Raw genomic sequence first — 72,089 nt, forward strand, 5'->3', positions numbered from 1 at the left:
AATTAATTCAAATAATCAAATATTATCAAATAAGGAATTTATTATTTAAACAATTGGTAATTATCTTTTGATTTGGTAAGGATAATCATAAAACAGTAAAAAAATTCGGATTTTATTAGTCAAAAACGATTTAGGTAATTATCCATAAGCAAAACAGCAAGAAATCCCGAAAATCCCTCTGACAGATGCTCCGACTCGCCGAGTCCCCTTATGGACTCATCGAGTTCATCCTACTCGTCGAGCCCACTATGGGACTCGCCGAGTCTGTCAGTCAGGGGGCAAAAAATTCAATTTTAAAGATTGAATGAAGGTATGAGATCATTGCCTCCATGATCACGACCAAAATGAAGGATGGAGAGTCCATCGCGGCCCACTTGCAAAGGATGCAAAGGTAGGTGGACCGTTTGCTAAAGCTAAATGTCAATTTCGATGAAGAATTGGCAGTTGACATTATCCTTCACTCCTTACCTCCTTGTTGATGGGTTTGAGCCAAAAGAACATCCTATGTGCTCATGCAAACCCTAATGCTTGGATCTAGGTTTCTCTAATTGTACATGCATTCATCCAAGTATTTCAAACCCCAGATCTAATGAGAGTAATTTGAAATTATAAGAAACAAGTCAGATCTAGATCATTACCTCTTGTTATTTGCTTGAATCTTCTTGTCGTTGAAGCTTAGAGTCACAAGTGTCACTCCTCTAATGGCTTACAAACACCAATAACAAAAGAATGATCTTGGAGAGAGGTTGGAGGCTTCTTCAAATCGGCTCTATCACTCTTAAGGTTAGGGTAGCCGATTTCTATAGCCTAGGGGTCCTATTTCTACTGGAGTTGCTAGGGTTTCAGTCAAAAACCCTAATGGACTGCTTAGGCCTTAAGCTATCCAAGGAAGCTTCTGGAATAGGGCCTTAGGGACGAAATTAGAGATGGACACCTCCTAATTTCGTCCATGCCTAGTCCCATAGGCTCCTCAGCCCAATACTCAACTATCACACATTTGACAGTTTAAGTCTCTGATATTAAATTAATATCTTTCAGCCACAGAATTAATTTCTTAATTAATTCTTGTCTAATATTAATTTTATTATATGATTTATCCATTAATATATTATTCATATAACATATTAATAAATCATGATAACCTCTTTATTCACAAATCATCCTATCATGTTGCTTTGGTGAAGGCAACCCAAAAGGACCATGCACAACCGGGTCAAGTACTTACCAAATATAGTTATGGGCTTAGACACTAATCCAACACTTGTTAAGATCAGTTTCGTATGACTTATCATATGAACAAGGAGGAGGTGACTCTGAGAATGCTTCAAGGTCTCTTGAGAACTGCTGAAAGCAGTTTGAAAGGAAAATCTGTTGTACCTACTCCTACTACAACCGCCCCTGTCTTGGCAATTGGAAATGGAAAGGGAAAGAAGAGGAAGACTCCTTCCAAGATTCATACTGCACCCTCTTCCAGTGGAGCCGAATTTGGTTCTGTCACACCCTCTTCCAACCCAAAGGAAGCTGAGTGCTTCCAATTTCATGATAAAGGGAACTGGAAGCGAACCTGCCCCAAGTACTTTCAGGACATAAATGATGGGAAGATCAAGCCCTCCTTTGCAGGTATTTATACTATTCTATCTAATAACTCATCACATGCTAATTCTTGGGTCCTTGATACAAGATGTGGCTTACACATTTGTTCTGATTTGCAGGGACTAAAAGGAAGTAGGGATGTGGAGCACGGGAAGATAAACTTAATCATGGGGAATAAGGGAAAGTCGCTTGTCACCAAGATTGGATTTTATTCTTTATTGTTTGGTAATGGTTTAAAATTAGATTTGAATAATTGTTGCTACTCGTCTGATATGGCGAGGAATATTATTTCTTTTCACAGTTTGTATGAACAAGGTTTTACCTTTTCTTTTAATAATGAAATTGGTAGTATTAATGCTTATTACAATGTTGTATTTTATTTTGAAGCATTACCTTGCAATGACATATATGAAATTGTGATGGTTGTAGATAACTTAGGAAATAATGTGTTGCATATCGATTCATCCAATGATTTGGATAAATAATGCTTATGGCATTGTCGCCTTGGACATGTTAACAAGAAGCGTATAGCCCAACTCCAAAAGGATGGAGTGTTGGAGTCAGATGACACTTGTGAATCTTGTTTACTTGGAAAGATGACAAACTCACCCTTCACTGGCACTTGTGCAGGGGTGAGGGTCTGTTGGATCTCATACACACAGATGTGTGTGGACCCTTCAGAACCACCACAAGGGATGCTAACCGCTTCTATGTGACTTTTACTGATGATTATAGTAGATATGGATATGTCTACTTAATCAAGCATAAGTTAGAAACCTTTGAAAAATTCAAAGTTTAAACAAGAAGTGGAGAATCAGCTGGGCAGGAAGATAAAGATACTTCGATCCGATCGAGGAGGAGAGTATCTTAGTATCGAGTTCCATGACTATCTTAGGAAATGTGGAATTGTTTCACAATTGACGCCGCCTAGGACACCACAGCTTAATGGTGTAGATGAGAGGCACAATCGAACCTTACTGGACATGGTTTGTTCTATGATGAGTCGAGCTTCGTTACATATCTCATTTTGGGGGTATGCCTTAGAGACTGCCGCCCATATCCTTAATCTAGTCCCAACTAAAAAGGTTTCCAAAACACCTCACGAGATGCGGACAGGGAAAGTTCCCTTGTTAGCACACATCAAGGTTTGGGGTTGCGAGGCTTTTGTGAGAAAAGAAACTCACGACAAGCTCGAACCTTGAAGTGAGCGATGTATTTTCATCGGCTACCCACAGAAATCCTTTGGATATCTCTTCTATAGACCGAGTGACAATGTTGTCTTTGTTGCAAGGAGAGGAGTCTTTCGCGAGAGAGAACTCATATTCCAAGGAGACAGTGGGAGGCGAATTGACCTTGAAGAGCTTCAAGAGTTAAGTGATAAAGGAACCTCAAACACTAGCACTCAACCTGAGGAGGAAACTCCAGTTGAACCGATTGACGAGTCCTTACCTCTGAGGCGTTCCAGTAGAGTTAGACAGACACCTGAGTTTTATGGTCTCCATATTACTTCTGAGGGTGATACATTTATCAGTGATAGTAAACTAGTAAATTTGGATGAACCTAACAGCTACAAGGAAGCCATGGCAGGCCCTGAGTCTGCGAAATGGAAAGAGGCAATGGACAGCGAGATTCAGTCCATGTATGACGATCAAGTTTGGAACTTGGTTGACAATGTACAAGGCCGTAAGACAGTCGGGTGCAAATGGATCTTCAAGAAAAAGACCGACATGGATGGGAAAGTATACACATATAAGGCACGATTGGTTGCGAAGGGCATTACTCAAACTCCCGGAGTTGACTATGATGAGACATTCTCACCAGTGACTAAGATTAAATCTATAAGGGTTATGCTAGCCATAGCTGCATTTCATGATTATGAAATATGGAAAATGGATGTCAAAACCGCTTTCCCTAATAGGAAGTTGGCTGAGGATGTTTACATGAATCAGCCAGAGGGTTTTGTCAATGCAAAGTACCCTAATAGAGTGTGTAAGCTTGAAAAATCCATTTATGGATTAAAACAAGCATCTCGCAGGTGGAATCTTTGTTTCGATGAGAAAGTCAAAGAGTTTGGCTTTTTGAGAAGTGAGGATGAGCCCTGTGTGTATGTCAAAGCTAGTGGGAGTATAGTTAGCTTTCTCGTGTTGTATGTGGAAGACATACTGCTCATAGGAAATGACATCCCAACCTTGCAGGAGGTTAAGTACTGGCTTGGGAAGTGTTTCGCCATGAAGGACCTCGGAGAAGCTGCATACATTCTAGGGATAAGGATATTGAGAAACAGGAGTAAAAGACTAATAGGACTTAGTCAAAGTACCTGTAACGCCCGCACATTCGGGCTAGTCAATTTAGAGACAAGAAGCATCAAAAATGATTTGTTGATGGAATATTATTTATAAGGATTAATCTTAACCAAGTGGTAGTATATGTTACAAGGGTTCCGTACATATAAAAAACGCCAAAATCCGAGTTATAACGAAGAAGCTATGGCCCGTCGAAGTTTTTCGGCAAAACCGACACGGCACCAGGAGACGTAAATAGTGAATTTACGATGGAGGACTTTTTAGCCTTAGAAATCTAAACAAAAGTTGTATTATACATTAAACCGAGAACATACAGAAAAAGAACGCCCAAATCTGACTTCGTATGAGGAAGTTATAAATTTTCTACGATTTGGCATAGCAGCGCACGGCCCGAAACTCGAATTTTAGATCGAGCGGTTTTTGGCTAATGTGACCTAAATGAGAATTTAATATCTCATTAATAGGAACTCAACGACAAAAAGACAGACAAAAACGGAGTCCGTATGAAGAAGTTACGAATTTTACGCGGACATTTAACAGTGTAATCTCCTCATACTGTTAAATTTAAGATCGGTCGAAAATTAGCCGACGGAGTCAAATGTAAAGTTGTAGATCTTATTTTTACCTACGCGTGGATATAGACAACGTCAAAAACGGAGCTCGTATGCGAAAGTTACGGGGTTTAGAAGTCGGCAGGATGCTGCTGCAAAAGGGGTGACGTGGCAAAATCTTGGTCATTGCTTTCTCCCCAAGGCTTGCCACTAGATGGTGACATGTGGCACCAACTTCAGCCATACTTCACCCTATAAATACAACCCCTTCCACCCTCATTTCTTCACACCTCCACCCTTTTCTCTCTCTCTCTCTCTCTCTCTCTCTCTCTCTCTCTCTCTAAACCTCTCAAAACTCCCCTAGCACTAGAAGAAAGCCCCTGAGCGCTCGACGGCTCCGAGAAGAAGAGCTTTCGGCTCGGAAGTTCTGCCCCTGCAGAGCACGGCTTCTAGCCAAACCCCCTCGTAGGTAAGATACGCCTACCTAATTTTTAATATAGCTTTTATTTAAATATAGTAACGTTATTAGGACCTTATAATAATTATTTGAGCTATTATTATGGGTTATATAAGTGTCGTTATAATATCTTTTTAAGCACTCGCGGTACGGGGAATCCGGTTTGAAGGGCCGCCTGGGTTGTTGGATTTCAGAATTGCTATATGCCAAAATGATCCTGCCCTCCGGTGTTTCATGTCTGGCCCCTGTCTGTACATAGTGGGTGAAGAGTATTGTTTTAACGCTTATATAATAATAGTAATAATAGCAAGACTATTAATTAGTCTCGTTGAACATTAGACTAAACTCTAGTGGTAATGATACTAGGTTTTGTCAAAGGAAAATTGTTTTAAGAGTAACGAAGCGCTGTCCGAGTACCGGGTCACCACCTTATCAAGTGAGTGCATAGTTACTTTCATCTTACACATAGATATGAAGTATTTTTTTTATAAATTACGTGCTATGTGTGCATATTATTTGAATACATGCTTTCTATGCTGGATGAACGATTTTATACATGTTTTAAATAATTTAAATTGTATATGTATTTTATATCTACGAATATGTTGGGTAAAACATGGGTAGATGAATGATGAGAGATGAAAGATGATATGAGTGAACATTGGCAGCTATAGACTTAGTGCCTAACAAATAACATCAGCAGCTATGGACTTAGTGCCTATCGAATAAACATTGGTAGCTATGGACTTAGTACCTGTTAGATAAACGTTGGTAGCTATGGACTTATTACCTGTTAAATAAACGTTGGTAGTTATGGATTTAGTACCTATTAGATGAACACTGGTAGCTATGGATTTAGTACCCGATGAATGAACTTTAGCAGCTATGGAATTAGTGCTTTACGAACGAGCATTGGCAGCTATGGACTTAGTGCATGTCATATGAACCCTCGAAGCGATGGACTTCGGAATGAATGAATCCAGGATAGATGATTCTTAGGGTAGACCCTTAAGAATAACGAAGATAATGGGGATGGGTAATTGGGTTAATTGTTTGATGTTTAAACATAATAATTAAATTATTGTGGGTTGAAAACCCTATGTACTCACCAGGTTTCCCAACCTGACCCACTCAAGCTTATTTGTATCACAGGTGTCGATATGAAGCTACTTTACACTGAGGGATTTAAAAGAGATGTAGATCACTAGTGTAAATGAATGTAAGTTCTGTTTATGCTTCTGTTTCTGTATTGACGATGACATCCCAAATGTTTTAAAATGGATAAAAATACATTTCTTCAGAAATGCTTTGATAACGTATTTATCATGTTTTTCTGGGAACAAATTCCGCAACATTTTTATTAAAAGAAGTACTCTGATTTTTATAAAGCATAAACAAAATCGGTCTTTTATGGCCGTGAAAAATGGGGATGTCACAGTACCTATTTGGACAAAGTGCTGAAACGTTTCAACATGCAAGATTCCAAGAGAGGAGAATTATCCATCTAAAGCAATGCCAGACCGAGTAAGACTCAAAGTCCGAGTACCGATGCTGAAATAGCATAAATGAGTCGAATACCATATGCTTTTGCCGTTGGCTTGATCATGTATGCTATGACCTGTACTCGCCCTAATGTAGCCTTTGCGTTGAGCATGGTTAGCAGATATCAAGGGAATCCTGGTAAAGCTCACTGGACTGCGGTAAAGAACATTCTTAAGTACTTGTGAAGCACTAAGGGTTGGATCCTTACCCTTGGTGGGAGTGATGACTTAAGAGTGGTAGGATATAGTGATTCCAGCTTTCAGACCGAGAGAGATAATTTCCGCTATCGGTCGGGCTGGATATTTATCCTAAATGGAGGAGCAATAAGTTGGAAAAGTTCCAAACAGGAAACGGTAGCTGATTCAACGTGCGAATCAGAGTATATAGTAGCGAGTGAAGCATCGAAAGAGGCGATATGGCTAAAGAACTTCATCGGAGACCTTGGAGTTGTACCAGCTATAAAGGAGCTCATGGAGATTTTCTGTGATAGCGATAGTGCAGTTGCCTTATCCAAGGAACCAAGAGATCATAGCAGATCAAGACACATCAACAAAAAATATCACTTCATAAGACATCAAGTAGAAGAGGGACTCCTCGTGGTTAAGAGGGTATCGTCGGAAGAGAATACAACAGATCCCCTTACGAAGGGACTGAGTAGCGTTAACCGCTTGCGGCACGCTAGTAGTGTCGGGCTGAAGGACGATATTAGTTTTAGTGATTAGATAGAATTTTAGAAACTTGTAATAGTCAAAATGTAATTGACATGTTGATGATTTAATAAAATGTGTTTTTATGTATAAGTAGTGTTACTGTCTTATGTCAATTATTTTCTATTTTTTCATTTTGCATGTTTTGACTTCCAGAATAATAAGATTATTCAAGCTATCCACAGTTGATCATACTTTGGAAGTAGGTTATGAAAGAAGATTGTCATGAATGGGTTTTTGTATGATTGTCTAAGGTGTTAGACATAGAAAAAGATTGCTACAAACATTCATGAGTGCTCTTGAAATAAGATTTGAGTATTGGACCAAACCCACGCTCACATATCACTTCATGGAATATATAACGAGTGATTGTGAGACGATAATATTGTATAAATCTTCAAACTAAGATATATGAGTTGTTGATTATGAGTTGGTTGTACATTGATAGTGTGAAGACGCATCGGTAACTCGATGTTATAAAACGTGCTGTTGTGTATGATTTAACGAATAGTTAGTACAAGCATATAACTCGAAGTTTATCCGTTCCTTTTATCCTAAGAGGATTAAAAGCGATATCTTGGGCCCCTCGATGATTTTGTTTTGACTTATGTGTCGGGCCCGGTCAGAACTCTATTGATGTGTTCAATTAAGTTATATGTCAAACAAATCGGAAATCGGGAAACAAACTGCAGGACAATAAGCATGACTATATTCCATGTATTTGTCCGCATGATATATTGTAGAACAGAGGATTATATGATCACTTATCTAATGGACACATCAAAGTATGTCAGCGGTTTTTTGAGAGCTACGATTGCTAATCGGATTTTAAGTTACATTGGCAATTACAGTTATTAGACTTATCCAAGTGGGAGACTATTGGAAAAGATGTCTAAGCCCATAACTATAATTGGTATGTACTTAACCCGATAGTAGCATGGTCCATTTGGGTTGCATTCATCAAAGCAATATGTTAGGAAGGATATTTGGGTAAGAGGTTAATTATGATTTATTAATATATTATAAGTATAATATATTAATTGAGGAATCATATTATTTAATTAGTATTGATCAAGAATTAATTTATGAATTAATTTAGTGATCAAAAGAGACTAATTAGAATGATACATGAGAGTTGGGCTAAAGATCCATGATTTGATTTGTGATGGGCTAATGGGTTAATCCATCAAGTGGTTATCCAAATCAAATGGATGGGTCATGGGCTAATTTGTATGGATTAGGGTTACACATGACCCTTGATATTCCACACACACACACACACACACACACACATATATATATATATATATATATATATATATATATAAGCTTGAAATTGGTTACACCTTGCACTCCAAGAAGTAGAACCGATTTTAGAGTCTCCATAATCTCTCTATATTCCTCCTAAATTGTTCTTGGTGTTTTGTGATTCCATTTGATGCATTCACACTATTGGTGCTAAGCTTTCTTGAGGCCAAGTTATTCAAGCTACTACACAAGGTAATATTCTAACTAGTTTTTATGATTCAAATATCACCTTGCATGCTATTTTAGGTTTCATGCTTTGGAAAAAAAATTTATTGCATGTATAATAGAGAAAACTTAGATCCAAAGCATTAGGGTTGTATGTGCACCATAGGAATGTTAGAGTACATCAAACCCAACACATCGTCAACCAAGACAGTATCTTCGTTGTCCCGTCCAAGATTGAGGCGGGTATGCGGTGGGAGATTTCGAAGTCTCCATCTGAGATTTGGAGTTTCCTTGGTGTGACAGGTTACTATCGGAGATTTATTCGAGATTTCTCCAAGATTACAATCCCTCTCACCAAGTTGACGAGGAAGGATGTCATGTTTAGTGGGGAGTCTAAGCAGCACGCATCATTCGAGACACTTTGCCAGAGGCTTTATGAGGCGCCAGTACCTACCCTTCTAGAGGGATTTGACGATTTTGTGGTTTATTGTGATGCATCTATCATTGGTTTGGGTGCTATTTTGATGCAGAGAGGGCACATGATTGCGTATGCTTCGAGGCAACTGAAGCCTCACGAAGAAAAGTATCATGCTCATGATCTTGAGTTGGGGGCGGTGGTTTCTGTCCTCAAGATTTGGTGTCATTATCTTTATAGGGTTTGGTGTACCATCTATGCGGACCACAAGAGTTTATGGTATCTGATGGATCATCCTAATCTGAACATGAGGCACAGAGGTGGCTCGATGTAGTGAATGACTACGTGATAGGTTTTATGCAAAACAAATAAACTTAAAGCCCTAACATGCAACCTAAGGATCTATGTTTTCACTATTGAACCTATAACTATGAACATCAAATAAGAAACCCTAATTGGTATAGGCTATTTTCGAAAATACCAAAAGAAGATTTAGAATTACATACCTTATTGTTATTTTCGTAAATAACAATGACCCTTCACATGTAGATCTCTTGGAAACTACCACCACAAATGTCGTGCCTCTAATGGAATCACACCCAAGCTAGCAAGAATATGACTTGAAGGAGGAGATGGGAGGTATGAATTTTGGCTATCCCTTTGAAATAATGAGTGGCCGAAATTATAAGGGGTAGGGGTCCTTATATAGTGTAACTTGGAAACCCTAGATAACCCTCATTTGAATATTTAATTAATAATTCAAATTTGGTATTTATCTACTTCCATATTATCCACATGGGATATTCTAGAAACCCAAGAATAACCCCTTAAAACCGTCCACCACCTATGTGGAAGGTTCTGGAGCCTTTTGTTCAACTATTGAACAATGACACTTCAGACCCTACACTTTTAATTAATTCTATTAATCCCAAAATTAATTCTAATTAATTGTTGATCAATTATTAATTAAATAATAACTTTTCTAATTAATATATTATTTTCATAATATATTAATAAAATTCTTATAAAAATTTATTAATCAAATAATAAATTAACCTCTCTCTCTCTCTCTAAAAGTCATCATGTCCAATTGCTAGGTTTGAGGGCAACCCAAAAGGACTGTGTTGCTATCAATTCAAGTATATACCAATTATGGTTATGGGCATAGACAACTAATCCAACAATCTCCCACTTGGATCAGTCTATAACTATAACTGTTAGTACAACTTTTGAATTGATTAGATAATTGTAGCTTCCAAAAGCCATTGTCGGACTCTGACCCAGTCAGTTACACATCCTAAGATAAGTGATCATATAATCCTCCATTCTGCTAGATATCATTCGGACATGAGACATGAAATAGAATCAATCTCATTGTCCAAGACTTTGTTTCCCGATTTTTGATTTGTGATGACATAGGACGTCTAATTAAACACATCAATCTAGTCATGGTTGGGCCCAACACTATAAGTCAACACCAAATTACCAAGGGGCCCAATGATATCGCTTTTCCTATTAGGGAAAAAGGAACGAATAAACTTTGACTCATATGCTTGCACCCTTTACTCGTCAAATCGTGCATGACAATATGTTTTTTAACATCAAGTTACCAATGCATTTACGCATTACCAATGTACAACCAACTTGTATATTGCAACTCATATATCTCTGTTTTACGATCATAGGATATTATCGTCTCAGAATTACTCATGATAGAATCCATGAAGTAGTTCTCTGAGCATGGGTTTATCCAATACCTAAATCTCCAATTCTAAGTACTCATGAATATTGCAATAATACTATTGCTATGTCTAACTCCCTTAGACAATCTACAATCATATTCATGACAGTCTTAATTCACTACTTACTTCCAAAAGTATGACGGGCTGTGGAATATTAATAACCATATTATTCGGAAAGTAAAACATGCAAAACGAAACACAAGACTAAATAATTTACAAAAGGTAATAAGCAAACTTATAAATAATTCTCCATTATTTAATCACCAAAAATCAATTACATTTATTTTGTTACAAGTTTCAATCTCACAATCTAAATACTAAAACTAATATCATCTCTCATACCAATGCTACTAGCATGTCGATTGTGTTTGACCCAACTCAGAGCCTTCGTCAAAGGATTTGCAGGATTTTCTTCTAGTGATACCCTCTTCACAATGAGGTGACCTTCTTCTACCCTATTTCTGATGTAATGGTACTTTCTATTGATATGTCTAGACTTTCCATGATCTCTTGGTTCCTTAGTCAAGGCAACCGTTCCTTCATTATCACAGAACATTTCAATTGGCTCCTAAATGGTTGGGACAACTCCAAGATCTCCAATGAAGTTCTTCAACCAAGCTGCTTCCTTAGATGCTTCACTTGCAGCTATGTACTCTGATTCGCAGGTCGAATCAGCCATCGTATCCTGATTGGAACTCTTCCAAGTTGTTGTTCCACCATTTAGAGTAAACACCCAGCCCGACTGAGAACGAAAGTTGTCTTTGTCTGTCTAAAAGTTGGCGTCATTGTACCCAGTCACTCTCAATGTATCACTGCCACCAAGGACTAGAAGCATGTCCTTCGTCCTCCGCAAATACTTGAGAATGTTCTTAACCGCTATCCAATGAGCTTTACCGGGATTTCCCTGATAGGTACTAACCATGCTCAAGGCAAAGGACACATCAGAGCGAGTACATGTCATAGCATACATGATCGACCCTACAGCCGAAGCATAATGTACCCGACTCATATCAGCTATTTCTTCATCTGTACTAGGGCTTTAAGTCTTACTCAATTTGGTATTGCTCTGAATATGTAGTTCTCCTTTCTTGGAATTTTCCATACTAAACCTCTCTAGTACTTTATCCAAGTATGTACTTTGACAAAGTCCAATTAGTCTCTTCTTATTATCTCTCAAGATACTTATCCCGAGAATGTAGGCTTCTTCTCCATGTTCTTTCATGGCAAAACACTTTCCAAGCCAAGACTTAACTTCTTGCAAGGTTGGAATGTTGTTTCCCATGAATAGTATGTCATCGACATACAACACCAGAAAAGTCACTATACTCCCACTAGCCTTGATATACACGTTACTTATCTTCACTCCTAGAGAAACCCAACTCTTTGACTTTCTCATGGAAGCAAAGATTCCAAATGCGAGATGCTTGTTTCAATCCATAGATGGATTTCTCAAGCTTGCACACTCTATTTGGAAAATTTGCATCTACAAAAACCCTATGGTTGACTCGTGTAAACATCTTCAACCAACTTCCTGTTAAAGAAATTGGTTTTTACATCCATCTGCCAAATTTCATAGTTATGAAAGGCAGTTATGGAGAGCATTATCCTAATAGATTTTATCTTGGCTACTGGTGAGAAGGTCTCGTCATAGTCAACCCCCGGGGTTTGAGTGAATCCATTCGCAACCAGTCGAGCCTTGAAAGTGTGTACCTTTCCATCCATGTCGGTCTTCTTCTTGAAGATCTATTTGCACTCAACTGTCTTTCGACATGGTACATTATCAACCAATTTCCAAACTTGGTTGTCATACATTGACTTGATCTCGATGTCCATTGCCTCTTTCCACTTAGCAGCTTTAGGGCCTGCCATTGCTTCCTTGTAGTTAGCTGGCTCATCCAATTCTATCAGTGTCCTATCAGTGACAAACGTGTCACCATCTGTAGTAATATGGAAGGCATAAAACTCAAGTGGCATGCAAACTCTACTGGAACGCCTAAGAGGTAACGAGTTGTTTATCAGTTCAACAGGAACCTATTCCTCTAGTATCATCTAAGATTCCTTCATTGGTTGGCTCTTGAATTTCTTCAAGGTCAATCGTACTCCCATTATCCTCTTTGAATATGATCTCAAACTCTCTCTCGAAAGACTCTTCTTCATGCTATAAAGACCACGTTTTCACTAGGTATGTAGAACAAATATCCAAACGACTGCTTTGGGTAACCAATGAAAATACACTTATCACTTCTAGCTGCTAGCTTTTCATGAGTCTCTCGTCTCACAAAAGCTTCACAACCCCAGACTTTGATATGTGCTAACGATGGAACTTTCCCTGTCCATATCTCGTGAGGTGTTTTGGCAACCTTTTTTTAGGGACAATATTGAGGATGTGGGCGTCTGTCTCTAAGGCATACCCCCAAAAGTGAATAGGAAGAGAAGCACGACTCATCATGGAACGAACCATGTCTAACAAGGTCCGATTACGCCTCTCAGTCACACCATTTAGTTGTGGTGTCCTAGGAGGAGTCAGTTGTGAAACTATTCCACATTCCTTCATATAGTCGTTGAACTCGATACAAAGATACTCTTCGCCTCTATCGGATCTAAGCATCTTTATCTTCCTGCCCAACTGATTCTCAACTTCATTTTAAACTCTTTGAACTTTTTAAAGGTTTTTTTACTTATTCTTGATTAAGTAGATATAACCATATCTGCTATAATCATTTGAAAAAGTCATATAGAATCGATTAGTATCCCTTGTGGATGATATGAAGGGTCCACACACATTTGTATGTATGAGATCCAACAAACCTTCACCTCTTTCACAAGATCTAGTGAAAGGTGATTTTGTCACCTTTCCCAAAAGACAAGATTCGCATGTATCATCTTACCTTAGGTCAAATGATTCCAACACTCCATCCTTTTGGAGTTGGGCGATGTGTTTCTTGTTAATGTGTCCAAGACGACAATGTCACAAGCACACTTTGTCTATACCATTAGACGAATCAATATGAAAAACCTTATTGCCTAAATTATCAACACATGTCATAGTTTCATACACACCATCACAAGGTAAAGGTTCAAATATAAAAACACCATTTTTATAAGCAGAAATAGAACCATTCAAATCATTAAATGAATATCTAAAACCTTGTCTGAATAAATCATGAAAATAAATAATGCTACGTGTCACCTCTGACGAGTAGCAACAATTTATTAAATCTAAACAACCACCACTACTAAGCACTAGACTATAAACTCCAATCTTGGTAATAGGAGAAGATCGCTTATTCCCCATGATCAGGTTCATTCTTCCGTGCTCCACCTCCTCAATTTCTCTTAGCCCCTGCAAATCAGAACAGATGTGAAATCCACATCATGTATCAAGGACCCAAGAACGAGAAGATGAATAGTTATTAGATGAAATAGTATATATATATATATATATATATATATATATATATACATGTAGAAGATGGCTTCACTTTGCCATCCTTCATGCCTTGTAGATACTTTGGGCAGTTTCATTTCCAATTCCCCTTATCATTGCAGTAAAAGCAAGTGGCCTCTTTGGGACCAGAGTTGTGAGGAATGTCAGAACTGGTCTTGGCCTTTGGGCCACTACTAGATGACCCGACATGGGTCTTTCCTTTCCAGTTCTTCTTGGGAGGACATTTCCTCTTCTTCCCCTTTCCTTGACCAATGGCCAGAACGGGAGCATTAGCAGGATTAGGGTTTGAGTTCTTACCCTTCATTCATGCCTCAGCAATCTGCAGTAGATTGTGCAATTAAGCCAAGGTGGTCTCACTATTGTTCAAATGATAGGTCAAGATGAACTAATCATAACAACTTGGTAAGGAGTTTAGGCCTATGTCAATAGCTAACTCCTCATCAAAATGCACATTTGGTCTAAGAAGGCGTTCCACGTATCGTTGCATTCTTTGCATGTGGCTACATACAGATTCTCCCTCTTCCATCTTGCACGCCATGAGGGACTTGAACACTTCGTACTTTTCTTGACGAGCTCGCTTATGGTACTTTTCCATAAGGTCCTTCTTCATCTCATAAGGCCAGTAGTCCTCATAGAATCTCTGCAACTCAGGGGTCATAGTGGCTACCATGATGCAAGCAACTTTTGTCGCATCATCATAATGTTTCTTGTAGGCAACTAATTCTTCAGGAGTGGCCTTCTCTTCGTCGATTTCATTAAGTTCTTTCTCGAGAACATACTCTTTGTTCTCAAATCGAAGGGTTGCCTTTATATTCCGCATCTAATCATTGTAATTGGAACCATCCAATGTGACTTTAGATCAGATAGAGAGCAAGGAGAAGTTATGGTGGTTAGAGGAGGAGGAAGCAGAAGCATCAGCTGGAGTAGACATCTGTAAAATGAAGGTAGTTTTAGTTAGATAAGAATAATCGTTAATAAAGTAACCCAAAATAAAATATTAAGGCTAGGACCCAACTATATAATTCACAAATTAGAAAAGGGATGTCATAATCTAATTGTAAATTTTATAAAGGTAGGTAAATGACGATTTACCAATTTCACCAGAAAGGAAACGAAATTAAGTGAAATTCCTAGGTCTTTTAAGATTCATTGAAACTATTCTATGGCATGTTTAGTATCAAATTATTCTCTTCTATTTATGAATGGGATACCAAGGATCACAAACAAGATGTGAATAACTATGCAAATGTGCTTGGTAACCTCATTATCATTTATACATATAGTAATTATTAATCTTTTAATTTTACAAATAGTGTAAGGTGTATTTTAAGAAATTTCAAAATACTACGTTTATAATTTAAATTTCGAAAATTAATAATTAATTTAAATTTAAAAATAAACCAAATGATTTAATATTTATCTATTAATTAACATTTAATTAAAATATTAAATCAAATAAGGATCAGCTAATTAAATTAAACAAATAATTTAATCCTAATCCTAACCCTCTAATTTTTGGAAAATAAGGTGTAGGATTTATCCAATTTTATAATTATCCCTTTTAATCAAATTAAACTAACAATTATCTAAAATAGGAAACCCTAACCATACAATAATTTTCGAAAACTTGGGGAGGAAGGTTAGGGTTTCAAAACCCTAACCCTAATTTCGAAATTCGAGGGGAATGGGCTAGGGTTTCGAAAAACCCTAACCCTAGTTGAAATTCTTGGCCTTTTAGGGTTTAATTTAATCTAATTCAACAATTATAGCCACTCAATTGAAAACAAACCAAAAGCTCTGATACCATTGATAGGTTTTATGCAAAACAAATAAACTTCAAGCCATTAAGTTCGCATGCAACCTAAGGATCTATGTTTTCACTATTGAACATGTAACTATGAATATCAAATAAGAAACCCTAATTGGTATAGGTTATTTTCAAAAATACCAAAAGAAGATTTAGAATTACATACCTTATTGTTATTATAGTAAATAACAATGATCCGTCACTTGTAGATATATTGGAAGTTAGCACCACAAACGTTGTGCCTCTAATGAAATCACACCCACTCTAACAAGAAGATGACTTGAATTAGGACAGGGGAGGTATGAATTTTGGCTATCGTTTTGGAATAATGATTGGCCGAAATTCTAAGGGGTAGAGGTCCTTATATAGTGTAACTTGGAAACCCTAGATAACCCTAATTTGAATCTTTAATTAATAATTCAAAATTGGTATTTATCTACTTCCTTATTATCTACATGGGATATTCAAGAAACCCTGGAATATCCCCTTAAAACTGTCCACCACCTATGTGGAAGATTTTGGAGTATTTTGTTCAACTATTGAACAATTACACTTCACACCCTACATTTTTAATTAATTGTATTAATCTCAAAATTAATTCTAATTAATTTCTGATCAATTATTAATTAAATAATAACTTTCTAATTAATATATTATTTTCATAATATATTAATAAACTTCTTATAACAATTTATTAATCAAATAATAAATTAACCTCTATCTCTAAAAGTCATCATGTCCAATTGCTAGGTTTGAGGGCAACCCAAAAGGACTGTGCTAATATCAATTCAAGTAAATACTAATTATAGTTATGGGCTTAAACACCTAATCTAACACTACGATTGTAAGATTGTGTACCACCCAATTAAGGCAAATGTGGTGGTCGACGCTCTGAGCCATAAGGCGATTAGTGCTCCGATTCGCGAGGTATGTTTGAGGACGACGATCGTGACTTCAGTTTTAGAGATGATCAGAGATGTGCAGTCGGAGGCCATCAAGGAGGAGAATCGGAAGAGCGAGAGGGTGGTTGGTCAGGTTTCAGCTTTTGACATAGAGAGCAGAGGGTTGTTGAGACTGCATGGTAGGGTTTGGGTGCATAAAGTTGGTGGAGCTCAGCAGGTTTGGATGGATGAGACCCACAAATCACAATTTTCCATTCACCTGGAGCTACGAAAATGTATTTTAACCAAAGACATAGCTATTGGTGGCCATGTATGAAGAGAGAGATATAGCTTGGTTTGTGGAGCGGTGCTTGACCTGCCAGAAGGTCAAGACCGAACATCAGCGCCCTCACGGTAAGTTACAACTTTTGGAGGTCCCATTATGGAAATGTGAGCAGATTATGATGAATTTCCTTACAAAACTACCACAAACTACAAAGGGTTTGATGTCATCTGGGTGATAGTGGACCGTTTGATGAAGAGCGTTCACTTTCTGGTTGTATGTGAGAGCTCTTCTGCTGAGAAATTGGTTGAGGTTTATGTTCAGGAGGTGGTAGCTCTCCATGGTGTACTTATTTCTGTCGTGTCCGATCGGTATGTTCGCTTCACTTCCATATTTTATAAGAGGTTTCATGAGGAGTTAGGTACCTGGTTGCACTTCAGTATCGTCCACCATTCGTAGACAGACGGACAGAGTGAGCAAACTATCCAGATGCTTGAGGACATGTTAAGGTCTTGCATTAATGATTTTGGTGGGAGTTGGGACTCTTACCTCCTGTTGGATGATTTCTCTTACAACAACAGCCATCATGCCAGTATTGGTATGCCTCCCTTCGAGCTTCTCTATGGAAAAAAAATGTCGGACCCCTATTTGTTGGGGGGAGGTTGGATAGAGGGTCATGGGGAGCACTGAGATATTGCTCAAGACGACGGAGCTTATGCATCAGGTCAGGCAGAGGTTGTTGATGGTTCAAAGCCGCCAGAAGAGTTATGCGAACCGCCGACGTTCTAAGTTAGAGTTTCAGATTGGAGATATGGTACTCCTAAAAGTATCACCTTGGAATGGTGTTATCCGATTTAGGAAGCGGGGCTATCTAGGTCCCAGGTTTATCGGTTCTTTTAGAGTAGTAGGCAGGGTAGGCAAGGTGGCCTACCGGTTGGATTTTCCAGATGAACTTATTCAGATTCATGACACCTTCCATGTTTCTCAGTTAAGGAAATATGTGGCCGATGAGACAGTTGTGGTTCTATTGGGAGATATTCATGTCGATGATCGCATGAATTACGTTGAGCGGTCGGTTGCGATTCTGGACAGTAAGTCGAAGGCCTTGCAAAACAAGGTAGTGAGGTTGGTTAAAGTTCAGTGGTAGCATTGAAAAGAGCTCTGAGTGAACCTGGAAGCCCGGGACTGAAATACGTGAGCATTACCCCGATCTATTCGCAGTTGAGGACTTCGAGGGCGAAGTCCGATTCAAGTGGGGGAGAGTTGTAACACCCGTTCCTCAGGTATATTTCCTTATGATCTTAAAGTTTATATTTTTGGGAATTAAGGTTCTACGCGGGGCTTAGATTGTTAATTACACAAGGCATAATTCATTAAACTCATGCGGTGTTTTTATGCCTTACGCATGGCGTAACCACGTAGGGTGCAAACCCTAATTTTCGGGGTTTTGAACCTTATTTAAGGACTCTAACCCCTTGAGGCCCTTAATATGACCAACCTCTATCCCCTTTAGCCCCATCTCGAAACCCTAATCTCTTGGAGAGAGGTTTGGAGCTTGTGAGTGATTCTTGGTGTATTTTGATGGTGAAGGAAGGCCATAGTTGAAGTTGTGGTGCACTCAAGCTCGTGGATCGAGATTGTTTGTCCCCTTGTCCATCTTCAGAAGGTATAAAGTTCTAACCTTGATGAATGCTTTGCTAGATCTTGCTAGTTTATGATTTCATGTCCTTTTTGTCCCATGTTCTTGGTCTATTTAGATATGAGCTACTCCATACCTTAAGAGTAGCATTTTCAGACGTTTTGGAGTGTAATAAGTCACAAAAATGCAATATTGGCCCTTCCCTTTCATCTATGCATGAGATATGGATCATGAGAATGAGTAAATAGTTAGGGTTTTGGATTTGGGCTCTCTTTAGCCATGCAAAGGAATAAAGTTGGAGACTTTATGATTTAGAATGTTCATTAGCTTCATATCTGAGCTTTGAGTGGAAGGTCTTAATGTATTAAATGCTTAATATAAAGATTGGCAAAAGATGTTGTATACGGGGCGTAATCTGGGCTACGCCCAGCGTAGCCTGGTTTTCACTCATTTTCTGGTTAAGACTCTACAACCTGCGTAGAGCTTGGAGTACGTCGCGGGTATGTCAACAGAAGGTTTACTGTTGACTTATTGGCCAGTTTAGCTTTTACTTAACTGCGAGGGGTTGAGGACTTGGAAGGGCAAAATGGTCTTTTGCCCAAATGAGGATTAGTCTTGGTATTTGGACTTGCTGAGTTGGGGTAATTACCTTAATTGTTAATTAGGGTTATTTTTGGATATGATTAATAGGAGGAGTCTAGTACCGGCAGTTCGGGTGTGAGGTTATCAGTCTTCTTCTATGAGAGGTGAGTTTTCTTACTGTTTTGCATATGTCATAGTATGTGTGCATGTTGACCAACTGGGTCTTGTTTTATATTTGTTGATAAGTGCTATTCAGAGTTGTTGATAACTCTCGGGTGTGTTGTTAGCCCACTGAGACTGTTGATAGTCTCCAGGGTTACTGATAACCCACCAGGCGTGCTGTTAGCCCACTGAGACTGTTGATAGTCTCTAGGGTTGTTGATAACCCATCGTGTGTGCTGTTAACCTATTTTGATTGTTGATAATCCTCAGGGTTGCTGATAACTCATAGTTGTTTATTTTATTTTATTTTGTATGTGACATTTTGGGAACTCACTAAGCCTCAGGCTTACAGTTGTTGATTAAATGTGTTTCAGGTACTTCAGATGATCGTTGGAAGGAAATAGCCTGATCGTACACATTCGGCTGTAGGCATATTTAGATACTCTGGTATTTTGGAATGATTGTATTTGACACTTATGTTATCTTGAGGTGGGTTTTATGAACAATGTTTTATCTAAATATAAAATGAAAATTTTGGTTTGAAAATTTGGATATTACAGATTTGATAATATTTTGATGATGAATTTGTTGTTTCTTCTGGTTATTGGGTTGAACATGGATGAAATGGGTTTTCCGTTTTGCTCATTGATGATAAATGTGATGATATAATCCAGAGAAGTGGAGCCAAAGAAGATGACACGAGATGTCGTCGGAGGTGGAACTAAAACCCCCATAAACAGGTTTTACATGCCATTGTCGGTAATAATGATATATTTTAAATTATAAAAAAAAAAAAAACAAGTTTAAGGGTTAACAATGCATAAAAAAAAGAAAAAAATTAACTTCCCAAATATATACAAAAGACATAATTGGTTACCCTTTCAAGTTACAAACCAAAAAATATATATATAAAATCTAAATGAGATGTCCATATTTGCAACATTGGGTTAAATAGATTTCACTAGATGATTTTCGGTCAAAATAAGTTACTTTCCAATACAATTCATGTATGTTGTGTTTGTTTTGTCCAATATATTTTCTTTATCTGTCATCTTTTTAATTTTAAAACATGTATTAAATATAATACAATTTAAATAATTAACAAAGTTAATACAATTCTTTTTTAATAGAACGGTTAAAATATTGCAGTAATTTCAATATAACTTATATGAGTTTTCATCCGTTGTTTCTTATTATTATTATTATTATTATTATTATTATTAAAACTCTGACAGTTCGTTAACCCATACGTACGGCCCAATGATAAAATGAGTCACTGGTCGGATAATAATCGATTCATGATGTCAAAATTATATTATACTATAAAGTATAAACTATGAACTACTACTATTTTGTGTGAAATCATTGGAAAGGCACCTATTATGTGTGAAATCACTGGAAAGGCACGAAAAATATGCAAGTAACAATATGCTAATGTTTAGATATTTATTTTGATTGCAATTATGTAACGTTGAATAATAAGAGTCGCACAATCAGTTGTGATATAATTTTTTTTTTAAGAATTGCTATTACACAACATTTTATTTTATATTAAACTATATTTTTTTGTCATAAACTAAATTTGGAGCTCTCAAAACTCTTTCAACTAACATATAATGTCGTTGGAAGTTATTCATACGTAGCAATTTTTTCTATAAATAACAACTTATCCGATACAAAAATTGTTCTGTTGGAATTATCATGACTTAATGCTTTCGTTATTTTTTGGATAATTCATTACATTTCAGCACTGTTATTGACTACCTGAAATTTTCAATTTCACAAAGGGATTTATTATTTATATCCATGATTTTATTATTATACCCATTAAATAATTATTTGTTGGTAGTTAACTTTTACATTATTCTTTTGGTTGTAGTTTTTTAAAATTTCAGACTTTTAACCAATGCACGCAAACGGTTATATAAAAGGCAGTGTACTCTATAATTTTAGCTTTTTTCCATTGAAGAGTGTTTTGTAATGCCTAACTTTATTTTTGAAAAATATGTTCTATTTCTAAAAATACTATAATGTATAAACTGCAACAAACAATTACATTGTAACTTAAAAAGCATTGAATCCACTTAATCAAACAACAAACCACGAGGTAACCAAAATAGCAAAATCTCTTAAAATTTGATCATGACATCCCAGAACCATTATCCTCAATCACCGTTGACGATTTACTGTTAATTACCACTAACCATTGCTATCGACGTCGGAGATGAGAGAAACAAGAAAGAGAAATGTCGCCAGAGAAGAGAGGAATGAGAAAGAGAATCCGACTAAGACTAACAATTGTCATCGTCGCCGGAGAAGAGAGGAAACATCACTGCCACCTTCGGAGCGTTAGAGAGGAGAAATATCGTTGAAAGTCACCTGAAACGTTGTCTGAGAAAAAGAAAGTTGTCGTGAGAATGAGATAGTCGCATCTCTCTCATTCCGAAAGTCGTCGGAAATCGTGTGGAGCGTAAAACCTAGCCGAAAATCACCTGAAGTGTCGTCGGAAATCACCTGAACCACTGTCATCACCGTTAGAGACAGAACGAGAGAAAGAGAATGAGTGTGAAACCTCACCGGAAATCGTCTGAAGGTCGTCATAAATCGTCTCGCTCTCATTTGGTGGGTGCATCTTTGTGATAGGGTTAAGATAAAGTAAGCATTTTATACCCTAGAACTTTACATTAACAACTTATCTATTTTGAAGATATTTTAATGGGTTATCTACAGAAAATTCTTAAACTTTTTTCAAAAGTTTCAATAAAGTCCTAAAAAAAATTTGAACAAAAAATTCTCAATATTTTGAAAAAATCATATCATCTATCATTTGGTGTTCAAATATAAAAAAGGACTTTTTCATTAATTTAGGCAAAAAATCAAAATATTAGGACTTTTCTATTCAAAAAAAACTTTAGGACTTTATTGAAACTTTTGAAAAAAGTTTGGGACTTTTCTGTAGAAAACCCTATTTTAATTTATACCCCTTAACTTTATACCTTTTATAATTTATGTATATATTTATTTATTTTAACAAAAAACATCAACTTTTAGCAAAAAATAATTCAATATCATTTATGTACTTTTTTTTAATAAAAACACCAATTATTATAATAGTTTTTTTAATAGATTACATAAATTTTAAAAATTGCACATATTTATTTTTTGTTAATACACCTTTTTAATATATATATATATATATATATATATATATATATATATATATATATATATATATTAAATTATTTGGTGTAGTTTTTGTATTTGTTTGATATTGTAATAATATATTTGTTGTGATTTTTGTATGTAAAGATGTTTAAGTTATTTGGAATTAACTTATTTGCTCGAGATGAAGATGCTCCTATAAAAACATCATCATTTTTCATTGATCATGTTATATTTCTAAACTAGTTGTGAGACTCATATATTATATGGGTTAATTTTTTTAAAAAAAATTAAATATAAATGTCAAAATATTTGAGAATTTTGAATTTATAAGAAAATAAAAAAAATAATGATTTATTATAATGAAAATGTTTTTTATCTTTTAAATTTAAACAAATTATTTAAATAAAGAAAAGAAACTAATGAGTTTTAATTTTGAGAATTTTGAAATTAAAAGGTAAGTTTATTAATGAAATTAATATTCATTTATTACTACATTTATTGCATTACATTAAAATATTATTTGGAATTTCATAAAATAGAAAAACTCATAAAATGACATGTGGAAAAAAAATTAATTCAAAATAACCACAAAATGACATTTGACAAATTGAATGAGAGTGTAACATATAACAAAAAAAACATTCATTCATTAGAGAAGATCATACACTTCATATTACTATTTATGTATTTATTTGTTAATTTATTTTATTTCCCAACTGTTTTGAGATACGTGTATAATACATGGTTAAAGAAGTACAAAGAAATGTTTGTGTCTGTTTAGATTGATCAACATCTTAGTTTCGGAAACCACACGACCAATAGAGTTGAGAGTCAACATTCCAAGTTAAAGAAAATTTTGAACTCTGCAAATTCTGATCTTGAAAAATGGTGCAACGAATTAATCAAGTCGTGCAGTCACAACTAACATCGATCAACGAAAACTTTGAAAATAGTATGATTTTTCGCTACAATCTCCACAATTTTCCGTGTTTCCAATTACTATGGGGCCATGTTTCAAACGACGCTTTTGATATAATATTATGAGAGCTTCAAAGGTTGGATGATTTAAAGTTAGACTCCTCGAATTGTTGTTGAAAACTTCATAATAGTTGTGAGTTACCATGTGCTTGCATGGTTTCTGTCTACTCGAATTCAGGTTGGTACGTTTAACTACAATATACAAATATATTTTTAAATATTAGATAACTAATTATTTTATATTTCAATGCAGTTGAAAATATACCATTGGATTCTATAGATATCTTTTGGATGAAACTTGATATTTCAGATACGACGCATGTAGTAGACGACGATATTTATTATGGTGATGTAGTAATTTTAAAGAAAACTTCAGCAAGCAATCAAAAGTCATGAGAAAAAATAATTTAAGAATGCTAGAAGAGATATATCATATGCATACAATTGATATTGGAGAGCCTACGATTCAAAAAAAGACCCGTGAACGACCAAATGTGAAGAAACAACAACAAAAAAAAAAAGTTCATCCTCCGAATCAAGCTCCTTGTAGATGCAATTTCTCAACCACAACAGACTTTACTGGGTTGGATTTAAACAAGAAGCTAAAAGACATAACTATTCGTATGGGATTGACTTAAATGATGAACCACAAAGGCATGATATCCATTCAAAATGAAAAGTATTACATATATATATATATATATATATATATATATATATATATATATATATCATAATTACATCAACGATATACTTGATGTAAACGCTGATGGAAATTGTGGGTTTCGAGCGGCAACTGTTTGTCTAGGGTACAATGAAGAACAATGGATATGCATTCGACAAATGCTTGAAGAGTTAGAGAGTCAATATCACGCATAGCTTAGTATTTTTATTGACGGGTTCAATGAGGTATACGAGTCATTGTGTTGGTTTGAATCACCTGCACCTTTGCGATGTTTGATGACTATGTTTTTAACTGGTTACCGGATTGTCGACAAGTTTGGAGTGATTGGTCATTTTTTAAGCCACAAACAATCTTCGACCTGTTTCCCTCTATAGAGAGGTCCCGAAGAGTTTCAACTACACCGCTTCATTACATTGACACATGTAAATGGTAACTATTATATGTCGGAGTTTTTTTAAAGGAAAATTACCCAATGTATCATTCTATAATATATTTGAATATCCATAAGAGTTCATTTGCATCTACATGGAAAACTATATATTGGTCGCGTTTTGATTATATAATCAACTTAAGTCTTGTACTTTTGAAACACCTACGTATCAAAGATTAAGTGCAAATATATTTAAACTTTTTTATTATTTGTTGCGTCGAAATATTATTTTATTATTGTTGTGTCGTATTTTAACTTTTTTTTAAATTAAATAAAAATAATTATGTATCTTCTATAAAAAAAATATTAATAAATTATCTATAATTAAACTAAATAAAAAATATATATTTTAATAAATAGATTTATAAATAATAATTTTTTATATAGTAAATAGATTTAACAATATTAATTTTTTATATATTAAAAGAAACTATTAATAAGTTATTAATAATTAATAAAATTATATAATCATAACTTAATTAGTAAAAATACTCATTAAGCTAATGGATAAACAGGAAGGGCATGAATAAAGGGAGTTCAACAAATGGCCACACTAGTTTTGTATTTCACACATTCACCACATGACTTTAGGCTTCTTTTTGAAATCACAGCCTATAGGGCATAGGCAGTAGGCACAAAGCAATCTTTGACCAACAAGAGATTCCTATTACCCGCAAATTTCTATTTTTAATTAAACACTTAGTTGTACGTACAGTACCATATGCTGTATTTGTACCTCATCCATAAGAAGTTGTACATTCTAAGTCTGCCATGCTAGTTGTAATTAGTTGAATGACAAAACTCTCTTGTTATAGATCGAATTAGTTACTAGTATCAGTGATATGATGTGTGTATATATGTTCTCCTGGAATAAGCCTATAAGCATGCTTTTAAAGCTGTAAATATGAACAGAATGAATCCTCCAACGGTCAAAACTACTCTCTCTCTCTCTCTCTCTCTCTAAAAACCCTATAAATGAAAACCCTACGAAGAGCATTCATTTCCAACCCTAAACCCGCATTTCTCTCACTTTCTCTCTCTAAAACTGCTACTTTTTAACGGTTTCTTGAAGGAAAAATGAAGGTGACAAACCCACAATCATCAAGTGTTGTAATGGAAAGAACCACCGGAGTTGCGACGGTCTCAACGGCGGCGTCAAAGATGGAGACGGTTTACGAGAGGGTGCACCACCTGGCCAATGGTAACGCAGTGGTGCTGTTTTCAGTGAGCGGCTGCTGCATGGGCCATGTAGCAAAGCAGCTTCTTCTTGGCCTGGGCGTCGGCCCTACGGTGGTGGAGCTCGACAGAGAAACGGCGGGGATGGAGATTCATGCTTTACTCTACCGCCTTGCGGCGGGGAACGACCAGCAGCAGCCAATTCCGGCCATCTTCGTTGGTGGCAAGTTTCTTGGAGGAATTGAAACACTCATTGCTTGCCATATCAATGGCACCCTTGTTCCTCTTCTCAAGGACGCTGGTGCTCTTTGGCTTTAAAATCATGGATATGGGATGATCATATGGTTATCGGGCATATTAATTGGAAGTCATCTAACTTTAGTTGATAAATTTAATAATATCGTATATGAAAAGTATGATAATGATAATATATTAGTAATTCTAGAGAAAGATGTCGATCAGAAGTTAAATACATAAGTTTAAGTAAGATAAACTTTGAGTTTATTGTATGAAAGAATTTTGCTTTAATTTGCTATCTTATATGAGGATATTAATCTATATTATTCGAAAGATGTTATAATTGTAAATTTAAGTTATTACTTTGGTCAAATATAATTTGATGAGACGAGAATTGCATGATATTATGGTGATTAAATTGATAAGGGTTTGGGAGACAGTGAGGACATGCAATGCAGAATGCAGCACTGGCTGAGGTACAACATTTGCAGCTTGTGGTACTTACTATTGTTCAAACCCTCTAAATTATATCGGGATCAAAGCGTTATATCCATGCATTGTGGTGTGTCTACATTTATACTTTGAGAGATACGTATTAAATATTAAATTAAATATTAAGAAAAGTTCTTATGTACTTTCCCAACACCATAGTGTGTTATCTTTCCTTTTTTATAAAGTTTTTGGGCGTCGAAGAAAATGGGTTAATGTTATTTTACCCTCCCAATAAAAACTGTTGGTTCTATTTTACTTAAAAGGTCCTTTCATGTGTCTTTTTAGGTGTTACCTATGAATGTTAGTATAAAAACCAAATGTGAAGGGTTAATCGGTATTTTAAAATATTGTATTATACAACTTATAAAGTATAAATAGTTGTGTATGAAAAAAAATATAATTTACGAATCACTTTTCAATTGGTATAATGATCATCAGAATTGGTCCACGTAGTGTTGAGATGAGTCAACGTTAATTTTTTGGTTAAAATTATACTTTTTCTTAAATCAAAAAACTATTTATTAATTTTGAAATTTATTACTATTATTATTATTACCATTACCATCTATTTGAAATGGTTTAAAATAAATAGTTTTTGATAATAATCTTTGATGGTGTTCCCTCTCTGGGACATCTTAGATGGCCAAGTAGACAATTTTATGGATAACAATAAATGAAATAAAACTTCTTAAATCGAAAGAGATAAAATATCGATAAGCGAATTGATAAACACACAAAACATCTTAGACTCCAAATTTGTGGATATAAATTAATTTCACAAACAGAACTCCCTACCTTTTTAAATTTTAACGAAATTACATTAAACTAAATATTGCATATTCTATTTTTATTTTTAATCCGTCACCATTGTGGATAAGGTGTCAAAAAACTATATAAAACCATAATTTCGTATGCAAAAATATAGTTTTAGAGCTGCCAAAGCAAACCACCCAAAATTAAGTCTTAGTTTTTGAGCTACCAAATGCAAAAATAGTCATTTTTTCAAATGCCAAAAGTCAAGATTTTGAGATGTCAAAAGTCAAAACCCTACATAAACAAGCATTTTCAGCCCAAAGAAGAACCATTTTAAGCCCACAAAACATTCATTTTCGAGCCCACCGTCCATACAACTAAAATCAAAACGTGGGAGAGGCGGGGGTGTTGTGGGAATAGGGGGATAGGGAGCAGGGGCTTGGAAACGGAGTGAAAACAAAAGACTTCGTAAGCAGAGATGGGGAGGCTACCTTTGTCTTGTTTGATTTTGATGACATTTGTGGTTGTCCTTAGTTGTGGTCGGACTAAACTTTGTATTTGTTATAATTAGGGGTGGAATTGGTACGGTACCGAAATTATTTTCTCCAAACCGTGTACCGTACCAACTATAGTTGGTATAAGATTTTAGCTACCAGTACCGTACCAAGTGTACTTGGTACCAATTAATTTGGCTACCAACAAATTTGGTTGGTATATATTGGTATTTGGTATACACCAAAATTTTTATCTAATATGTACTATACATGAATATAAGTTGAATTTGTGGACATTTTGTCGTTGCTTCACTCGCTTCTGGTAGTATTCTTTTTATTTGGAAACCACTAAAAGGATTAAAAGAGGTCCACCCCTAGCAAGTTGCTATAGGAAACAAATGGTAATAGTACAAGTACAAGGAAAGAGAAGTTAGTATTCCTTTTTAAGTTTTAGTGTATGTATCACCGATCTCATGCACATCAAACAATAAATATCAAGAAATTTGTCGGTCAATGTATTAATTTAGTAATTCTAAGACTTGTTAGTTGTTATTCTAATTAAAACATGAAGATATGAGAACTCATATTTCTTTGTATTTATGAATTGATATATATATATATATATATATATATATATATATATATATATATATATATATATATATATTGGTTGGTACGGTACAACCGTGGTATTCAAAATTTCATACCGTTGCCGTACCAAGACTACTTAATTGGCATGATATTACCAACCAAACATATTGGCTACCAAACAACTTGGCTACCGATTTAATTGGTTCGGTTGGTAACATGTTGGTTGGTTCTCTATGGTACATATTTGTCAGCCCTAGTTATAATGTTGATACATGAAAATAAGATATCTTAATAATAACTAGGTGTGAGGTCCATGTATTACATGAGTTTATTAAAAAAAACTAAATATAAAATTCTAAACATTTGAGAAGTTTGAATTTATAAGAAAAGTGAGAAAATATTGAATTATAAAAATTAAAGTTTTTGTTTTTTTTTCTTTTAACTTTAATCAGATAATTTAGATAAATAAATAAAGAAAATTAATGAATCTTTAATTTAGTAATTTTGAAATTAGAAGAAAAGTTTATTAATGAAATTGATATGCATTTATTATTGCATTTAAATACTATTTTGAATTTAATAAAATGAAAAAACCATAAAATAACATGTGGAATAAAAATTAATTTAAAATAACCATCAAATTATATGTGACAAAATAAATAAGAATGTGACATGTGGTTAAAAAATCTTTATTTATTAGGGAGGATAAAATAATAATTCCTAGTAAAAGCTTATTATATATATATATATATATATATATATATATATATATATATATATATATATATTATGGAAATTGTTTCTTATGAATAGTACCTGACCCCAGGTACTGTTCATCGGGTTTCTTCTCTTTACCGGGGTTAGTGGATGGTATCTGCTTTATTACCCCTTTCTCAGGCAATCCAGAAGCCTCATCCACCGCTCCTGCTTTCTGTTTGAGGTAATCTTCTTCTGTTCTTTTTTGTTTTCTTCTTCTGCTGTCGTTTTTCCTTTCGGCTGTTGTTGCTCTGTGGTGCGTTTATTTTGTGATGGCTGTTCCGTCCAAGCGGAGAGGTGACGACGGTGGTTCGTCGTCTGTTCCTCCCTCCGTCAGCTGTCGGCGCAGGTCTCGACGTTTACAACCATTATCTGTTCTTCCCGACTACATGGATTGTGGTGACTGTACGTGTGTTTGTGCCTTCTGCGGTGCGTTGTTCTGGTATATTGAGAGAGTCGTTAATGCATCTACAGCTGATCATCCGAGATATAATCATTGTTGTAGAGGTGGAGATATAGTACTTCCTTATCCTTCCAGGTTTCCCACCGAATTTCTTGCTCTGTATCAAAATTCAGGTTTTTTAAGGGATATTAGGGCTTATAATAGCATGTTTTCTATGACTTCTTTTGGGGCAAACGTAGATGAGGATTTGAATGATAACTGTGGTCCTTATGTTTTTAAGATATCTGGTCAGATTAGCCACAAGATTGGGTTGCTCTGTCCGGATCCTGTAAAGGGTCCCAGGTTTCTGCAGCTTTACCTCTTTGATACTGGGAACGAAGTAGAGAACAAATTGAAACCTTTTGATCATCCTGCAAAGAGGGATTTGGATTGTAACATTGTCAGGTATCTGGTCAAGTTTTTGGGGGCTAATAACGAATATGTGCGCACCTTCAAGACTACAAAACAAATAGCAGAAGAAAGTAATTTACAGTCATATGCGGTGCGACTGTTTAACAATGTTGCGGATCGTAGGTATGATTGGCCATCACCTGGGTCTTTAGGTTGTATAGTAACTGGTGATGACACAATCTCTACAACATATGACATCATTATCCATTCGCAATCGGGTCGGCCTCAGCGTATCAGTAAGCTGCATCCAAGCTATATGTCATTACAATACCCGCTTTTGTTTCCATATGGTGAAGAAGGTTGGTCACCCCGTTTGAAAATTGGAAATAGGATTGATGCAACAGCTCAAAATCTTACCGTCAATATGTATTATGCCTATCAAATTCATGCCCCTCAGCATATCTGGTCTCCTATTGTCAACTCATCTCGGCTCTTCCAACAATATTTGGTTGATGCATACACATGTATAGAAGAATGTCGTCTTGATTACATTGTTAAGCATCAATCTAATCTTCGGTCTGATTATGTTAGCGGCCTGTATGATGCGCTTTCAAAGGGAGACAGGGAGGCAAGTGTTGTTGGCAACGTGTATTCTTACCAGCATCATTTACTGGTGGTCCCCGATTCATGTATAGTCATTATCAAGACGCACTTTCTATATGTAGGGTGTATGGCAATCCACAATACTTTATTACTTTTACATGTAACGTGAAATGGCCATAAATAACACGCTACATGGATACACATATGCAAAGAGATGTGCACAGCAGAGCAGATATCATTGCTAGAGTGTTCAACATCACGGTTCATGAGTTTGTTCGGTTTCTAAAACAGGACAAAACATTTGGCGAGGTTGAAGCATGTATGTTTTCAATTTTGTATTCCTTTCATGTATGGGTTATTTGATTCATGTAGGCTATACGTCTTTGCAAATATCAATCATACTAATAATACTTTCCAAATCTACCTCTTTGTAGATTTGTTACCATTTGTCTTTCAATTTTTGTAACAAATGGTTAATATATTTTTTAATATTTGTTTTTACCTATGTTTGTTAATGTTTTTTCGTTATCATTTGGTACAAATTCAATTTCCATGTTATTTTCGTCTGATAAAAATGTTTACTTTATGCTGTCATATGGTTTCATTCTTATCCATGAGGATTTCATTTAACACACATTTTAGTCAATGTACTGAATCAGTAGATGCTTTCAAGCACGGCTGTTTACTCATATGTATATCAGATTCGAAACATCCCTTTTTATTTATAGATAATAGTTTTTGGTTTTTATTTACTTATTTATTTATTTAGTTTTTTGCAAGCACGGCTGTTTACTGATATGTAATAATTTACATTTATTTATTTATTTATTTTTATGCTTTTAGCTCTCACATTTGTAAGATACTATAAGAGCTATACATTACATTCCATAACTGGCTGTAAATGGTATATTAGATTCAAAACATCCCTTTTTATTCATACATAATAGTTTTTGGTTTTTATTTATTTATTTAGTTTTTTTTTTTCCAGTCTGTCACAGTTTTGTACCTGTCATCTTTTTATGGATTTCTACGTGTTTAATATAATGTGATTTTTATCATGAAATCGTTGTCATGTCATATTATAACACTGTTGCATTGGTTACATGATGCATAGCTTACTTGATTCATGTAGGCTATATGTCTATGTAGATATCAATAATACTAATCATCATTTCCAAATCTACCCCTTCGTAGATATGTTACCATCTGTATTTCCAATTTTGTAACAAATAGTTAACATATTCTTCGATATTTGTTTTTACATATGTTTGTTAATATACTTTTTTACATTTTTTACCCTTTGTTTTCAACTATGTTTTTTAGTGGTTTTTTTTGTTATAATTTGGTATAAATTGAATTTTGCTGTTATTTCCCTGTTGATCTGCTTTCTATATATAGGGTCTATGGCAATCCACAATGGTTTATCGGTTTTACATGTAATGTGAAGTGGGCAGAAATAACAGAGTACATGGATATGCATATCCAAAAAGATGTCCACAGTAGACCAGGTATCACTGCTATAGTCCTCAACATCAAAGTTGATGAGTTTGTTCGGTTTCTAAAACAGAACAAAACATTTGGTGAGGTTGAAGCATATATGTTTTGCATTTTGTCTTCGTTTGATATATATTTTAAATATAATGTTATTGTTACCATGAAATCATTAAGACGTGATGTGATTTCAGTATTCCAATGGTTACATGATTCATATTTTATTCGATTCATATCCAGCTATATGTCTTTGCAAACATCAATCATATTAATGATCATTTCCAAAGGTACCCCTTTGTACATATGTTACCGTTTGTCTTTCAATTTCACTAACGAATGGTTAACATACTTTTTAGTGTTTGCTTTAGGTGTGTTTTATAATATTTTTTTTGCTATGATTTCGTAGATATTGAATCCTCCTGTTATTTGACTGCAATAAAAGGTTTTAGTTCATGCTGGTACATGGTTTTGTCCTGATTCTTGAAGATTTTATTTTACACATACTTTACTTAATGCAGTAAACCAATTGATGCTTACAAACACTGCTCTTTATTCATACGTAACGATTGACAGTTAATTTTTTTCTTTAATTTTTTTCTTTATTTTTTTTCTCTTTTTTGTTTATTTTATTTTTTTTAGTTCTAAGTGTAACTTTTTTGCCATATTATAACAGCTATACATTACATTTCATATCTTCATACACATGTTATATTACATTCGAAATATCCTTCTTTATTCATACATAATAATTTTCAGTTTTTATTGGTTTTTTTTCCATTTTTTTTCACTCTGTTTCTGACTTTTTGTATCTGTTATTTTTATAACAGAATCTATTACATTCCATAATATATAATATTTCGTTCCCTTATTTGGCAAAAGTATATTTAATTGAATTTTCAATGTTTGTTAATATATTGGTATCTTTTATATGCTAATTTTGTATCTCCCTTTTATTTTTAGCATGAAATCATTAAGATGTCATGTTATAATGGTATGGGACTGTTCACAGTATCCATATTTTATTTGATTCATATAGCTTTCTATATGTACTAGCATTTGTGTTTGAATTTTGGTAACAGATTGTTAACATATTCACTACAGTTTGTTTTTAAGTGTGTTTTTTAATGTTTTTTTAGTTATAATTTGGTAGAGATAGAATCTTCCTGTTATTTGTCAGTCATGAAAGCTTTTACTTTATGCTCTCATATGCTTCTCTCCATACTATAACTGATCTACATTAGATTCCATATCTATCTGAAAGATGTCTACTTTTTAATATTTTTTATTATTATTATTTGTTCTTTTTATCTATATTCCATTAAATGTGATATGTTTTCAGTTTGATATATGTACAGATATTAACTTCAATGTATGCTTACACACTTATCTAGAAATAGAAAAATATTAAATGTTAATATTTTGAAAATTCTTCATAATTACATATTTGTACACTATTGAATTCCAAAAGAGAGGTCTTCCGCATTGTCATACTTTACTTTGGGTAAACAGTTCAGACAGAATAAAAGATCCAATTGATATTGACAGATATATTACAGCAGAGTTCCCGGATCCAATTAACGAGACAGAATTGTACGAGACGATAACAAGCTGCATGATCCATGGCCCGTGTGGACCGCTTAATGAAAAGGCTCCATGTACGAGAGATGGTAAATGTACTAAACATTTCCCTAGACCCTTTGTTGATAGCACATTCTTTGACAGAGAGGGATATGTACGGTACAAACGTAGCGCAAATGCACATCATACTACCCAATATGGACAGGTTGTAGACAATGGATATGTCGTCCCTTACAATAAAAGGCTTTGTTCCCGTTTCCGTGCACACATCAATGTTGAATACTGTGGCTGGAATATGATGATTAAGTACCTGTTTAAATATATTTCCAAATGAGCTGATCGCATAAGATACACTCTCCAAAAGGCAGAATCAACCAATCAGCCATCTGCAGCGCCACCCACTGCTACCCATAACAGATCCGAAAATGAAGATATATGTGCTATAAACGAGGTACAGAACTTTTTGGATGGGCGCTACATATGCCCACACGAAGCAGCATGGCGGATTTTAGACTTCCGTATACATCATCGTCATCCAGCTGTACAGATTCTAACTGTACATGAGGAAAACATGCAACAATTGCTGTTCAATGGAGAAAACACAATACCTGAAGTCCTATCAAATTCGAACAGCAGTATTACCACCCTACTTGCATGGTTTGAAAGTAATGCAAGAGATGCAAAAGGTCATGATTTGACATACCTAGATTATCCAAAATCTTACAAATGGGAAAAGTCATCTAAGTCATGGAGCCGAAGAATTTATGAGTCATCAAAAACAGTAGGTCGGCTTGTATTCGTACATCCTACATCTGGTGAATTATTTTATCTACGGATGCTACTCTGTCACCAAAAGGGATGTACATCATTTCAAGATTTGCGTAGCGTACGAGGTACCGTTTACCCACCCTTTCGGGCCGCTTGCAATGCACTTGGATTGATAGGGGATGATATTGAATGGCTTACCTGTTTCACAGAAGCTTCCATCTGGGCAACCGCATCACAGCTACGATCCCTTTTTTGCCACCTACTGCTTTTCTGTGAGGTCAGCAATCCACGTTTACTATGGGAAAGTGCATGTGATAAGATGAAAGATGACTATCTACATACCTTGAAACTCCAAATACCAGATAAGAATATTGCTTCAGCTGCTAACATAATTAAACAACAGTTGCTTCATGATTTAGATAACATCCTCCGTTCCGCTGTTCCATCCAAATCAATGGGAGACTTTGGCCTTCCTGTTCCTTCAGCTGATGTCATTGGTATTTTACGAAATCGGCTTCTACTGGAAGAATTGAGCTACGACAAGGAAGGGCTGCTAAAAGAGCACAATGAGCTGGTGCCAAAACTAAACAGTGACCAACGATCGGTCTATAACACAGTTGTCAGTTCCATAGAAAACAAAAAACAAATACTGATGTTTGTTTATGGACATGGGGGTACCGGCAAGATATTCCTATGGACAACCATTCTTTCCTATTTCAGATCCATAGGAAAGATTGTATTGGTTGTTGCTGCTTCTGGAATTGCATCACTTTTGTTACCTTCTGGAACAACTGCACATTCAAGATTCAAGATACCTATCAACTTAACAGACAAAAAATCATGCGATATTAAAAAACGCACCTTCCTTGGCGAACTTATGCAACGTACAACACTCATTAAATGGGATGAAGCACCAATGAGTGACAGAAGGTGCTTTGAATTTTTGGACCGCTCACTTAGAGATGTGCTAGATTGTGATCAGCAGCCGTTTGGAGGGATATCGATGCTTCTTGGTGGTGATTTCCACCAGACTCTTCCTGTTGTACCAAAAAGCACGCGTTCGGAAATCATTGCACTAACTTTACCAAGTTCATACCTATGGCCATATTTCATAGTTCGGATTTTACATACAAACATGATACTACAATCGTTTGACATAACAACCCAAAATTCAATGTCCACATCAGCCTTTGCAAGATGGTTGCTAGCTATTGGAGATGGAGTCATAGGTTTACCAGACAACGATGACCCACGTGATTCAAGTTGGGTACAAATTCCATCTTCACTCCTAATATCTGCCACTCCAAACTCTCTACAGACGTTGATAGATTTTGTTTATGGAGATGGTATACTTATCGACCCCACTGCTGCAGACCTTTCAGTAAGAGCAATAGTTTCTCCTACAAATGAGACAGCCGACGAAATAAACACCCACATTTTAAAAATCGTGAGAACAAGTGGTAGGACATACAATAGTACAGACATCATGGAACCAAATGGAAAGCACACATCAGATATGGAAGGCTTGTATCCAATTGAATACCTAAACCAACTAAACTTTCCAGGAATACCACCACATGAGCTTACAGTTAAAATACATTGTCCAATAATGTTGATAAGAAACATAAATCAGAGGGAAGGTTTATATAACGGTACCCGACTCATTGTCTCCCAATTGTTACCAAACGTTATCGAAGCAACCATCATAACCGGCACTTGCATTGGAAAACGTACATATATACCACGGATAAAATTCATACACAAATCATCAGATTTGCCATTCACGTTTTCACGAAAACAGTTTCCAGTGAAAGTTTGTTACTCGATGACTATCAACAAGAGTCAAGGACAGTCACTGCGTAGAATAGGAATCTATTTGTCACAGCCCGTCTTCGCACACGGACAACTTTATGTAGCACTATCCCGAGCAACATCACCAGATTCCATAAAAATACTAATAAAGACCAATGACACAGTGGAAGAGAATCAAACCAAAAATGTTGTGTTCAAAGATTTACTGCAGAAACTTACTTCAACAGAGGTCTATAGTATCACTACCTGTCATACCTTTCGTCAATCCTTTTCTAAAGACCATTACTACTTTTTGAAATCATTTTTGCTGTTCACTGCTTCCACATAATTTACATATCTATAGAACTTCTTATTCTTTTCCGAATATAACACTGATTTTCGCATATTTCTTTCCTTTAGAAAACGCAAACAACTCATGACGAGCATCTCTGACTTGAAGACTGATGGTATTGGAGGCCCGCTACAAGTTAGAATCCTACGGAAATGGAAACATGATGTCCGACAATACGAGACTTGGTATCTTGCTGTCGATAGATTTGTAAGTAGTCACCAAAAAAGATTACAACAAAATCAGGTTCTAAATTTTATAGTTTGATGTTCTTCAAATATTGAAAAGTATGTTGCTAACAAAAAATAAATTATTTACAGAAAGTACAAATAAAAGTTCTTACAACAAAATTACTGATAACAATTTTTTTATGTTTATAAAAACACCCAATTTGTTATTTTAAAAAAATCATCTCTTTAAGAAATGGTACATTCGTATATAATATGCCATAATCTGTAAATCATAAATATCCCTGTTTTGTAATAAAAATAGATCTAATGTCAACCTATTAACAGCATGACTGAGAAACTACATTCATCAAATCGTATAACAATCTCTTTTTACATGCAGATGCCATACAAATTCTTGGACAGCGAACAAATCAGAGCTACATTAAGTCTGTCCTCCATGTTTCACAGTGTTACACCATATCAGATTATAGCTGTCCTCAATTAGATAACTATCAAAAATTCCTTCAAAATGAGTTCTATATCGATGTTGGCCTCAAATCCATCATACAACCAATTCCAGATACATTAACAATACCCAAAACCTGGTTTCGGTTCGTATCAAAATCACATCTCATAGACCTTGGAGAAAGACCACCATATTATCCAGGTAATCATAATACCGACAAATCTGATTACATAGCTATTTCTTACACATTTACATTTACTACTAAACATATTACATTGGCGTCTTATCAAAGATCAGAGACTGTACCAAAGCAGGCGGGGAATCATTTGTGTTGCTCATACTAACCGATGAAAGGTATACATACTAAAAAGCATATGACAGTTATCGATTTTCTCATACCTATCTAACACCAAAAAAAATTCAATTTTATTAGTGGTAGTGAACTTGCAATCAATCTATGGAAAGAATGTATAACCAATCCAGACAAATTCAACCGCGACTCCTTACATCCTCCACCTGCGACAACGGTTGTTGCGGTCACGAACCTAAAACCATCCATATACAATGGTACTTTTTCTACACAGCCCTGTATATATCAGTCTTATCATTGTGATATGATGTTATGTCATGCATTCAATCTGCAAATCACTTTTCTATAGGAGTATTACGCTATGGTTCATCACATGCTACGCATATCTATGTGAATCCGGACATACCAGAAACAATAGCACTCATTAATCTGTGAGTCATAAATTACAAAAAAATCATATATTCCATATGGTAAACTTCCCATACTAATAAGAAGATGACATTAGATTTACAGGACCTTCAAGACCAGCACCACCACTATCAGGAACACCGTCAACCCTATATGACATGAAGACAAAAAACAGATCTGATCTTCTGGTAACATCATCTTAATAATATCTCTATTTACAAATAACATCCGCTTCAGACATCCATATCCAATTCTTTTATATCTACAGGATAAAACATTCATTGTACAGGCTTCAATCAAAGAATTTCACTATCAAAACAGCTGGTTCCAACCAATATGTCCAATATGCAAAGATCCCATCTTCAAAAGAGGTGAAAGCTGGTACTGCAGTGCACATGGACTAATCGAAAAGCCCACTTACATGTAAGCATCTTTTGAGTTAAATAAAGCATCATTCTTCTCTAACAAAAGTCTTTACAAATATTTTCCATTCATAGGTACAAATTAACAGTAACCATCACTGATGCTACGAACACGATATCAGCACTGATATCTGAGACATCATGTCAGAAACTGTTAAAGTCATCACTTGAGAACTTTATATCCAACAACCCACACATAAACAGAAACACCCTACCTCCTATCATCACTAACCACAAAAAACAAACAAAAAAGATGTCGATCCAAATGCTTAGAGCATCAACTCCCGACAATATACGCTTCATAATAATAGATATTGAAGACCCAACAACCAGGGCTCAAACATATGTGCCAGCAACACCAGCTCAACCACAAATGACAAGAATGCAACCAAGTGACACAACACCAGAGCCATCAACACCTGTTCAACATGTTGCACGTGCTCTCACCTACGATCCCACAGGTAAACACACACTAACAAAATCAAATTCAAAAACAAAAATCCAAAAAAAATACTAACAATTTTCAATTCATGTCTAACAGAATCTACACCAAGAAAAAATGCAAAGCGGACAGCCAAACAGTAGACATCATAGACAAGCACCGCAAAATGCATCTTTTGTTTGGACCAATATCACTATCTTTTGTAATATAAATATATCATCATGATCCTTTTGTTTGAACCATTGTCACTATCTTTTCTAATATAAACATATCATGATGACCCCCTATGACTGTAAACAATAACAAATAACTTCTCTTTGTATCAATCCTCTTCTTCTAAATTTCATAGATGTTTCCACAAGAAAAACACTGATAATATGCAGATCCATCCATCATTCTTTAAATGTATAAAACCCTGTCGAACATACATATGCAATGAATAATAAAACTAAACAAATATAATCTATATAACAGTTTCTTTCCTTCTATGAATTAACGCACCACCTACGTAATAACATGTACGGTAGCCATTACCCAAAACATGAATACACACATACCGATTTAAATAAATAATCCATTAAAATTATCCATTAATTAATAATATCTTACGGTAACAACCATTATCATTACGCAATTAAATGTTGATACATATATTCCACCAAACACATTGCATAAGAAAAAGAATATTTATGATCAATACTTATAAACTTACATAAATTACCACTTCAATTATACTAGATTCACTTGATCACATCCAACCACCAAACAGTAGTCATCAAATTAATTACCAAATCCAAGGTCAACGATTCTATCTACCAAATCAGCCAAGCAAACCTCATAGCCACCCTATCTACCACTTCTCAGCAGAAGAATTAAATTAGCAAAATTAATACCATTCAACAACCACAATAATCACTTGTAAAACCAGACTAGAAACCAACTAATTCGTCTACAAAAACGCAAACAAACATCATGAATACCGTCTTGCAGAAACTCACTGATCAGCTCGAAACGATGAAGCTGTCCTTGGCAGATGTCCAAACAACGTACACCACCATCAACAGTTCCAGACAGAATCTGCTGCATGATGCTCCAACAAAACTGCCAGATGTCCAAACGACGTACACCACCATCAACAGTTCCAGACAGAATCTGTTGCATGATGCTCCAACAGAACTGCCATACATGTTCAAACGCAGTCAAATAAATATTATTTATTTCAGAAGCGATAAAAATAACACAGATGCTAAAAATGAAACCTTCTGGCCCCCGCGTAGCGGGGGATAACCATCTAGTTAGCTATTAATGAAAATGTTAATTGAATTCTAAATTATTAGTTAACATGATTTCGTTTCATGCAAATATAAAAACAAGTAGACGTGTATTTTTATTTTGGGCCCAAAAAGACACTTGTTGGATCAAACCCTGGTTAAAGTAGATCCAAAAATCTTTTCATCGGCTTATTCTATTGTTTTTATAGACTTAAACCATCACTGATATAAATGTAATAAAAATGTGATAAATAGTACTCGATCTTTAAACCTATTTTATTTTTTATCTTATTTTTTACACCAAAAAAATATATTTCTAATACATTCCATTTGTATAATTTATATATATTCTCAAATACACTCTTTACTAATTAGATTTTAACAAATATATTTTATATTTTTTTATTATAATAATATTATAAATTATATTATCATAAAATTATAACAAAATAAATGTTACACAAAATAAATTTGAATTAGTTATTAATTTATTATAAATAATTATTAAATTAATAAGATTATATTTATAACAAATATATATTTCATATCTTTTTTATATGTTTTATATATCGAGCAAGAAATTGTTAGAATTAACTTAATAAAAAATAGGATATTACAAATACTAAATGTTATATTTAAATTATAATTAATAGTAGGGCTGGCAAATATGTACCATAGAGAACCAACCAACATGTTAACAACCGAACCAATTAAATCGGTAGCCAAGTTGTTTGGTAGCCAATATGTTTGGTTACTAATACCATGCCAATTAAGTAGTCTTGGTACGGTAACAGTATGAAATTTTGAATACCACGGTTGTACCGTACCAACCAATATATATATATATATATATATATATATATATATATATATATATATATATATATCAATTCATAAATACAAAGAAATATGAGTTCTCATATCTTCATGTTTTAATTAGAATAACAACTAATAAGTCTTAGAATTACTAAATTAATACATTGACCGACAAATTTCTTGATACTTATTGTTTGTTGTGCACGAGATCGGTGATACATAAACTAAAACTTAAAAAGGAATACTAACTTCTATTTCCTTGTACTTGTACTATTACCATTTGTTTCTTATAACAACTTGCTAGGGGTGGACCTCTTTTAATCCTTTTAGTGGTTTCCAAATAAAAAGAATACTACCAGAAGCGAGTGAAGCAACGGCAAAATGTCCACAAATTCAACTTATATTCATGTATAGTACATATTAGATAAAAAATTTGGTATATACCAAATACCAATATATACCAACCAAATTTGTTGGTAGCCAAATTAATTGGTACCAAGTACACTTGGTACGGTACTGGTAGCTAAAATCTTATACCAACTATAGTTGGTACGGTACATGGTTTGGAGAAAATAATTTCGGTACCGTACCAATTCCACCCCTAATTAATAGATAAAAATAAACTGAAAATGTATAAAATAAAAAAGAAAGAGACTAAAATCAGCAACTAAAACTTCAACTTCATTTTTTGAGATATGAGTAGTATTCTAAGTATGGGGAATATTATTCATATCTCCAAAAATGGAGATAGAAATGAGATAGAGTTGGAGAATAATAGGAGAAAAAATAGAGTTTGGGAGTGGGTTGAAGATGCTCTTAGTCTCTTATTTTTTATTACGGAAATTTGTAAAAAGAGTCTTTATATTTTTGTTTTTTTATCAAAAAAGTCACCATTGGTTTTTTTTTTTTTTTTACAATTTAACCACCGGAACAGACTATACTTGCAATTTGACTCAATTTGCAGGTTACAACAAACAAGTTTCGATGGTTAAATTGTAAACAAATTATCAATGGTGACTTTTTTTGTCAATAAACCACAATATAAGTAATTTTTTTCAATGCATAATAATTTTTAATCTCAAATCTTATATATTTTAATATTAAATTATAATCTATTTTTACTGAAACAACCATTAAAATTTGTTTGATTTTTTTTTGGAACGGTGGAATATTTATTAAACTAGCAAGTAGCTAGAAAAGAAGCATTAAATCAAAATTGTAGCAGACATAAGATTATGAAGCCAAGAATTCTAATTGATCTTAGCTTTCCTACATCTATTAGAGATCCAAAAAAATGCCCTATGAACTACAACATCAAAAAAACAAAGATTTTTTTGGGTTAGTGATGTGTAATATAAGTACTAGTTTTAAAACTAACTAATCTAGACTAATCAACACAAATAGGCAATGCACCTAATCGATTAATAGGATAGTTCAGGTAAGTCGAGTATCGAACACATGGAACAAAAATAATAGCTAAAATTATCTAAGTAAATTAAGCAATTAAATGGGGGGGGGGTATAGTTTTGCAAGTCTAGAAACTTAAAAGCAATTAACAATGAAGTACTTTAAACTAAAGAAGAAACAAGAAAACAATTTTTAATTCAAGATATTAAAGAGGCTTTCATTTAGATGCGATTCACTTGCTACTATGGTTGATTTCGTGAAAGTGCAATGGATTATAGTGTGGTTGTTTACCGATTTCTAGATTGATTAGAATTATGATCAAAAGACCAATCCTTTAGCTTAAAAAATTCATTCATTCAGTGATCAAGAGAACAAATTAATAAGAAAACTATTGTGAAGTTCAAATTATGGAAGACTTATCATTTTGATTGATATAAATGGTTTAAAAGCATCAATACAATATATGATTGTTCTTCATATATTAACTTTCATATCAATTTACCAACTTTTCTATTTAACCCTAGGTTTTTGGTCAAAACACTAGTCCTATAACCTTGTTACTTACAAAATCATAAGATTCAAGCCAACTAAGAAAGATAGTTCTGATAGGTTTTATAGGTTACAAATATTATATGTGGCGGAAAAACTTAACCCTAAGTTCACATGCAACCTATTGGATCTAAGTTTTCTCTTTTGATTACAACAAACAATTAAACATCAAGAACCCTAGGAGTACTCTGTTATTTTCAAATTTCATTAAGGGTTTTAGGGTTTACATACCTTTTGATTATTGTAGTAAATAATCAAACAATATCTTGTTGAACAAGCTTCATAAAGCAAGCACCAAAAATCCTATGCCTCTAATGGTTTGTACCCAAAGCCTTGAAATAGAAGACTTGAGAGGAGAGAGGAGGGAGGAAGGAAATTTTTGACTCTAAGGCTCTTAGAGAAGTGTTTGCCGAAAATTCTAATACCATTAGGGTATTTATAGGTGATTAAGGTATCTAAGGCAACCCTAATTTGAATATTAAATTAATATCTCAAATAAGGCAGTTTTCTTTTACCATTTCCTTACTCCCCAATGCATTCTAGAAGCCTTAAAGAGCTCCACCAAAACTATCCCTTCTAGGGAGGTTCTGGAAGCTTTCATTTGCTAAACTTTTGAACATTATCACCTTCAGTCTTTATTTTTTTAATTAATCCAATTAATCTCAAAATTAATTGTAATTAGTTATTAATTAAATAATATTATTTCTAATTAATATATTAAACTCATAATATATTATTTCTATTTATGAATCTTATAATAAACCAATAAATTAACCTTTCTCTCCAAAAACTCATTCTGTCACTTACTAGTTTTGAGGGCAACCCACTTTGCTTTTAATTCAAGTACATACCAATTTAGTTATTAGCTTAGACACCTAATCCAACAGTCTCCCACTTGGATAAGTCTATAACTACAATTACAAGTATAACTTCTAAATCAAACAACAAAGGTGTTTTCCAAAGCAACTCCAGACTCTGATTTGATCAGACATCGGTCCTAACTCCTAAGATAAGTGATCAAATATTCATTCGTTCAACAAGATATCATATGGACATGAGACATGAATTACAATCAATCTTTTGTCCAAAAATTTGTTTCACAATTTCCCGATTTGTGATGACCTCATAAGACTTACTAATTTAATATATCAATTTAGTCCTGGCTGGGCCCAACACTATAACGTCAACACCAAATCATAGCGGGGCCCAAAGATATCGTTTTTCCATTAGGGAAAAAGGAACGAAATTTTTTTGACTCATATGCTTGTATCTTTTACTCACCAAATCATGCATGACACTACGTTTTATAACATCATGTTACTGATACGTTTACGTAGCACTAATGCACAAACGACTTGTAAATTATAACTCATATTTCTTCATTTCAAGAGTTTAAGATGTTATCGTCTCAAAATTACCCGTGATGTAATCCATGAAGTAATTCTTTGAGTGTGAGTTTATTCAATACTTAAAATCTCCATTTTTCTAAGTATTCATGAATATTGTAGCAACTATTGCAATGTCTAATCTCCATAGACAGTCTACAGTCTTTTCACGATACTATTACTTCACTACTTACTTCCAAAAGTATGAACGAATGTGAAGTTTTGAATAATCAAATTATTCAGGAAGTAAAACATGCAAAACAAAACACAAGAATAAATAATTGAAAAAGGTAATAACCATACTCATAAATAATCTATGTTACTTAATCACCAAAGTCAATTGCATTTATTTTGTTACGAGTTTCAAAATATCAACTAACTACTAAAACTTATATCATCTCTCAATACTATGCTCCTAGCATGTTGGTTATGCTTAACCCTACTCAGATCCTTCGTGAAAGGATCTGCAGGATTATCTTATGAGGATACTCTCTTCACTATAAGATGACATTCTTCAACCCTCTGTCTGATGTAATGGTACCTTTATGTCGATATGCTTGGATCTACCATGATCCTTGGGCTCTTTGTTCAAAGTAACCGCGCCTTCATTATCACAGTAAAGTTCCAATGGCTCCTGAATGGTCAGTGCTACTCCAAGATCTCGGATAAAGTTCTTTAACCAAGTTGTCTCCTTTGATGCCTCACTTGCTGCAAGTACTCTGATTCAAATATAGAATCAGCCACTGTATCCTGCTTAGAATGCTTCCAAGTCACTGCTCCACAATTCAACACAAACATCCAGCCTGACTGAGAACAAAAGTTGTCTCGATCCGTCTGAAAATTGCCATCACTATATCTTGTTACTCTTAATGTATCACTGCCTCCAAGGACTAAAATCATATCCTTTGTCCTTCGCAGATACTTAAGTATGTTCTTTACTGCAGTCCAATGAGCTCTACCAGAATTGCACTGAAAATGGCTAACCATGCTTTAGGAAAAAGACACATCAGGGCGAGTACATGTCATAGCATACATGATCGAACCTATAGCTGAAGCATATGGGACTTGACTCATATTAACTGTCTCTTCATTTGTATTGGGGCTTTGAGTCTTACTTAACGTAGCATTACTTTGAATAGGCCATTCCCCTTTCTTGGAATTTTCCATACTAAAATGCTTAAGTATTTTATCCAAGTAAGTACTTTGACTAAGACCAATAAGTCTTTTCTTTCTATCCCTCATAATCCTTATCCCAATAATATAGGAATCTTACCCTATATCCTTCATGGTGAAACACTTCCTGAGCCAATATTTCACCTTCTTGCAAGGTCTGAATGTCGTTTCCCATAAGGAGTATTTCATCAACATACAAAACTAGGTAAGTTACTATACTCCCACTAGCTTTGACATGCACATATGACTCATCCTCGCTCCTAGAGAAACCAAACTCTTTCACTTTCTCATGCAAACAAAGATTCCAGCTGCGAGATGCTTGTTTCAATCCATAAATGGATTTCTCAAGATTACACACTTTATTAGGAAACTTTGCACATAAAAAACCCTCTGTCTGACTCATGTAAACATTCTCATCCAACTTCCCATTAAGGAAAGCAATTTTGACATCCATTTGCCTTATTTCATAATCATGAAAGGCAACTATGGCAAGCATTCTTCTAATAGACTTGATCTTAGCCACTGGTGAAAAGGTCTCATTATAGTCAACCCCAAAGTTTGATTAAATCCATTTGCAACCAGTCGTTCTTTGAGCGTGTGTACTTTCCCATCCATGTCGATCTTCTTCTTGAAGATCCATTTGCAACTTACTATCTTTCGACCAGGTTCATGATCAACCAAATTCCAAACCTGGTAGTCATACATGGACTGAATCTCGCTGTCTTTTGCCTCTTTCCATTTGGTAGTCTCAGGGCTTACCATTGCTTCCTTGTAGTTAGCTGGCTCATCCAAATTTACTAGTGTATCATGATTGATAAATGTGTCACCATCAGACATTATATGGAAACCATAGAATATTGGTGGCATGCTACCTTTACCTGATCGACGACAAGGTAATGAACTGTCAATGGGCTCGAGAGGAGTCTCATCCTCGGGTTGAGAGCTAGTGTCTTTTAAGGTTCTTTCATTGGTTGATTATGGAATTTCTTCAAGATCAATAGCACTCTCACTGTCCTCTTTGAATATGAGCTCTCTCTCGCGAAAGACTCATCTTCGAGCTACGAAGACCACCTTTTCACTAGGTCTGTAGAACAAGAATCCAAAAGACTTTTGTGGCTAACCAATGAAAATACACCTCTAACTTCTAGGTTCTAGCTTATTGTGAGTCTCTCTTCTAACGAAAACTTCACAACCCCAAACCTTGATGTGGCCTAGCGAGGGAACTTTCCTTGTCCACATCTCGTGAGGTGTTTTGGCAACATTCTTAGTAGGGACAGGATTAAGAACATGCGTGAATGTCTCTAAGGCATACCCCCGGAAAGAAATAGGAAGTGAAGCTCGACTCATCATGGAACGAACCATGTCTAAAAAGGTTCGATTTCTCCTCTCAGCCACACCATTAAGTTGTGGTGTCCTAGGAGTAGTCAATTGTGAAACTATTCCACATTCCTTTAGATAGTCGTGGAACTCGATACTAAGATACTCTCCACCTCTACCAGATCGAAACATCTTTATCTTATTGCCCAGTTGATTCTCAACCTCTTGTTTAAACTCTTTGAACTTTCCAAAGGTTTTGATTTATGTTTGATTAAGTATATATATATATATATATATATATATATATATATATATATATATATATATATATATATGCTATAATCATCCGTAAATGTCACGTAAAACCGATTGTCATCTCGTGTGGTTGATCTGAAGGGTCCACACACATCTATGTGTATGAGATCCAACAAACCTTCACCTATTTAACAAGATCCAGTGAAAGGTGATTTTGTCATCTTACTCAAAAGACAAGATTCACATTTGATAGTTTATTTTATTTCCTTCCTTTTAATAGTTTATTTTAGAGTTTTTAGCTCTTTTTATTAGTATTGCATTGTATATTCTTTATTTTCTTTATCATGGATCGTATCGGGTACTTTCTATTTTGCATGAGGTATTTTGCAGGGTTTTAGAACTTGTTGCCGTTGTGGATTAGCTTGGATATGGGCTTTATGGGCTTTCGAGGCATTATTGGGATTTACGGATCCGTCAAAGGAGATTTGGGCTTAAAAAGTTGAAGACTTGGATGAAGTGGGCTTATGAAGATTGGTCTTGGATTCTTATTTTAGGCTTAGACTATCCATATTTGAAGCTTGAAGATGATTGGTTAAATTTGAATCATGTGAGGTGTGGAGGGGACCAAGGGAATCTTAGGTAGTGGGGTGTATAGTGGAGAAAAATGAGCCAATAGCATTCCAGCAATATTTGTGAGGGTGAAGTCTCAGTTGCGCAACACTTGCGAGGGTACCTGGTCAACTGCACACTTTTGGGCATTTTGGTCATTTTGCTCACCATTTACCTTGGGGGTTGGGTCTTTTAGCACACACTTCGATTTTCCACCATAGGAGACCATTGGAGGCGATTTTTGGAGCTTGACACATATTCTTCTCATCTTTCTAAGTAATTGGTAGTTTCTTGATGCAAATACACTTTTGTGATTGTTATTTTGTTGCCATGAGTGGCTAGTTTCTCTATTTTGGTTAACTTTGGCTAAAACCCTTGGATATTTGTGGGTTTGAAGGATTCATGCTTAATTGTCACTTATCTTATGTTTATGATTCTAGTTCATATTTCTTATGCTTGTTTAATACTTTGATCATGAGCTTGGTACTTAAATGAGCAATTGTTGGTTTATTTCTTTGGTTTAGCATTGAATCATTGAATTTACTTAGAACAAGGGCTTTATGATGGTAGAAATCATCTCTAGCTTATGAGTCATGACTCCTTTATGGATGTGTAAGCATTGACATCCTCTAGGAATTGGGGATTCCTTCATTCTTAAGGCTAATCAACTTTCTTGGGTTCAATTGCTTCAATTGAATCTTTGATTTTGATTAAGAAGGTGTGCCGTGGGCTTCCCCAACCTCCATACTACCTATGAGGAATCTTGGCATATCATGCTTCATGATTACTATAACCAATTTGGGATGAATTATAAGTTTCATATTGAATCCTAATGATAAACACACAAATGTTCATTGTGTTGAATTGCCTTGGTTGACCAATTCTCTCCAATATTTGAGCATCTCACCATCTTGCTTAATTGCAAGCTTTTTAGTTATTCAAGTCTTTTAGTTTTCAAGAAATCACAACACCCCTCTTTTAATTTATTTGTAGTTAGTTAGTTTTATTACACATGTTCTATTGGATTGCATTGGTGATTGAATACAACCATTTCCCCGATGATCGATACCCCTTTTTACCATTATATTACGTTTTATTTGCAAACAAAGGGTGTAACTTGCTTGGTGGACTTGACATCCCATCAACATTCATCATCCGACCTTAAGTCAAATGATTCCAACACTCCATACTTTTGGAGTTAGGCGATGCGTTTCTTGTTAATGCATCCAAGACGACAATGCCACAAGCATGCTTTGTCTACACCATTAGACGAATCAATATTTAATACACTATTGCTATCAACACAAATCACAGTTCCATACACATCATTACAAGGTAAAGCTTCAAACACACACCATTACAAGGTAAAGCTTCAAACATAAAAACACTATTTTTATAAGCTAAAATCGGATCATTCATATCATTAAAAGAATATCAAAATCATTGTCTAAACAATACATGAATAGAAATAATGTTTCATGTCATTTCTAATGAATAGCAACAATTAATCAAATCTATCCTAACATTACTACTAAGCATAAGACCATAACTTCTAATCTTGGTAAGTGGAGAAGATCACATATTTTCTATGATCATATTTATTCTTCCATGCTCCACTTCTTCACTTTCTCTTAGCCCCTGCAAATCAATACAAATATGAAATTCACATCCTGTATCAAGGACCCAAGAACGAGTAAGTTGTGAGTTATTGACTTGAATAGTGTATATACCTAACGACGATGGCTTGACCTTTCCATCCTTGATGTCTTGCAAGTATTTAGGGTAGCTTCTTTTCCAATGACCCTTTTCAGTATAGTAATAGCAAGTGGCCTCTTTGGGGTCACTAATATCAAGAATATTTGAACCAGGCTTTGTCTTTGACCCATTGTTAGATGATCTGGCTTGGGCCTTGTCCTTCCAGTTCGATTGAGGTTTAACCTTCCTCTTTTTCCTTTGTTTTGCCCAATGGCAAGGACGGGAGCACTTGTAGCAGAAGGGACTTGATTCTTTTTCATCCTTGATTCAACTGTCTGTAATAGGTTATGAAGTTGGGCTAATGTGGTCTCTATGTTGTTCAAATGATAAGTCAAGATGAATTGGTCATAACAAAATGGCAAGGAGTTAAATACTATGTCTATAGCCAAATCCTCATCAAAGCTCATATTTAACCTTTCAAGACACTCTACGTATCTCTGCATTCTCTGCACATGATTGCAGACAAACTCTCCCTCTTTTAACTTGAAGGTCATTAATGCTTTGACGACCTCATACTTTTCTTGACACACTTTCTTGTGGAACTTTTACACAAGATCCAAGCCCATATCGTACAGCCAGTAGTCTTCATAGAACTTTTGCAACTTGGGTACCATAGTTTCAACCATGATGCAAGCGACCTTTGTTGCATCGTCATAGTGTTTCTTGCAGGCAACAATCTCTTCTGCAGTAGCAGTTGATTCATCGATTTCGACAAGGGCTTTATCAATGACATGTTTTTTTCCCTCGTATCAAAGAGTCATCTTGAGATTTAACATCCAAACAATGTAGTTTGGACCAACTAGTTTCTCTTTAGAGAGGATTGATAGTAGAGTGAAGTTTTTGGAGGAATATTGAGTAACAGTAGCATCTCTAAGAGTAGACATTTATATGAAAGAAGTAGTTTTAGATAGTTGATATAAATCCTTAATATTTTTAACCCATAATTAATAATCAAGACTATCATCCAAGATAACTATTCATAACTAAGAACAAGGATGTCGTAATCTTATTGCGAATTTATGAAGGTAGGTAAAAAAAATCACCAATTTCAAACTAAGAAATTCCTAGATCTTTTGAGATTCATTGAATCCTATAAATGACATGTTTAATCTCAAATTATGCTCTTCTATTTGTGACTGGGATGCCGAGGATCACAAAAGAGATGTAAATAACCATGCAAACACGCTTGGCACCCTCGATGTCATTTATCATCTCCAATTAATGTGTCGGTTAACCACACGCGCTCCATTAACAATGATAATTTTCGATATGTTCATAATTTCTCTTTAAAGTCTCTATTAATGTGTCGGTTAACCACACACGCTCCACTAACGACATATTAAAGTATGATGTGTGTTTTCATGGATTAACGTACTTTTCATATTTTTCCTAAAGTAACTAGAGTGAGATTTTTTAAAAGAAGGTTCTAGTACTTTTATATCATTATACTTATTAATGAGATTATGTCTTATCAAACTCGTTCGGCTAACGACCCTTCACCATACAGGAGAGCGGTGGGTGAGAATGGACACCCATTCAACGACCATTTTATAGGTCGCTTCCTTATACCTTCTTTATAGCATGGTTTCGTGAATGATGTGTACTAGCAATTTGACTGATTTGTCTTATACATATAGTAATTACCTTTTAATAATAATAAATAAGGTATATTTTAAAACCTCTCAAAATATGAGGTTTAAATATTAATTATTTAAATTAAGACTTTTAATTAATCAATATTAAACCATTTATGATTTATCTTTAACTTTTAATTAACCAATTAATTATATTATTTAAATAATTATGGATTAAATAATTATTTACAATTAATCAATTAATAAAATAATTCAAATTTAATCCTAACCCAACCCCCCCCCTCCCCCCTAATTTTCAAAAATAGGGCTTGGGATTATCAGGTTTTAATTATTTAAAATTTAAGCTTTTAAAATAACAATTAAGGAAACTAGATAAACCCTAAAAGGGCTCTCTAATTTTCAAAAAAGGTCAAGGAGGCTAGGGTTTCAAGAACCCTAGCAATTTTCAAAAATTCTAAGCGTAGAGGCTAGTGTTTCAAGAACCCTAACAATTTTCGAAAATGCCTCCCTTAGGGTTTAATTTCTATTAACCCTAATTTTGATCTATTCAACGTTGTGCAAGATCAATTGAAAAGAATGGCTCTGATACCGCTAATAGATTTTATAGTTTACAAAAATTATATGTGGCGGAAAAACTTAACCCTAAGTTTACATGCAACCTATTGGATCTAAGTTTTCTCTATTGATTGCAACAAACAATTGAACATCAAGAACCCTAGGAGTACTCCACTATTTTCGAAACATAAAGGGTATTAGAGTTTACATACCTTTTGATTATTGTAGTAAATAATCAAACAATTCCTTGTTGAACAAGCTTCAAAAAGCAAACACAAGAAATCTCGTGCCTCTAATGGTTTGTACCCAAACCCTTGCAATAGAAGACTTGAGAGGAGAGAAGAGGGAGGAAGGAAATTTTCGACTCTATAGCTCTTATAGAAGTGTTTGCTGAAAATTCTAATACCATTAGGGTATTTATAGGTGATTAAGGTATCCTAAGGCAACCTTAATTTAAATATTAAATTAATATCTCAAATAAGGCAGTTTCCTTTTACCCTTTCCTTACTCCCTAAAGAAATTCTAGAAGCCTTAAGGAGATGCACCAAAACTGTCCCTTCTAGGGAGGTTCTGGAAGCTTTCCTTTTCTAAACTTTTAAACATTATCACCTTTAGTCCTTATTCTTTTAATTAATCCAATTAATCCCAAAATTAATTCTAATTAATTTCTTATTAATTATTAATTAAATAATACTATTTCTAATTAATATATTAAACTCATAATATATTAATAAATTATTTATTGCTATTTATTAATCTTGGAATAAACCAATAAATTAACCTTTCTCTCCAGAAAGTCATTCTGTCAATTACTAGTTTTGAGGGCAACCCAAAAGACTTTGCTTTTAATTCAAGTACATACCAATTTAGTTATTAGCTTAGAAACCTAATCCAACAAATTCATCAAATCTCAGTTAAACTTAACAATAAACAGAAAAATAAGTTCTCATTAACATAAAATGTTATTTTAACAAGCAACCAAAAGAAATAAGTAATTAGTTATAATCCAAATCTACTTAATCAACACATAGTATGCAAGATCATCCATTCTAAACGAAAGTTAGGGTATTTAGCCCATAACTACGGGAAAAAAACATGTAAAAACAAAAATCACTTTGACAAACATGATCAAATCAAAGCAATAGAGTAACTAAGAGTAATGTTGCCTTTAGATCTCTTTAAAATCAAGCCTTAACATGATTTATGAACTCCAAAACCCCCAAAGGATGCTTCTGGTCTCCAAAAGTCGTCAAAAACTTCCAACATAAGTTAGGGTTGAGATCCAAAACTATAAATATATAGTTTCCAGAAATCACCTCCCAAGCCACGACAAATAGGCTCCATGACATAGCTTAGGTTCTCCATGTCGTGGTCTTCAGATTTCTTGATATCTTTTGACTCTGATTGACTTGGTCCGAAATTCCAGCTTCCAGCTACACAATTACTTCCTTTTCATCCCGAGCATGTCTTCACTGCTACAAAACAAAATTTAAACGAATTAAGTACCTTTTGTACTATAATGAGCATAATTGTAGCTAAAAGTATTAAGAAAATGCATAAAATATGATTAAATATGCATATATCAAAATACCTCACACTTGACTTTTGCTTGCCCCCAAGCAAAATTGATTTTATTATCATCATACCATTACATCAAAACCCAAGTCACCAACATCGCATGAGACAGTCCATTTTGAGCTCATCCATTACATCAAGATCGCAATGCATATATTTGTGTCTAATATTCCTAAGAACTTCCTTAATCCTAAATACTCACAATCCTCATAAACACTTCCCATTTATTCTGAACAATATTCATTTTACGCATCCCTCCGAATATATCCTCAGAAATCTTTCTTAACCTCAAGGTAATTTTTGATTAAGCCCCCAAGCATACATATAGGAAATAACCTAGAAAAGAAAATTTACAATAAATTAAAATACTCAATTGACTTCTTAGCGATTTTTGCTTCATTCTTCAATATCTTCAATCTGCAAACTTTATAAGATTTTATTCACTCAACATTTCTCTTTTTTTTTTCTTTTTTTACTCAAAACTAAAAACCTAAAGAAAAATATATGCTTAAGCAATGGAGCTTAATTTCAGCCTTTATTGGTTAGAGGCATTAGACTACATAAGCTTTCTTGGATACATTTCTGGTACACGATGCTAAATATATTATGTCCCTCAAACTAAACAAGGTTATGTTTTTGTCCCATGATTTCACTAAGATAGGGAAGCCACAAATATACTAGAACATATATTGGCTCAAATAAACATCGAAGCTCGCATCGGATCGTCCCATACAACACTAGCAACCTAGGTCTCAACACACAATATAACAATTTTTTAACTAGATTCAATTTTAGACCATTATTTCAAGTCTCTTTAAAAAAATTTAATCCTAGTCATTTTTCTTTTTTCATATATCCAACATGATTGTATTCATACGTTCAACCCCTTACCCCACACTTAATTCACGCAGCGTGCCCATTGCATGCATAAACAATTAAAGAACATATCAATAAAGAAGGAGAAAATGGAACAGACTCCCCTATGATAGAATTTATGAGGTCGAAATCAAATGGTGTGTGGCTGACATCTCGTGAAATAGATGGAAAGCAAGACTTTAGACCTCTATATGAATGATCTTCGAGTTGCCAAGAAAACGGACTCCCAAATTTGGTGATGAAACAACTTGAAAATCAACCTGAGCATACTTCACACTGTGGCTAGGTAATGCCACGTCGTGGCTGCTGTATCTTAAAAAAAATATGTCTTTTGTCCAATCGTGAAGCTGGTTAGAAAATGTAATACCAAGGTGGTATACTCCTCTTATTATGATGTAAAATCATGTCTTCCAGTTAATATAACTTGTAAAGCACATATTTTTCTCAAAATCTCTTTTCAAGTCGCAAATCTCACCCCACACTTATTCTTCTAGTCATGTTCTCAGGAATTTCTAACGTATTCTCTCATCAACCAAACTTCTGCATGATCTAAAAACATAAACAAACAAGTAATAAAAAAGGAAAAACAATTACACAAATTAAAATTATGTGAATCCTAATTACTTAAATCCTACAAATTAAACACACAAAATTAATAGTCTTAAAACACCATTAAATAAAAAGAAAAGCAAGGATAATCATTCTTCCTCCTCATCATCTCCATCTCCAACCCCACTAGTGCCTACTCCACCTCTATGTTCGGCACATCTCTCCTCCCAAGATGGTATGCATGTGTAATGGGGAGGTGCTCCGACCGAAGGTGTGATCTCTAGATGATACATGATCGCTCAGGGGTGTTAGAAACAATGTTTGAATCAATCGAATAAATGAAAGCAATAAAGAACACAAGATCTAAATATGATTTGTTTAGCTCCGATTAAGTCTAAATGAGTACACATGGGTTTGTAGTACAAAGAATAAACGGAAAGTGTTCCTTACTCTATACCTAAGTACTTACCCTATTTATTGGGTACATCAGACATACAAAAATACAAGGACCAGTCTATACATATCGAAACCTGAAATACCTTGTAAATAGCTTAGATAATGAAAGAGCGTAACTTTCTTTATTTACAAACACAAACTAAAAGATATAGCTTCCGACCCTCACTACAACTTTTGACTCTACAATCTCCCCCTTAGTGAGAATAGTCGAAACATCAAGCTATAATCTTTGTTGCCTGTAAAAACTCCTTTTGAATCTCCATATAACAAAGAATGATTTTTCGAATCTCCGCTTTGTCTTCATTGTCATTCCTCTTGCAGTTATTGATGCAGATTAAAAGATTCGAAAAATAAGAGTTTAAGTATCTCTCAATGCCATTCACTTGGAATAGAAACTTCGTCAACCAGCCCTTCTTGTTCTTTCCTTGGAATACTATGCCAAAAGGATTATGAATATTTTCACCATCTTCAAACTTATAAATGTTCATCCTTCCCTTCAACAAAGATTGAGGCACCTTTGAATTTTTATTGATTGTTAATGCCAGATTTATATCAGTAATTGCCACATATTCATAGCATAAATCAAGAAATGCCTTTATGTGACCATAGCCAAGACTAAATGCATATCTATTTGCTTATGGAACTTTCGAAACGTCAACATTGCTCAAAATCTCCGATATGGTGATAAGATCATTCAAATTCAACAACAAAAAGTCTACAATTGTGAACTCGAATGCCACATTGTTTGCCCTTACATCTGAGTATCAAAATATTTGCAACAATCATTCGAACAGTACATCAGGCACTATTAACATTACTTTAACAATCTTTACCAACGACCAAACTTCCTCTTCCTTCTTTCCCAAGACTGCATGAAAAGCGAATCCTCAATCTCTTGTATTCGTCTTTGTCATTGAAGTTGTCAGCTATTTTGAACTGAGTAGACATGAATAACAAATGATTGATTGGGAAATCAAGTTGATTGAATTCTGAGTTTTCTGTGTCATAACATTTCTTTGGCCTTTTCAAGAATTCATCATTCTCACCAAGAACTGCAATCTCTATTGTTTCATAATACCAATGCTTGTCAGGATCACCTTTGTTCAATCCTGGTGGATCATTCACCCTTTGACTCAGAATGTTGTTAATTTGCCTTTTTCTTTCAATCTCTAAAGCTTGTAATCTCTTCTTCTCCTCGGCAGTGTCTTCAACTAAAACACATTTCCCTTTGTCTTTGGGATCAACATTTGATGTTGATTTGACAAGGGAAAAACTCGAACCTCTAGTTCCTTCATTAATCGAAATTCCTTTATTTTGAGATTTTTACTGATCAACATTCCATTGTGAAAGATTCACTGTTGAAGTGGTTGTTGTTGATGATGTCATAACTGGCTTCATTGGAATTGTTATTGGAATTTGCGTAGACATAACTTTCCCAACAACTATTCATAAATCTTCTCCAAACCCCTTAGATGAACCAACACCAACACCTTTATCTCCCACTTGCGAAACATGCATATGACATTGAGCATTTTTGGTAATCGAAAGCACCAAATTCAGGATCGGAGCCAACTCAGCCTTAATACTTGACTCGATGTTCAAAACCATAACAAAAACGAATTCTTGAGAAATAGAAGATTGAGTAGAGAGATCAACTTTAGATAATGTATCTTTAAAAGAATATAAGAATACTTCAACTTTATCAAACACCTTGTCATCCTTCTCAGTCTTGACTTTTAGATCTTGCGAATAGTCTTTGTTGAAGGCAGTGATATCTTCGATCAATCGAGTTGTTGCATTTGCTACAACATCAACCTTTTTATGCAGCAAATTGTAATTATCATCTAACTTCTTAACCTTTTTAGCCGTCAAGGTTTGAAGCTCATTAACCTGGAGCTCAAGAGAAGCTTTCATCTCAGACACTTGTTTCTTAAAAAGTTCATGATGCTATTTTGCCACATCACGAAGTTTCGAGAGTTCATGATCAAAATTTCTTGATTGAGTTGCCATCCTCTCTTCATATCTTTTATCAACATTATTAATAAAAGTTTTCAATCGAGACTCTTGGGACTTCAAAAGATATTCCACTTCAACACCACTAACTGAGTTCTTGTCTCCGGTATCAGCCAAAAATTGAACTATCGAATTCATCTTAGAGTTTAAAATCTTGAACTGCTTACCCGACATGATCAAGTCATCAGATATATCTTTTTCATCAAGATTAAATTGCAACTCAACGAATGAAGCCATGCAATCATCATCATCTGCTTCAGCTTCAGTAATGGTTTTATCAGGTTCAGATGATTGAGAAGAGTAAAGTGTAGCAATAGGTTCTTGCATTACACCAACAAAAGTTGGAGAACATGCAGTAGTAGATGAAGTTGGAGTAACTGATGTAGGTGGTGGAGAAGTTGGTTGTGGTGGAGTAACAAATAAAGTTTCGACAGTTGTGGTAACAATTGAAGTTTCGACTGTTGTTGTTGTTGTTGTTGTTTTGACAGTGTGCATTATGAATGGCAACGGGGCGGGTTCGGGGCGGGCATGGTTTCCCAAACCCGCCCCGATATCTTTCGGGTATCTTATCGGGGCGCCCCATTGGGTTTCGGGTTTTCCCGTCGGGTTTCGGGTATCTTATCGGGTTTACAACAATTCATAACGAAATCTTTATTCCGTTGTAGGGTACCCCGATGTCTTATAAAAAATACATGTTCTAGCCTCCCTTTTAAATTAAAAATATGATGAATCACTTTAATAAAATAAATTGGACGTTAAAATTATTTGATTTAAGTTCAGTGTAATACGTAAAAACATAAAAAATGATCATTCACACCATATTATTAATACCTAAAAAGGTTGTCCACAGTAAGTATTTTATCTTTGAATGTGTGCAATTAACATCAAAAGGATTCGAACATATTATATATATATATATATAGATATATATATATATATATATATATATATATATATATATATATATATATATATATAATCGGGTCGGGGCGGGTCGGGGTGATGATAACCCACTCCCTGCCCCAAACCCGATAACGACCCGTTACCCGACCCGAAATGATCGGGTTTCGGGTTTCCCCGTCGGGTTCGGGCTTTTTTGCCATACCTAGTGTGCATCCCTTCACCCATATTGACATTTGTGTCCTTATCAGATAAGTTCACATTGATGTCTAGAATTTCAACCTCCTCCATAATGGACTCAGTATTCGAAACCCCAGGTGGTATGACTTTCGTCTGCTCAGGGGTTGTAGTTTTCAATTGTGCACCAAAATCGATGTTTACATCCGTATTAGATACGTTTGCATTGACATCGGGATTACTTATTTTCTCAATAGTCGATTTAACAGAGGTATCCTTACGGGAAGTATGGAAAGGGGCACAGGGACCCTGTCGGTCCGGGTCAGCTCGCTACCTGTGTGGCAAGGAGGGGCATTTGGCTAGGGATTGCCCCAAGGGATTTCTAGTTTGTTTGCGATGCAACCAGACGGGCCACGTGAAGCCAGATTGTCCTCAGCTTGCATCTAGGGTGGTTCAGACTTCGACCCCCGCGACCCTGCGTATCACTTATGGTCGGCAGGGAAAGGTAGAGGCACCGAGGGCTGGAGGGAGAGCATTTCAGTTGACAGCAGAGGAGGCTCGTGTAGCTCCAGACGACGTGGCTGGTATGTGTTCTTTACATTTATGTTGATTTATTTATGTTGCTTATATTATCGATTGTGTAGGTACTTTTCGTGTGAATTATGTGCCTGCACTTGTGTTGTTTGACTTGGGTGCGAGTCGTTCATTTGTGTCATCATCATTTTGTCACAATTTTAATATTTCACAAGAGACCTTGAGCAATACCTTGAGAGTCTCGATACCAGATGAGCGTACAGTCTCTGCTACTGATGTCTATCGTGGTTGTGTATTAGAGATCTTCGGTGTTGGATATCCGATAGATCTCATCCCTATCGCGATAGGAGATGTTTGTGTGATCGTGGGTATGGATTGGCTAAGCCGATTTGGGGCTCTAATTGGCTGTGAGCATCAGTTGGTGACGGTTCGAGACCCTAGTGGGGGAGTGATGACTATCTACGGTGAGGGTACTAGATCGGGAATAGCTTTTTTGGTTCTTCCGCCAGGGCAAGGCAGAGTTTGCAACATGGGTGTATGGGTTATCTGGCATATGTAGTGGCTACTCGGGTTGAGAAGAAGGGATCGATCTCTATTTCTGATATTCTGGTGGTATCTGATTTTTCTGATGTTTTTCCCGATGAGTTACTGGGTGTGCCTCTTGAGAGGCAAGTGGAGTTCCGGATCGATCTGATTCTAGTTGCAGCACCGCTTTCCAAGGCATCGTACCGTCTTGCACCTCTTGAGATGCAGGAGTTATCCTCTCAGCTGCAAGAGCTGTTAGGAAAGGGGTTTATTCGGACGAGCAGTTCCCCTTGGGGAGCCCCGATCCTTTTTATCAGAAAGAAGGATGGTTCACACCGGATGTTCATCGACTACCGGGAACTGAACAAGTTGACGGTGAAAAACCGTTACCCTTTGCCGAGGATTGATGATCTTTTTGACCAGCTTCAGGGGGCATCTTGGTTTTACAATATCGATTTGAGGTCCGGATATCATCAGATGAGGGTGCGAGAGGAGGATATTCAGCAGACGGCCTTTCGAACTCGCTATGGGCATTACGTGTTTATGGTGATGACTTTTGGGCTCACCAACGCACCGACGACGTTCATGGACCTCATGAACCGGGTGTGTAGGCCTATGTTGGATCAATCAGTGATCGTTTTTATCGATGACATTCTAGTATATTCGAAGACTAGGTAACAACATGAGGAGCATCTACGAGAGGTTCTTGGGGTTTTGAGGATGGAAAGGCTTTATACCAAGTTCTCCAAGTTTGACTTCTAGTTGCGCAAGGTTCAGTTTTTGGGACGCCTCGTCAATCAGAACGGTATCTTGGTCGACCCAGCCAAGATATAGGCGGTGATGTAGTGGGAAGTGTCGAGATCTCCATCTGAGATTCAAAGCTTCCTCAGATTGCTAGGTTATTATCGGAGATTCATCAAAGACTTCTCCAAGATTGTTGTTCCTCTCACCAGGTTGACAAGGAAGGATGTTGCTTTCAGTTGGGGGCCTGAGCAACAGACATCATTTGAGACTCTTTGCCAGAGATTATGTGAGGCGCCAGTACTTGCCCTCCCTGAGGGAGTTGAGGACTTTGTGGTCTACTGTGATGCATCCATTGCAGGATTGGGTGTTGTGTTGATGCAGAGAGGGCATGTGATAGCATAAGCTTCAAGGCAGCTGAAGCCTCACGAAACGAAGTATCCCACAGACAACTTAGAGCTGGGGGAAGTGGTTTTTGCCCTCGATATTTGGCATCACTATCTCTATGGTGTTCGGTGTACCATCTACACGGACCATAAGAGCCTGAGATATCTTATGGATCAGCCTAACCTGAATATGAGGCAAAGGAGGTGGTTGGATGTAGTGAAAGACTAAGACTGTGAGATCTTGTATCAACCGGGAAACACCAATGTGGTGGCCGACGCCTTGAGCCGGAGGGCGAAAAGTGCCCCGATTCGGGACATGTGCATGAGGATGACCGTGATGACTCTAGTCCTAGAGATCATCAAGGAAACGCATTCGAAGGCCATAAAAGAGGAAAATCGGAAAAGTGAGTGGGTGATCGGTCAGATGTAAGCCTTTGACATTGATAGTTGAGGGCTTTTGACTCTTCATGGGTGGGTATAGGTACCGTATGCGGGTGGGGCCCAACAGATTCTGATGGAGGAGGCCCATAAATCAAGATTTTCCATCCACCCGGGAGCTACCAAGATATCTCTTGACCTGAAGCATTATTATTGGTGGCCATGTACTAAGAGAGATGTGGCATGGTTTGTAGAGCGATGTTTGACCTACCGAAAGGTCAAGGCTGAGCACCAACACCCTCATGGTAAGATGCAGCCTCTGGAGGTTCCAATATGGAAGTGGGAGTAGATTATCATGGACTTCATTACAAAGTTACCGAGAACTGCAAGTGGTGTTGACACTATCTGGGTGATAGTGGATCGTTTGATGAAGAGTGCTCACTTCTTAGCCATTAGTGAGAGCTCTTCTGTAGAGAAGTTGGCCGAGATTTACGTTCGAGAGGTGGTAGCTCGATATGGGGTGCCAATGTCTATTGTGTCTGACCGGGATGTGTGCTTTACTTCCAGGTTCTGGAAGAGATTTCATGAGGAGTTGGGTACCCGACTACACTTCAGTACCACATACCATCCGCAGACGGACGGGCAGACCGAGCGGACGATTCAGATGCTCAAGGATATGTTGCATGCATGTGTTATTAATTTCGGTAGGAGTTGGGACTCCTATCTTCCGTTGGCTGGGTTTTCTTATAACAACAGCCATCACTCCAGTATCGGTATTCCCCCATTCGAGCTCTTTTATGGCCGGAGATGTCAGACTCCTATTTGTTGGGGCGAGGTAGGGCAGAGGGTCATAGGGAGCACGGAGGTGGTGCTCAAGACGACTGAGCTTATACAGCAGATTCGACAGAGATTGCTGACAACACAAAGCCGCCATAAGAGTTATGCAGATCGGCGACACTGTGAGATAGAGTTTCAGGTGGGAGATCTAGTGCTCCTGAAGGTGTCACCCTGGAAGGGTGTTATCCGCTTCAGGAAGCGGGGTAAGTTGGGCCCCAGGTTCATTGGCCATTTTTGATATTTGGCCCGTGTGGGCAAGGTGGCCCACCGGAGGAGCTGAGACAGATTCATGATACCTTCCATGTTTCATAACTGAGGAAGTGTATCGCTGACGAGACAACTGCGGTCCCTTTGGAGGACATTCAGGTCGATGATTGCTTGACATATATGGAGAATCCTGTGGCCATTATGGATCGGAAAGTGAAAACCTTGAGGAACAAGGTTGTGAACTTGGTCAAGGTTCAGTGGCAGCACCGGAGAGGTTCAGAGTGGACATGGGAACCTGAGTCCGAGATGCGTGAACAATATCCTGAGTTGTTTCCTGAGGATGACTTTGAGGTCGAAGTTTGATTCTAGTGGGGGAGAATTGTAGCATCCTGAAATCAGTGGAAGAAGGTGACTTGAGAAAAAGGAGTGGGTGCTAGCAAGCTTATAGATCCATAAACCTTCCCTTTTGTGCATCATTTTCAGGTATAAAGTCTATACCTTGGTAAGCCTTTATTTAGATCTTCATGGTTCAAGTTTTATGAACTTTTATCCCCAAGGTTGGACCTTTATGAGTTTGGAGCACTCCAGGGAATTGTAGTTTTCCTTTCATGCATTTTAGGACCTATAGATCCATAAAAATGGTTCCTTGATCATTCCTTTGGCTCATGCATGAGTAAGGTAGCTTAGATTGCATTAGAAGCTAAATATTGTTGCATTGGGTCCTTCCTATCCATGCAAATGCTTAAAGCCAATGACTTTATGGGTTAAGACATCTTAGATTAGTCAGATCTGTGGTTGGGTTAGTTGTCTTAAAGGATTAAGACACTCACTTCATGGAAGTAGAGGCAGTCGAAGTACGCCGGGTGTACTCCTGGCTACGATCAGCGTAGCTGGTTCCTCCACCCCCCCCCCCCCCCCCCCGATGAAAGCTGACTTTGTAGTACGCCATGTGTAAGGAATGGTACGCTCAACATACTCGCTGAGTGTTGACTTTTGTTGACTTTGACCCTTGGTCAAGATTTAGGGTTTTGGACCATGAGAAGGGAAAAATGGCCCTTTTTCCCTTAGAAGGTTTAGTTGTGGGGATTTGGACTCGTGAGTGAGTTTTGGACCTTAGTTATTAATTAGGTTTAATTATTTTGTTGACTAGGCAAAATCTAGATCCGACAGTTCGGGTAGATTTACGTGTTGTCAGTATCAGGCGAGTCTCCTCACTTATTCTTACCAGTGTGGTAAAATAGTTGTATTTATGATGACCAGATGGGTCTAGCTGTTATGGTATGTTATTGTAACACCGGGTTCCTGGTACACATTTACATTATTAATTTATTCATTTTCATGTAGGAACTCGATGAGTTGGAGGCCCCAAACTCGTCGAGTAGGGATTTGATTTGGACGCGGGTTGTGAAGTCTACTCGACGAGTTAGAAGCCTCAACTCGACGAGTAGGGCTGCCAGAATGAAATCCTAATTTCGGGGTTTTGCACCCTATTTAAGCATCTTAATCCCTTTATGCTAGCCTCATTTACAGCATCCAAGTCCCAAACCCTAGATCCAGAAAACCCTAATGCAATTGTGAGCTTGTGAGCCATTTTTTTAGTGAAGCTTTGTGTGTTTGAAGCTTGTGGAAGAAGAAGAAGCTAGAGGATTCCAGAGGAAGCTTGTAGATCCAGAGACTCCATTTCATTCTCACTATTTTCTGGTAATCAAGTCTCAAACTTGCTTAGTAACTTCTTAGATCTCTTTATTATCAATTTATGGGGTTTTGGGTCCAAGGAGCTTGATCTTTGGGTTAAGGACGTCCCAAGAGAGTTTACCATCAGATCTGGAAGCATGGAGGGTTTTCATGGCATAAAGGTGCAAACTTTATGGCCACTGAAGCCCCATGCAAGCTAATGGATGTCAGTTTGGCATTTTAAGCCCCAAAAGGCCATGCATGGATAAAAAGATGGAAGCTTTACGTGTTCATGTAGTGTTTAGGGTCTAGATCTCTGTTTGTATGCTTTTGTTTAGAGTATGGATGGCGTGTGGACCAAGATCTACGTCCTAAAGAGTTAGGGTTTTAGTTAGATTCATCAAATAAGGGTATTAATGATGGGTTTCGAGCAATACATCAATCCTATGGTGTACATGCAAACCCTAATAGCTTTGGATCTAGTTTGTCTAATGAACATGCAATTGATAATCCAAAGCCATAAACCCTAGATCTAATAAACTATAACTGAAATTAGGGTTTAGATCTTACCTTTGATTGTTATATAGCAATAACAATCAATCCTTGGCTTCAGAAAGCTTAGTGCCTCAAGTGTTGCACCTCTAATGGAGCCACAGACACCACTAAGCAACTTGGATGAAGAGGGAGGAGAGAGGAGGCACCAAAAACGGCTGGAAACCCTAAAGGAATAGTTCACCACGTTTTTGGGGCTTAAGGGTCCTTTATATACATGTAGGCTATTAGGGTTTACAACTAGGAAACCCTAATCTGACTGCTTAGGCCTTAAGCAATCCAATGGACCATTCCAGAAGGCCCTTGGACGATTTCTTTATAAACCTCCATATAGAATTCGTCCATTGACATCTAATGAATCCAAAGCCCAACTTTGTAACTATCTTATAATTACAATATCAGTCCCCTTAATTTAATTAATCTCTTTTAGCCACAAAATTAATTCTTAATTAATTCTTGACTAATATTAATTAAACTATATGATTTCTCCTTTAATATATTATTCTCATAATATATTAATAAATCATAATTAAACCTTTCTCTCCTTAATTCATCCTACATATTGCTATGGTGAAGGCAACCCAAAAGGACCATGCTCATAATCGGGTCAAGTACATACCAAAATAGTTATGGACTTAGACACTAATCCAACAGTCTCCCACTTGGATAAGTCTAATAACTATTCTGCATAACTTCAGAACCTGATCAGCAATCGTAGCTTTCAAAAGCCGCTGTCAACTCTGATCTTATCAGATATGCGTGTCCTTTAGATAAGGGATCATATATTCCTCCATTCTCAAGATATCGTATAGACGCGAGACATGGATTTAAATCATTCTCTCTGTCTATGTATTGTTTCCCGACATCTGATTTATGACGACTGACAACAGACTACAATTGAACACATCAACTTAGTCCCGGCTTGGCCAAGCGCTTAGGGTGTCATCACTAAATCATCGAGGGGCCCCTTTTCGTGGCAATAGAAGCAGATGGACTCTTTTGGAATGGCACAAGGAACTATCTCAGAATTTACATTTTCTGGATTTCCAATGTCACCATTTTCAATGTCCATTGAAGTTTGGGAGTTTGATTTGCCAGACAAATTTGCTCGATCAGCACGCCAAATCATTTCTGATTCAGCAGCTATAAGCAAATAGGTCAAATCAATGAGGGTCACGTCATGGTCCATCATATAGTACTCTCTAACGAACTCACTATATGATTCAGGAAGTGACTGAAGAACCCAGTCAACAACCAACATTTCTGAGATATCGACACCCATCATCCTTAACCTATCAATGTGTGACTTCATCTCTAAGATGTGTGCACACACAGGTTTCCCATCTTCGTGTTTACTTGCCAAAAGGGCTTGAGTGAGCTTGAACTTTTCAATCCTTTGAACTTGTGGCTTAGGGAGATTAATTGGAGGAGGTGGAGGAAGTGAAGCATGACTCTCATTTCCTTGATCGTATCGTGGAACGTCATCTTCATTTGGAAAGCTTGTTCCAAGTGACTTGGGAAGACCATTGTAAGATTTAGACATCTACAAAATGGGAGAAAATTCAAGTTAGTTGATAAGAATCCTTGATGTAACACCCAAATGAAACATCAAGGCTAGGATCCAACACAATACTCTACAACCTAGAAGAGGGATGCCGTAATCTAGTTGCAGAATATTTGAAGGTAGGTAAATGACGATTTACCAATTTCCACCATGAAAAACAAAAATGAAGTTTAAGTTTTAAATGAATTGAAACTCCTAGATCTTTTGAGACTCATTGAACTTTTCAATCGCATGTTTAATCTCGATTATGCCCTTTTATTTGTGACTGGGATGCCGAGGATCACAAATAAGGTGTGAATAACCATACGAATCACGTGGTGCACCCAATTGCTACTATCACCTAATCAATGTGCCGGTTAGCCACACACGCTCCATTGATCTATGATAAACATCGAGCCACCCTTCGCCACCAATGTCAATCCCAAATTAGTGTGTCGGTTAACCACACACGCTCCAGTAACGTTTGACAAGGGTACGAAGTGTAATTCCATGGACTAGCATACAATTTCACATTTTGCCTAAAGTAACTAGAATTTGGGAATTTGTATGTAGTTACTTTGTACTTCATTATACTTTTAATGGAAGGCTTCGTGCTATCCTACCCGTTCGGCTAACGACCCTCCACTAGTCAAGAGTGCGGTGGGTAAGAGTGGATACCCATTCAATCGCCATTTTATAGGCAATTTCCTTAAACACCCCTTATAGACCAACTTTGTGAATGAGGCCTACTAACGGTAAGACTGACTGTTTACTCATACATATATAATATTAGACTTTTAATTTTATATATATATTGTATAGGGTGTATTTTACACTTTAAAATACTAGGTGGTTCAATTTAATAAATTATACTTTTAATTTAATCAAATGTAAACCAAAATTTTATGGAATTATTAAATCTCTTTTAATTATACACTTTAATTAATTAATAAAACCATAAGGGTGTAATTTGAACTTTTTCAAAAAATACAAGGGTTAGAATTTAACATTTCAAAATTAAACTTTTAATTAACTTTTAAATTCCAAAACTTGAGGGCAAGTTTTGAAACATTTCAAAACATTAGAGTTTAGAATTTAAATATTTCAAAATTAAACTTTTAATCAAAAATTTAAATTCCAAAACTTGAGGGCAAGTTTTGAAACTTTTCAAAACATTAGGGTTTAACTATTCAAATTTCAAAAACAAAAATTTTAAGTTCAAATTTAAACTATAAAACCTAAAGGGGAAAATTGAAACTTTTTCACATGATAATTCAAATCTAAATTACAAATAATCAATCTTTATCTAATAAAACAAAAGATTATCTAAATTTTGACAATTATCTTCTATTTTGGTAAGGATAATCACCCAATATCAATAAAAATCGGATCTTATGAATTAAAAACGTTTATGGTAAGTATCCCAAGCCAAAACAGCAAGAAAATCGCCAAAAAACGCTGCCAGATCCATGGACTCGCCGAGTCGGCCTGACTCGCCGAGTTCATCCACTGACTCACCGAGTCGGAAGGCAGAGGGCAAAAAAACTTCGTTTTTCATGCAATTTTCGATCAAGTAAGCATCAAATTCACTAACAAACAGCCCTAGGCTCTGATACCACTGATGGGTTTCGAGCAATACATCAATCCTATGGTGTACATGCAAACCCTAATAGCTTTGGATCTAGTTTGTCTAATGAACATGCAATTGATAATCCAAAGCCATAAACCCTAGATCTAATAAACTATAACTGAAATTAGGGTTTAGATCTTACCTTTGATTGTTATATAGTAATAACAATCAATCCTTGGCTTCAGAAAGCTTAGTGCCTCAAGTGTTGCACCTCTAATGGAGTCACAAACACCACTAAGCAACTTGGATGACGAGGGAGGAGAGAGGAGGCACCAAAAACGGCTGGAAACCCTAAAGGAATAGTTCACCACGTTTTTGGGGCTTAAGGGTCCTTTATATACATGTAGGCTATTAGGGTTTACAACTAGGAAATCCTAATCTGACTGCTTAGGCCTTAAGCAATCCAATGGACCATTCCAGAAGGCCCTTGGACGATTTCTTTATGGACCTCCATATAGAATTCGTCCATTGACATCTAATGAATCCAAAGCCCAACTTTGTAACTATCTTATAATTACAATATCAGTCCCCTTAATTTAATTAATCTCTTTTAGCCACAAAATTAATTCTTGACTAATATTAATTAAACTATATGATTTCTCCTTTAATATATTATTCTCATAATATATTAATAAATCATAATTAAACCTTTCTCTCCTTAATTCATCCTACATATTGCTATGGTGAAGGCAACCCAAAAGGACCATGCTCATAATCGGGTCAAGTACATACCAAAATAGTTATGGACTTAGACACTAATCCAACAATTAACGGGTAAAGTTGGAAACTTTACCCTTAAAAGGACATTTTCAGTGTATAGGTGGAGTATAGGGCTTAGATCTGAAGAATAAAGGCTTAACCCATTAAGATGAAGCAACAGACTGAAGAACTCGGCGAGTCCATAGAGGAACTCGACAAGTTGGGACGAAGTGTCCCGATCCTGTTAAAGGCAAAAACTCGACGAGTTCAAGGATGACTCGACGAGTTGACTAAGAGAAGTCTCGATGCTGTAGATAGGAGGAACTCGACGAGTTGTGAAAGAACTCGTCGAGTGGGATCACGATTTCAGGGTTCATGATTCATGGAACTCGACGAGTTGATGAACCAACTCGACGAGTTGAGTTAACCCAGGATGTTGACTTTGACTTTGACCAAGGTTGAGTCGTGAAGGGGTTTTGAGTATGAAATGTTATCTAAGAGGTTGTTCTGTATAGGGTATGAGTAGAGCTGGTTGCGAAGCATGGATTTTCAGCTATTCACGACATTAAGGTGAGTTTCCTTCAGTAGGAACGGGTCTAAGGCACCAAGGCCGACCCGTATATATGATCTGATTAGTAGCTGAGTGTGGGCGGGACCCGTATCTCATAGATAGCTGAATATGGTACAAATTTATAAGTTTAGTTATACTTGATGTCCGTGTGATACCTGTATATATGTTTATGACTAGCTGAGTGTGGGCGGGGCCTGTAACTCATAGGAGCTGAGTGTGGGCGGGGCCCGTATCTCATAGTAGCTGAGTGTGGGCGGGGCCCGTATCTCATAGCAGCTGAGTGAGGGCGCGACCCGTATCTCATAGTAGCTGAGTGTGGGCGGGGCCTGTATCTCATAGTAGCTGAGTGTGGACAGGGCCCGTATCTCATTGAGTGTGGGTGGGGCCCGTATCTCCTAGTTGCATGTTATGTGTATGGTATGTGGTAGTTTGGGGAGACTCACTAAGCTTCGTGCTTACAGTTTTCAGTTTTGGTTTCAGATACTTCCGGTAGCAAGGGGAAGAGCTCGGGATGATTGCAGTGCGCACACCATTTGTTTAGCCTGAGATGTTTATACTCTGATATATTTTGACAGATATTATGATATTTTGAGATACACGACTTATGGTTTTTATATGATGTTTGGGTGTCTATGGTTTTATTAATGAATTAAAATGAAATTTTTGGTCTCTATTTTTGGGATGTTACAAGTTGTTATGCTATTTATATGTGACCGAGGCTGCTGATAACCAACCAGGGTTGCTGATAACCCACAGGGCGTGCTATTAGCTCATTGGGACTGCTGATACTCCTCAAGTTGCTGATAACTCATAGTTGTTTATTTATGCTGTGTTGTATGTGGTATCTTGGGGAACTCACTAAGCTTCATGCTTACATTTATTGATTTATATATGACATGTACTTCCGAGGACCGCGGGAAGGCGAATGTCTAATTGTACACATGCGCTGAGAGATTTATTACTGGGACATGTTTATGAACTCTGATATTTGTGATACTGGTTGTTTTGGGATAATTATGTAATTGATAACTTGGTTGTGAAACTCTAATTTTGATAAATTAATAATGAAAAATTTGGTTTAAAATTTGAGGTGTTACAATCACTATAGAGTGATGTGCTATTGTCCACAGGAGATGACATTTTGTCAAATGTTAGAGTTTATAATGTATTTTGCAAGATTTAGCACATCATCATAATTTCTTATTGCTTTCCTTACTCCTATCAAAATTCAAATTAGTCTATAGAATCATAAAACAGGAGTACAAATAGATACCATCACTATAACCAAATTGTTCCATAATGCCATCTAACTTATGCATTGAAAACTCGTTATTATCTAACAAGTTTATGAAGTTATGTTTGCCGACTTCGAAGGAAGTTTGATGTGAAGTTTAATCGAAAACATGTTTTTATGACACAATCAAGAAACAAACGAGAAAAACAAAATACATAATCCATGTTAGATTTTAGCACTACAACCAATGTTCGAATGATGAACATTCAACAAATAGATTTGACATCAATATATGCACATAAGAACGTTTTGGTTTTTCTTATACATATGCTTATTTTCAGAGACCAAAATGACAAACATGAAGAAAATACATAGTTTAACCTTTTTTATTTCTCTTTTTTACACACTTACAAAAAATGTTGAAATTAATTTATTAAATATTAGAGTCCGAAAATAATGATATTTAAAGCATAAACGATAAACGATTTGGAGATTTAGTGATTTACCGTTAGGTTAAATGTTTACTCGAAATTCAAAATCCCCCAAAAACCCCTCTCGTGAGTCGTGACTCACGACGTCTCGCTGATTCAATCACAATTTCAGTGTTGAACAAATTTGAATCTCTCTCTCTCTCTCTCTCTCTCTCTCTCTCTCTCTCTCTTATTCACACAGACACCAGTAGTCGCATCTCTCGACAAAGGGAGTCATTCAAGAACATATTCATCTTTCAATATCTACTTTACTCCATTATTCGAGTGTCTTTGTATCTGGTGAGGAAAATAACTTGTTTTATCTCAAATTGATTCGGAAACCCGGGCTTCAGAGGTCGCTGCCTCCATCTTCAACTAATCATCGTGGATACAGGTATTGGGTTGTTTTTTTCTTTCTAACTGAATGTAGGAATTTTATGTATAGGTTCTTGATTAATCATTACCGATTTATCGAGTCTGATGCTTGATGAATTTGGGGTTTCTTTCGGCGTGGAAGGGAAATGAGAGTATGTATCGATGATTCGGTACCCAGTCACCCTCAGAGCCTTCTTTTTGCATGTTCATATGAGATGTTGGTTGCGTTTTATTTGTGCTTTACTATAGCAGGTTCCTATTTGAGCTCTGCCGTTTGTGTTTTGTTCTGATGGACTATTCTCATTAGGTTGTTCGTCTGTGTCTTAACCGCGAACTTTCTAGCTGCCTTTACATATTCTATTTAGGGTTTTTATTGCCACTTTTTGTTCAATTACTAGTTTTTCCCTTTGCTTTCTTCTTCCCCTTTTTGGGTTAAGTATTTTTCATAGGTTATCAAGTTAATAATGACATATTGGTCGGTTACATCATATCTTTGCCTTCATAGCTGTGTATTAAAATGCTAATGTATCTGATTTGTGTTATCAATGGGATCATGTTACTTTCTTACATTTTAACACTTTCACACCTTCAAATCTAACAATTCTGTATTTCCAGTGTGCAAATTTGGATCTATCTTTGTGAGTTTGCAATGGAGGGTGTGTTAATTGACTGTGTACAGAACAGTCTGCGACATCTATTATATCGCAATGCAATTTTCATGTGTGAAAGGCTTTGCTCTGAGTTTCCCTCAGAGGTATGTATCTTTTTCAAATTCACCCTTTTTTTTGAGATTGAATATTTCTATATCTTTGATTATAATTGTAAAGTTTTCTGTCTTTAAACCACCCCAAAATAATGGCTTTTTGTAACTAGGCACTATTAGTATCTGGATTCTGGTATCTCATTTTGTATCAAGTTCTTTCTTTCTTGCTAAATTGTGGATTTTTTGCAGGCAAACTTGCAATTGTTAGCTGCATGTTACTTGCAAAGCAATCAAGCTTACTCAGCCTACCATATTTTAAAGGGTATGTGTTACCTGTCATTTTTCATGTTTAAAGTATTTTCATGGCATCACCATATTATTCTAGTTCAAACTTAAGTCTTCTGTCACTTTTCCTTTTCCTCTTAATGCATACTCCACTAGGTAGTTTTATTCACATCTTTAAATCTGGTTTCATCAAGGTTACTATTCTCTTATTTGGATACTTTTTGTTAGGTTATTAACTGTTATCTGATGAAGGGAAACTTATTATAATTTCTTGTTTTCCTTAATTATTGTATTTGAAGGAACACAAATGCCTCAATCCAGATACTTGTTTGCAATATCATGCTTTCAAATGGATCTCCTAAATGAAGCTGAAATGGCATTATGCCCTTCTAATGAGCCAAGTGCAGAGGTATCCACTGATCTTTTGTAACATACATTCAAATTTTGATGTTTTCCATTTACATTTATCTGATTGATGATGTCATATTCAAGCACTTGCTCATTATTTTTTTTTCTCTCTAGGTACCAAATGGTGCAGCTGGTCATTATCTTCTTGGGCTCATATATAGGTATATATAT

At 35.8% G+C, this 72,089-nt stretch overlaps 3 protein-coding genes across 3 annotated transcripts in view; all 3 read left to right on the top strand.

Annotated features, from left to right (window-relative positions):
• The first annotated feature begins 25,920 nt into the window (after positions 1-25,920).
• Positions 25,921-26,337, top strand: LOC145126660 (glutaredoxin-C9-like). The gene has a single exon (XM_079061984.1). The coding sequence runs from the start codon at positions 25,921-25,923 to the stop codon at positions 26,335-26,337; it is 417 nt and encodes a 138-aa protein (XP_078918110.1).
• Positions 26,338-30,930: 4,593 nt separating this feature from the next.
• LOC145126661 (uncharacterized) lies at positions 30,931-39,076 on the top strand. The gene is made up of 11 exons (XM_079061985.1): positions 30,931-31,057; positions 31,582-31,642; positions 31,727-31,783; positions 32,137-32,323; positions 33,569-33,598; positions 33,698-33,896; positions 34,143-36,616; positions 36,731-36,925; positions 38,359-38,450; positions 38,567-38,952; positions 39,033-39,076. The coding sequence occupies exons 1-11, from the start codon at positions 30,931-30,933 to the stop codon at positions 39,074-39,076; spliced, it is 3,852 nt and encodes a 1,283-aa protein (XP_078918111.1).
• Positions 39,077-70,220: 31,144 nt separating this feature from the next.
• Positions 70,221-72,089, top strand: part of HBT (CDC27 family protein) — a 6,764-nt gene continuing 4,895 nt past the window's right edge. The window contains exons 1-5 of the mRNA XM_079060138.1: positions 70,221-70,541; positions 71,138-71,276; positions 71,475-71,547; positions 71,810-71,919; positions 72,033-72,079. Of these exons, the coding sequence (XP_078916264.1) occupies positions 71,172-71,276; positions 71,475-71,547; positions 71,810-71,919; positions 72,033-72,079 (335 nt within the window). The 5' untranslated portion in view covers positions 70,221-70,541; positions 71,138-71,171. The remainder of the gene's footprint in view (positions 70,542-71,137; positions 71,277-71,474; positions 71,548-71,809; positions 71,920-72,032; positions 72,080-72,089) is intronic.

This window comes from Lactuca virosa, chromosome 7 (assembly GCF_052849685.1).
Source record: "Lactuca virosa cultivar CGN04683 chromosome 7, Lactuca_virosa_CGN04683_v6, whole genome shotgun sequence".
Lineage (NCBI taxonomy): Eukaryota > Viridiplantae > Streptophyta > Magnoliopsida > Asterales > Asteraceae > Lactuca > Lactuca virosa.

Excerpts from the sequence above, each read along its gene's own strand:
- LOC145126660 (XM_079061984.1), top strand. The coding sequence starts at position 25,921 with ATGAAGGTGACAAACCCACAATCATCAAGTGTTGTAATGGAAAGAACC.
- LOC145126661 (XM_079061985.1), top strand. The coding sequence starts at position 30,931 with ATGGATACACATATGCAAAGAGATGTGCACAGCAGAGCAGATATCATT. Across the intron at positions 33,599-33,697 it reads GTACAGATATTAACTTCAAT|AGAGGTCTTCCGCATTGTCA; the intron begins GTATGCTTACAC and ends GAATTCCAAAAG. Across the intron at positions 38,953-39,032 it reads TCTCACCTACGATCCCACAG|AATCTACACCAAGAAAAAAT; the intron begins GTAAACACACAC and ends CATGTCTAACAG.